Source organism: Mirounga leonina, unplaced genomic scaffold (assembly GCF_011800145.1).
Source record: "Mirounga leonina isolate KUSES-001 unplaced genomic scaffold, KU_Mleo_1.0 Mir_195, whole genome shotgun sequence".
Taxonomy (NCBI): Eukaryota; Metazoa; Chordata; class Mammalia; order Carnivora; family Phocidae; genus Mirounga; species Mirounga leonina.
This window is the reverse complement of record NW_023270490.1, coordinates 9,512,645-9,581,051: the sequence shown is the minus strand read 5'-3', so window position 1 is coordinate 9,581,051 and position 68,407 is coordinate 9,512,645. Positions and strand designations below refer to the sequence as shown.

At 47.8% G+C, this 68,407-nt stretch overlaps 2 protein-coding genes and 1 non-coding gene across 6 annotated transcripts; all 3 read right to left on the bottom strand.

Moving 5' to 3' along the window:
* Nucleotides 1–24,568: 24,568 nt before the first annotated feature.
* On the bottom strand, nucleotides 24,569–54,741 carry CDH26 (cadherin 26). The gene is given in 13 exon segments (XM_035025649.1): nucleotides 24,569–24,814; nucleotides 24,816–25,117; nucleotides 26,879–27,009; nucleotides 28,152–28,420; nucleotides 30,517–30,545; nucleotides 30,753–30,909; nucleotides 32,760–32,888; nucleotides 33,086–33,252; nucleotides 35,023–35,170; nucleotides 42,872–42,895; nucleotides 44,110–44,238; nucleotides 45,751–45,807; nucleotides 54,408–54,741. Coding segments are annotated over 13 exon segments (1,848 nt in total). The 5' UTR covers nucleotides 54,468–54,741.
* LOC118024121 lies at nucleotides 37,702–37,809 on the bottom strand. The gene has a single exon (XR_004683002.1). It is a non-coding gene; the product is annotated as a U6 spliceosomal RNA (small nuclear RNA).
* Nucleotides 54,742–57,941: 3,200 nt separating the features above from the next.
* Nucleotides 57,942–68,401, bottom strand: FAM217B (family with sequence similarity 217 member B). Of its 4 annotated transcripts, none has more exons than XM_035025499.1 (5): nucleotides 67,374–68,401; nucleotides 66,585–66,696; nucleotides 66,381–66,466; nucleotides 63,691–64,815; nucleotides 57,942–59,138 (listed from the first exon to the last, which is right to left on the bottom strand). In XM_035025499.1, exons 1-5 carry the CDS (start codon nucleotides 67,442–67,444, stop codon nucleotides 59,132–59,134), a joined length of 1,401 nt encoding a protein of 466 aa, XP_034881390.1. In that variant the 5' UTR covers nucleotides 67,445–68,401; the 3' UTR covers nucleotides 57,942–59,131. The 4 variants fall into 4 exon arrangements, with proteins under 4 accessions (XP_034881390.1, XP_034881392.1, XP_034881393.1 ...); XM_035025501.1 differs by lacking the exon at nucleotides 57,942–59,138 and adding an exon at nucleotides 59,150–59,519 and having other exon boundaries at nucleotides 68,226–68,401; XM_035025502.1 differs by lacking the exon at nucleotides 57,942–59,138 and adding an exon at nucleotides 59,150–59,519 and having other exon boundaries at nucleotides 68,260–68,401.
* Nucleotides 68,402–68,407: the final 6 nt, after the last annotated feature.

The window sequence follows — 68,407 nt, the reverse complement described above, 5'->3', positions numbered from 1 at the left end:
CATCATCACATGACCTCCATCATCACCATGACCTCCATCAGCACCACAACCACCATCATCACATGACCTCCATCAGCACCACAACCACCATCATCACCACAACCTCCATCATCACCATGACTGCCATCAGCACCACTATTTCTACTTCCATCATCATAGTTGGGTTTTTTGGTTTTTTAGTTTTTGTTTTTGTTTTTACTTTTAAGGACACTTTCAACCTTCAAATCCTGTGATTTCTTATTTCCTATCTCTGTACCATCTCGGGCATTCTGACCTGCCGGTTGATCTGGGTCAGACCTATATCATCGTGCCATCTCTGATTCCTAAGATCCTCTTCACAAGCTGAAGATTCCCACCTGTAAAATGGACACCCAAATACCTATCCTTTTCATGATGTCCTTTCATTTTGGGGGCAGGGCTGTGTGTACCACCCACACCCACACAGGGCCCTTTTCTCCTGCTTCCCTGGTGCGCCATGGCCTGCTTCAAACCTCTTATCTCTGGGGCCTATCCAAATGAATTGAATTCAGGAGCCACTGCTTAGAGGAGCAGGAAGTGTAAATTGCAGTTGGGACTATGTCCAACCCAGAGTGAGAACCATTTCACATTGGAACATGGAGGACTCACATTTATCTCATTATGCAAACTAATGTGACTTTCTTTGCAAAGATGTCCCCATTCCTGGCAACGCCCTGTACTTTGCCTGCCATGACAAATAGGCCCAACAAAGTGTTCTCTTAGGCAGAAGAGCCATTATATCAGGCGATGAATTTTCCTTCCACTTCCTAATGCAACCTAATGCATGGATTATGTGCACTTTGGAACAGGACTTCGCCTGGTCCTGCTACACTCTCTTTCAGAGCAAACGGCTGTGGCTCTCCACTTCCATGTTGGGAGCGGTTCAGATGACCTTGGGCCAGCCTTTCTTCTGGGAGCTGCCCAAGAAGCTGCTAATCTCCTTGATCTTGGTCACAAATCTGTCATCTGCCAGATTGTCCTTCTTGGCAGATGTTCAAAATGTGCTAAATTTTAAAACCACTTTCCCTTTGGTGTCAACACCTTGTGGGTTTGATAGGGCCTCTTCAGAAATCAGTAGGGGGAGTTTGTTTCCTTTCTCATCTGCTCTCCAAATCCTACTTTGAAGTCTGTCCCTCAAGTAGAGATAAAACTCATGTGTGAGTCACACTTCTGACCTGGAATGATATGGCCAGGTGCCATAGCCTCAAAATTTACCGGATCACCTCTGCAGGAAGAGAAAGCTCAAAAGACAGCAATTCTCTTGCACTACTGGGTGTTTGCCTCAAAGATACAAATGGAGGGATCCGAAGGGGCACCTGCATGCCAATGTTCATAGTAACACTGTCCACAATAGCCAAACTATTGAAAGAGCCCAGATGTCCATCGACAGATGAATTAATAAAGAAGATGTATATATATATATATATACACACACACAATGGAATATTATGCAGCCATCAAAAATGAGATCTTGCCATTTACAATGATGTGGATGGAACTAGAGGGTATTACGCTAAGTGAAATAAGTCAATCAGAGAAAGACATGTATCAGATGACCTCACTGATATGAGGAATTCTTAATCTCAGGAAACAAACTGAGAGTTGCTGGAGTGGGGGGGTAGGAGGGATGGGGTGGCTGGGTGATAGACATTGGGGAGGGTATGTGCTATGGTGAGTGCTGTGAATTGTGCAAGACTGTTGAATCACAGATCTGTATCTCTGAAACAAATAATGCAATACATGTTAAGAAAAAAAAAAGAAGATAGCAGGAGGGGAAGAATGAAGGGGGGAAATTGGAGGGGGAGACAAACCATGAGAGACGATGGACTCTGAAAAACAAACTGAGGGTTCTAGAGGGGAGGGGGTGGGAGGATGGGTTAGCCTGGTGATGGGTATTGGGGAGGGCACGTTCTGCATGGAGCACTGGGTGTTATGCACAAACAATGAATCATGGAACACTACATCAAAAACTAATGATGTAATGTATGGTGATTAACATAACAATGAAAAATTTTTTTAAAAAGAAAGAAATACTGTTGAAAAATCTATTTCATACTAAAGTGTTGATGACTCCCACAAAGATGCCACACTGTAACAGGAATAACAGCAGGATTTCAGGCACTAGGATCTTGCCAGAGAGAACTGTCGAGGGGTAGAAGGAAGCTGTCTACAGTTCTCAAATCTCACTACCTGCCTTGTTCCTCTACGAGCAGGACAGCCAGGCAGGTGTTGAGAGCTTCAAGAGACCCATCTTTCAGCACTGTTGGGGTCGGAAAAAGACAGCCTGCTCCAGGGAAGGGAGGGACCCCCTGGTTGTCTAGAACGGAGCTATTTGAGTAGCTTTCTCAAGGGTTGCCTCCTGGCACGTGGCTTAGCTGCACACATTGGGCACCTGACCCAAGCTCCAGCCCCTCCCTGTGAGGAATGCCTCACCACCAGGAGACCCTCGCTGGCCTACCTCAACCCTGACTGTCGGTGCAGCTGTTCTCAGGGGTGGTGGAACAGGACATGAGGGGGACCTGTCATCTCCCTGGGCCATAGTTCTCAGCTTTCCCGAGCATTCAAACCTTCAGGAGGGCTTCCTGAGACAGCGTGCTGGTCTCCACCCACAGTTTCTGATTCTGCAGCTCTGGGGCTGAGCCCGAGAATGTGCATTCCAGTGAGCTCCCAGGCAAGGCTGATGTTGCTGGTCCAGGGCACCCCACTTTGAGAACTGCTGCTCTGATGGGTGAATGCGGTTTCTGTTCTAGGACAAAGGTCACCAGGAGCCCTGGATAGCACCCCAGGGGGATCAAAAGTACGGCTTCTATTTCAGCCACAGGATCCTGGCCAAATCCTACCTCAAAAATAACTGCTCCCAGGATCATGGCCCGGAGAGTTGGTGCCAGGAATACTCAGTCCACTGGGCAAGGGCTACCTACATGCTCAGCCCTGGGAGGACGAGCCCAGGCAGGTGAGTGGAGTGTCTGAGGAGTCCAGGGCCAAATGCCCACTGTCCCCTGACCAGCCAGCCGGGTTAGCCTAGGCAGCCTGCTGTGGCCCCAAGCTTCAGCGTGGCCCTGCGGGGGGCACTTGCTTTAGTAAGTCCTTTCGTAAGGACGAAACAAGACCACAGCCGGCGCCCAGCACGGGCCAAGTACTCAGAGTAGCTGCGGTGAAGAATCCTATTCAAGGGGCGCTTGACCCAGTTCTGCCCCTTGCAACTTACTGTCACTCGAAGAGACAGGACTTGTGGGTGGATTAGTTATGGGACAGTTGTGCGTGTCTGTGTGGTTTCCCAGAGTCCGGTGCCTTCCTTGCTCATGGCCATGGCATTCATCAGCCCCCACCGCAAGGCTGATGAGAAGGAGGTGGAGCAGAATCTGCCCACAGCCCCCTCCCCAGAAGAAGTGATTCAGTTCCTGCCCACGTCTGTCTCTCCTCGGAAGCCCAGACAGGAGAGCCTGAGGCCACACCCCGGGCTTGAGTTCTACTTGTTGCTTGCAGTGACTGGAAGGGGAGCCGGCCCAGAGCTGCTGCAGGGGCATTTCGGAGGCGTCTCGGGTTAAAACCCCGCCTCTTCATTCCCAGCCGCCCCAACACAGACTTGCTGTTAAGATAGTAAAAACAGGGAGGTCTTTGGCTGCATGGCTCTGAAAATCTCTTAAGCAAAGGAGCTGCAAGTGGTGTTTCATTTGAGCCCAAGCACTAAGAAAGACCTGGCAGAATCTCAGATCTGCAAGTGTCCCAGGGGCTAGCTGACCTTTGCAGCCGGATGGCCCACCTGGTGCCCAAGTTACGGTCAGCTCTTGCCCAAGGCTGCCTCTGGAAAGCAATTTTCTAAATGTAATCTTGTAGGCCCACCACCAGGGTATTTTTTTTTTTTTTTTAAGATTTTATTTATTTGACACAGAGAGAGCAACAGCGAGAGAGGGAACACAAGCAGGGGGAGTGGGAGAGGGAGAAGCAGGCTCTCCGCAGAGCAGGGAGCCCGATGCAGGGCTCGATCCCAGGACCCTGGGATCATGACCTGAGCCGAAGGCAGATGCTTAACGACTGAGCCACCCAGGCGCCCCCCACCACCAGGGTATTTTTAACCACTCTCTGTGGTGGCTGCAGCTCTGAGGCTGTGAGCAGGGACTTCAAGCCAGGGCCAGAGAACATTCTTGAATCATGGGTCCCTGCTCTGGGCTGGGCCAGTTCCCATGGCTAATTTAGAACTTGCATGGCTTCCCTCGTGACCCTTCCCCCAGAGGGCACAGCTCTTCCCGAGCAGTCCCAGGACAGCATGTGGCCCTGCAGTGGCTAATATTTGCAGCATGTGACCTTGTCCGGCTCACAGCAGCAGAGGGACACTGTTGACCCCGCTTGGAATGGGCAGCTTTACGGACAAACGGAGCCGTTCACACGCAGAGGGACGTGAGGAGCAGAGCTTCTAGGCTGGAACAGGCAGACACACGCTCTGGCCCCGGGGTTCCGGATCCTCAGCTCCCCTGGGCTTGTGGCCTTCACCATGTTCACACATCCTCTTGTACTCTGCAGGGTCATGTACACGGATTCACTTTCTCGGCCTATGCGTTCACTGCAGCTGCATCCTAACAATACCATATGTTACGTCATGATCTCGACAGACCACTCGCTCTTTTTCTGGTATGCCTCAGAGGAAATTCTATTAAAGTTTGCAGAAGAAAGGAGGAGGTAAAGAAACTCTTCTGTGTGCCTTTGGTAAGCTGAGATGAAACCAACGGAGAGGACGTCACACTTGAGGTGTGTCGGGCCACGGCCAGTCGCAGCCAGCAAGGAACTGTGTACTGCCAGGCCAATGCACGTGTCATGCCTTCTGCCACATTCTCTCCCTCCCTCTCGCCCCCCCCCCAACATATACATACCCATTGTCCTCCTAGATGATTGACTTGACCTCCAGGGAGACCTTTCCCAGGACCTAGCTGCTGAGCCTCCAAGAACAAGCACGTGCCCCCCACCCCATAGCCCTGACATGGCCCCACCACTGTGGCCACCTGCGTGCTGTCCTCTGTCAGCTCCTGGAAAAGACCCTTTTTTGTAAAGGGGTATTAGAAGTGTGAGCTCTGGGCCCTCTTCCCAGCTGTGACCTTGGACAGGTCACTCGTGCGCTTTCCCCAAGCTCCATCGTCCTCCTCTACAGAATGGGGTGATGACAGAGCATGAGAATCAGATACAGTGGCAAGAGACCTAACATGGCCTGGAGCTCCGCAAATGCTCAATAAATACTCGGTGTGCGCATGAATGAATGCAGTCGGTATACAAGACTGCGCTTACACAATAATGCACGGCTTGTTTAAGAGCCACTGAAAATCTTACTAAAAATACAAGTCGTCAAACGCCAGCCCAACTTCCCACGTCAGGCCTGCATCTGTACTCACGCAAGTTCTCCATGTGATTGTTCGGGAACTTCCACAGGGACAGTGCTCGGCCGCTAACGACCCCCGAGAACCCGCAGACGGCTGCACAAAGACGAAGTCACGTCATCCAGTCCCCTCACAGCTTATGCACCACGGTGCAAACTCAGAGCCAGCTTCTCTCTGAAACCAGGGCAATAGAAGGGGGCAGTTAGCATTCAGAGACCATTCCACGGGAATGTGGTTAGGCTGTTCAGGACCCTAAAAAGCCAGGTGTGTTGACATCGTTGCTGTTGCCAGTGGCCTTGCTGATGATAGCGGTGGGAGGAGGATGGAAATGCTGATGATTTCTCAGAGAACCTGTGAGAGAGGCATTACCGTTCTCCTCACTTCACATACGAAGCAACGGAGGCTCGAGGTGGAGGCCCACGCGCAGGAGGAATATGGTGGAGATGTAAGTCCTGGCTCCCTCCCAAAGCAAAGCTGGTGTTCCGAACATCTACGTGCATCTTCACACGCTGTGTTCTCATGGTCTGTGGGACCCTGGGGCTGGAGACGGGACTCTGGGTTAGGGCCACATTCAAGTCTCCGGAATCCCACCGTCTAAATCAGAATCCCGACTTTAATTTCTGACTAAGGAGCACAACAGCAGAAATCCATCTGGGATGGTGAAGGGGCTTTAATATTGACATGCCCTCCTCCACCCATCAACCTCCCACAAAGACAGATCATGGCCATGGGGCCAGTTCTGGCCGACAGAATCTAAGAGCCACTGTGCCTCCTTCTCTTTTCTACCACCATGAACTTGGGGGTCCACTTTGTGCAGTGACCAGCCTTTACCTTCATGAGAAATAGGCCTTTACTAGTTAAGAGAATTTGCGGATGTATCTGTTAAAGCTACCCACATTAACTTCCCTGACTAATACAGAGATTAATTTCAGGGTTAATTTCTCCAACTTCTGCCATCCTTTGCAAAGCTCAGAGCTTTATGATGGCATTTTAATAATTATGGGTATTGAATTATAATACTGTTTATTATTATTATTATTATTATTATTATTATTATTATTATTATTATTATTTCCAGCCTGTTTGGCTCTGGAGGAAGAACTCAGTCTTGTTCCATATTAAAAACTGACTTTTGGAAAGAGGCAGGTCTTACACGCAACGTCACCAAGGCTACTGAAGCTAAGAAAAGCAGACAGCTCCTGTTGGGGTCTTGATTTACAAATCACGTGATAGATTAAGTCAATATGCTTCTAAAATAGGGGATAAAAGCTTCAAAAATCAAATCCAGAAAGTGGAAAAACAAAGACCATGGTCACCAGCCGGCTCCGGATAAACACCCAGCAAAAGCTCAGAGCAAGTAGCCGTCTCCCTGGGGCCCCTTCCCGCTCTCTCCACCTTTCTTACAAAGAACCTTCCATGCCCCATAAAGCTGCTCAAAGAATGCAGCAGAATCATATCAACTGCTGGAAATTACAAACAGAATTTCATGAATATGACACTCCTTTCATCTAAAGAACCTGAAGAAGTTTTTACAAATAATTTAATTCAATTAATCCTCAAGTATTAAATCTCAGATGCTGGAATCTATAATTGGATCTCTTTAAGAAGGAGAAATCTATTACATGCACACATATAGAGAGTCAAACCTTCATGGTCATCAAGAACCTTCTCAAAAGGGGGAGCTTGGGTGGACGCTGGGGTTTCCACCTCCCCAGCCTGTGTGGCTCCGGACTTCACCACTGACTCAGAGATACTCCCCTGCGGCCCCTGCCCAGCCGGCCCCCTCACCAGGGTGGTCTCTGAAGATGCACAAAGCAGGGACAGCTGCTCCCGAGAAGGGTTCTCTGGAAAGCTTGGCTCCCAGTTAAAACTTCTAAAGAAAATCATCTCATGAAAGGGAATGTTTGCACTCAGGCTGGCTTCTTGAAACCAGAATCAAGGAAATCAAGGGAAATGCACTTTGGTGCGGGTAACTCTGCCCAAGGGGGTGGTTTCACAAGTATTGTCATGAGGACCCAGCCTCCGTCCCCCCTCATCTCAGCAGCCCTCCATGCTGCCCTCATCCCGTGCCCCTTCCCACGCAGCTCCACGCCTTCCCCTCACGGTCCCCGCAAAGTGGCTTTATCTGCCCCTGCACCTAACACCTTCCCAGCTTCCCATCCCGAAGTGTTGAGTAGAACTCCTGGGCCTGACCCTCACTGGCTCTGCTTGGGTGATAGACTCCTCTCTGAGCCAATCACGGTGGCCGAGGGGAGGGGCTAAGAGTTTCGGCCCTTCAGGATCCTTCACCTTGGTGCCCACAGAGGCTTCCACAGGGGCTTCCACAGGGGCTTTTTCAGAAGAAGGGTGAAGAGCTGCTGGTGGGAAGGCAGACAGACAGATCCCTGCCAGACCAACACACCAAAGCTCCTCTGCCGTAGTTGATTCCGGAGCAGGATGATGTCCCAGGAACACCGAGGCTGCCGAATCCATGAAAGGAACCCTCAATCTTACACCTTGATGATGAGGCCCTGGCCTGGGAAGTGACAGCAAGGGGGTGGCAGAACCCCACCTAGCTGCGAGCTGGACCCTCTTGTGGGCCTTGTGTCTCCTTGCAGTCCTGTGCCTGGCCCTGGGCTCTGCTAACACCAGTTTCCATGTCCACCTCCTGCTAACCATGGTGTTGAGTGGTGGGAGTTCATTTTGCCGGGCTGAGAGCATTCGACCTATTCTGGCTACTCCAGTTTGGTTTGGATCAGGGGCAAGCAGCTCCTGTCTAATTATCTTTATTCTATTTTCAGCCCCCAGTGAGCTCAAGAGTGCTTCCATAAAGAGACAGTGTCAGCCCAGAGGAAGTGGCTGACTGGCCAGGCACTCGGGGAGAGTGGCAGTCTCGCCCCGAGTTAGCACTCTGGATACACATTTCACTCCGTGGCTTAATAGTCCCTCTCCCAGCCCATCTGAGAGAGCACGTGAGTTTTGTTTTAAACTGTGATCATCAGCTTCTTGGCCTCTAAACCGTATTTCACAGGGGGTCTGTGTGGGTCTGTGGCAGGGTCTCTCCACCCCAGCCCTACCGACATTGTCTGTGGTGGGGCTGCCCTGTGCACGGTGGGATGTTCAGCCCCACGCCTGGCCTGGCCAACGCACCCTCCTCCCCACCGCCCCCACCACTGTAACAACCGAAAGTGTCTGCAGACCTCACCCCATGTCCCTGGAGGCATGGTCGCCCTGGCTGGAAACACGGACCTACGGAACAGCCCCTGGAGCTCTCAGCAGAGGCCAACTCAAACATTCTCCAAACCGGGCTTCTCCCCCGGAAACTGGCAGGTGTAGAGTGGATCTGAACTGTCGGAGGGGGGTGCACTAAGGCAACGTGAATAAACATAGCAACAAAACCATTCTTTCTTTTCCCTCAACTGGGTCATGATTTAGTTAAAACGGAGCCTGCAGGGTCTGGGAACAGGAACAGTGACCCCAGCGGTGTGGTTCCTAAAACCTGGGATCTGCTCACCGACCTTCCCCAGGGAGGGCCTCCTTCCTGGGCTCAGATTCACGTGTGGTGTTTTATGTCTCCACCTGCGTGACCTCACATCCTCGAGAAATTTCCTCTTGGTTAAAGCAAAGACCCAGTAACATCGGCTCGCTGGGTCCGTGCAATCCTTCAGCCACGGGAGCCAGGGGGCCTGACTGTGAGCATCACAAGGTGATAAGTGTAGAATGAAGCCGGTGGCCTTAACATAGACATAGCGAGAACCCAGAGGGCAGGTGAGCACGGTCAGCCCGCCCCGCGCCGCTGCCCAGGGAGGCCCATGGCTCCAACATCGGACAGGACCTAGGTTCTGCCTGGTCCGGCCACCTTCACACCTACTCCCAGCCCAAAACAGAATCACTGAGGCCCATCACTCACCTGCTTACCGAAAAGTGTCCTGAATGACTTTTGGGAGTCAAAAATCAAATCCAATGTCAAAAGGATACGGTGTAGCCAGAGAAAAGGATATTTTAAAGGATCTGCCACAGGACAGTGACATTTGTAAAAAAAAATCTTCAAAAACATATTAAGCAAAAATGTAGCACCTTATAAATCCAAAACAGTCATTGTACAAAAATTTGTTTGAACATAATGGAGAAAAAATCTGTTTAGTGAATCGAATGAATGGACCAAGGTAACTACCTAAAGCGTCATGCACGTTAGCGTGCCATGGTTTTTTTCTATGTATAGGTTGGTTTGTTAGGTCATTTAATTTGGGTTGCTTAATACTCAGTTTTGCTGTAAATGGCAGACACAGTCCCCCAAGAAACAGTGACCTGTGTTTATTTTTCTCTCTTGTTAAAGTGCACCGATCCAGGCTCTCACTGTCTACCAGCGTGAGGAACCAGGCTCTTCCTAACACATGCTGCACAGGGGGAAGCATCCATCCCTGCATCCACCCGAAAGCCCACCTTTACATTTGCACTCCAGGACTGGGTCACCTGGTCACATCTAGTTCAAGGAGGGGCTGGGAAATGTTTTCAGCTGGGGAAGCCATACTCTAGCTAAAACTCGGGGACTGGATTTCCTAGGAGGAAGGAAAGAAGGGGCAGGGTGGGGGGAGTAGTCTCGGCTACCATCCACCCTTTAGCCACCCACATACCCGTGCACAGTTGTGCGGTTTGCTTCTTGGCCTTCATGTCGGTGGTTCCAGGCATTGCTTTGGGGTTGGACAATCACAGACTCTTCCAGACCAGGCTGCGGTTTCTTTGGCAGAGCATTTATTCAAAAACGTATAGACTTGTTTCCATTCAGCTCTATCTGTCGAGGCAGTTTCTAACCCTAAAGCGTCCGGCCTTGGCTTGTTGGCCTCCACGCTGGGCCGAGCCCTCCTGTCTCCCAGCACAATGTCCTGCCCATCCTGAGCCGCCGAAGCGATGGGCTTTGGCTGCAAGCTTCACAAATTGGTAGGATGGGGCATGAGTTTTATTTTCCGCTAAGCGTGCTGCTTGGCAGAAAGCCATCCCAGTTACTGATGTCATCTGAGAGACACAGCAGTTGCTTTTTCAACCCTGCAAGGCTCCAAATTACCAAGCCCTCGGTCAACTGCGATTGCAGACTGCAGGCAGAGCGCATCTCCATTAGCACAGCTGCATCCGGCTCCTCCCACTCCTCCAGCCGCCCGCAGCCACGTCCCCGTCTCTCTTGTAAAGCTCTGCTAAAAGCAGCAAGAAGCAGGTACCACACTTCTACATTAGGGGTTTCTCCTGTCATTTCCTACCTCAACCCTTCACAGAACATGGGCTGCTTTTCAAAACCCAATAGGGACCTGCTGCTATGAAATGCTTCATTTCTCCGCAGTCACCGCCGCCAGGCCTGCAGCCCACAATATCTGAGTCCCTGCCACCTGACCCCAGCCATTAAGCCAGTGCCAAATGCTTCAGCTCTGCTTCTTGTAGCTCACTGCTGTGGGTCCTTCATTTTGTTATCAGTTAAGATTAGATTTGCCCATGAGCGATAGATGCAGAAAATCCAAAGGAGCAGTGGCTTAAAGAAGACATTTAATCCTCCCTCCTTTTGAGCCCAGAGGAAGGTGGTCCATGGATGGGTCCAGGGGGGCTCCGTGGCAGCAGGGACCCACATGTGTCCTATCCTGTTGATGTACCGTGTACCAGCTCTAATGGCAATGTCCAGGATGGCTGCCTCAGCGCCAGCCATCCTATCCTCATCCCAGCCAGTAGAAGAAGAGGGAGAAGAGACAGGCCCATCTCCACTCATCAAGGACACTTCCTGGAAGTTGCCTTCCATTGGCCAGAACTTAGTCACATAGCCAGACCTGGCTCAAGGGAAGATGGAAAAGTCACTCCCATTCTGGATGGCAGAAGATTCAAGATTCTTTCATTGCGGAAGGAGAGGTAATGGATATTTCAGGGCCAGTGTTTCTCCTGTTCCCCTAGCTCCAGGGTTCTCTATCCTCCTCCTCCTTTTTTATAGCAGTTATTTGGCCTCTGACACACACATTTCCGAGGAGACAATGACCAGACAAGGTGTGCAGTCTTCCACCCATGTGTCTTCTTGAGGAGGGAGCTATTGCTACACCTACTTCACAGGGACATAATGAGAGTTCTTGGGCTAGTGTTTCACTTGGGGAAGTTCTAACAACTGAGAGAGCTTCTGTGTTCAGCATATCATAAAAGTAAGCAAAACAAACACCTCCGGTGAAAAGCACCGTAAAACCCATGAGATTGTTAATGCAAATGGGAAACCAAAATTGATGAAATGCAAAATAAATATTTAACTTCTCAGAGGGCAGCTATCTTTAGACTGCTAAGTAATTCAGAGGCTAATGTTCTTAATAAAATCACATTTTCCCTGAAAATATTTACTATTTCTGTTTTATTGCCCTCTTCATTGCTATTAATACGACTTGATTTAGTTCACGAATATATGTAAATTCCACTAGAGGCAACATTTTCACCAAAATCTCCTGAGGCTGACGTTTCTAATGGAAACGTTTTAAAGCATGTACATAGACTTGAGAATGAACTTGTGGGGAGAACATCCATGAACATTCCCTGTAGATGTCAGTTGGGGAAAGTGACGATATATAATATAGACCAGCATCCTAAAGGGAAAGGCTATATGCCCGGTGTTTTCATCAGTATACCAACGGGGCCATTTTCTCCATTGGACGCTATACCCCCAAAGCCTGAGACCTATGAAAATGGTCAAGATCTGAAAAAATACATATATATTGGCTTCAAAATTCACTAAGGGAGCAGCAAAATTAATAAATGTCTAATTAAGTATCTACAAAATATAATACTTTGTTCTCGTTAATTGTTAAATTCAGCGTTCATGAATTTTTCATCAGTATTTTATTACTTTTGAAAACAATTAGTTGCAGAACATCTCATAATGCAAGAACTCACAAATATTCACAACTGCCAAGATTTCATAACCAGTAGTAAATGAAACAAGCTGCCCGTAGCCGAAAGCAAACTTACTTAAAACCCCTTTCAAAATTTGTATGGCAATGTGTCTGTTTTTTACCCAGGGTATAGATACATCTCTGTATGTTTGATGTGATATGGAGTTTCAAAAAAAAAAAAAAAAAGCCTTAAACAAGGGGTTGGCACACTTGTGTCTGTAGAGGGCCAGAAAGTCTTTATGTTTGGGGGCCATACGGCTCTGCTGCAACAGCACAAAAGCAGTCATTGATGACCCGTAGACAATGTAAGAGCATAGCTGTGTGCCAATAAAACTTTATTTACAAAATCAGATGCTGGGCCATATCTGCAGCACTGCTGTGGTCTTCTGGCCATTGCTTCAGATCCAGAAAGGTCTAATGACCACCTACTGATCCCTGCCAACAATTGAGTCTCAAAAAGTATAGTTCTCTAAAAAGTGACTTTTATCCCAAATTACCCAGAAAATGCCCTAGACTCTCCTGCGAATCATTCCAGCATTAGCACAGCTGTTCTACACACTCCCGCGTCAGGCTGATGTCCCAGTGCTTCAGAGATGATTTTTCTTCTTTTTCAGTTGCCCAGAGCACTCGGTGGTGAGCGAAGTAACCATGTACAAACACTTGAGATTTCTTTAAAGTAAATATCTGTGCAGCTTCTTCAGGAAGAAAGGGAAGTTGTAACCCTGAGTCAGCTAAAACTGCTTTAATGTAATACTTCACTGATTGGACAGAAAAGGTGTGTTTCCCCTGATTGATCCTGGGGCGTGAGAGGGCACTCACCAAAGATGATGCCCAGCAATTGTATAATTTTTTTAGAATTTGGCCATGGAGTTTTAGATATCCAGTGTATTTATTCAAGTGTCCTGATAGCATTTACAATTTTGCTTAGCTATTTACTAAGTAAAATTACTCAGACAAGAAAACCCTCTTAATTTTATTACTATCTATTACCATCATTATCATTATATCACTATTACTATCCTGCTGGGCTTGTGGCCTGCTCCTTGTGGTCCTTTCTTTCGGATCAGTTAAGATTAGATTTGCCCATGGGTGGCAGAAAACCCACAAGAGCAGTGGCGTAAACAAGACATATTTAAACCTCCCTGATCTTGAGTCCAGAATAACGTGGTCGGGGGATCGGACCTGCGGGGCTTCATGGTATCAGGAACCCGCACCCCTTTGTCCTGCATCATGCATCTTTTACTCAGACAAGAAAACTATTTCTAGGACACATATCCTATTTAATTTTTTTAAAAAAAGAATTTGAAAAGAAGCTCCTCTCCCCAACACACACAAACAAGCAGTAAGTGGACAAGTAAAAACCCGGTTAACGTTTGGGTTTTGTTTAAAGATAAAATCTAATTGGAATTTATTCATTCAATGGCTACTAAATTCTTTCATGTCCTTAATAAATGCAGATTACATTGTGTCCATTCATGTGTTACAGCGTGTACTGCTTTTTAAAATGTTTTAAAAGTGTTACGCATTATCCTTTGTCTTATAAGATATTTACTCAAAAAGTGAAAAAGAATATTTATTTCTTGACAACCACTAAAAATACTGATCACAAATATTACAAAAGACATTTCCCTATGCATCTATTTTCTTACTTAAACTGAAGCAGAATCATAATTATAAAAATGTACATAATTACTAAAAGCAATCCATTTTCATTTTTCCCCAGTCTTACCTATTGTTACCAAATTGCTGTATAATCTATAAGTTATCATTTCATTTCCCCTCAGAGCAGGGCTGCTAACAGAAACAAGGTATTACACAATTAAAAAGATTTCTCTAAAGATTCACATAAAAAAAAAGCATGACCTGTTGTTTTGCTTTGGTTCAAGACTTCTGCTCTGAAAATATCAGAGCATTTAATCCAGGCTCGCGGTTATCCTCGTGTTAGGGCGAGGGGGGATTTAAGAAGGAGGAAGAGGAGGGTGGGGAGAAGAAGAAGAATGTCCTTGAACAGTGATTACCCTCCATAAATGATTCCACTTCTCCAAATGTGCTTTGTTAGGAAGGAGCACCTGACTTAGAATATATTTCTTCAAGTGGAGCAGCCTTTAAAGCGCACAGATCTGGCTCTGAGAAGGTAAGAGAACTGAGGCTCTCTGCTCTTTCTCACTCTCCCTCCTCCACGTAGACGCGCGGCGGGTCCCCGGTGTCACCTGTGAGCATGTCCATGCCACAGAGCTTCTGGAGAAAAGCCAGGGAAGGAGAAGGTAAGAGCTGGGTCCTTCCACACCTGGCCCACCCTCTCCAGGCTCCACTGGAGGGACCCCTCAATGCCGTGCAAATGGCAGGCTGTTCTCTGTCCCCTGCTGTCACAGACTCAGAAACGGCAGCCCAGCCGAGGGGAAAGAGAGCCCCTGCCCACTTCCCAGCTGCTTTCTGGGAGGGAGCTGTGACAATTTCATCCTGGCTTCCCACCCCTCCTGCCTTCTCCGTCTTGACCCCTCCGTCACCCGTGCCCTGATGTCTCCCCTCCTGGCATTTGCACCTGCTGTCCCTTCCCCTTGAATGACCACCCCCACCTGCCAACCTCCATTGAGCAAACTCCAGCTCATCCTTCAGGACCCAAGTCATCTCTCCGTGAAGACTTTTGTGGCTTTTTCTGGTCTGAGGGGCTCAGTAAACGTTTGTTGGATGGACGAACCAGGTTAAAGGGCTTTCACCTGCTTACTTTTGAACACCTGGAGAAGGGTGCCGTCAACCTGAGCCACGCATCCGCCCAGGTGGGAGTGGGCGTGGCCAGAGTGTTCTAGGCTGTCACTCACTTCTGAGGGGATGAACTCACGGAGGGCGTGAGGACAGGCAGAACCAAAGGGCTCAGAGAGCGAGGGGGCGGGAGGTGGGGGAAAGTCGGGAAAAGGAAGTGAAGGAGCCCTGGGGACCACCCACGTCCCCGAGCTCCCAGCCAGCTGTCCCCAACTTCCTCAGGCTCCAGGAGCCCCTCCTAAGCTCTGTTTCCCAGCCCTGCGTCTACGGGTGGCACAGATAGGCCCCCGCATGCGTCTGCGATCGCTTTGGTAATGGGTGTATATTATAGATGTCACTGTGCTCAAAATGGGTACTAATAAGAAGCTGCTCTTGTCTGTTTTACTTAAAACGGCGCTCTTCCCAGGATCTCATTTGAACAGAAGAATTTCGCTGCTGAGAAGGTTTAGGAACAAAATCGACCAGAGGGCCTCTGTGGCCCCCTTAGCTCAAAACTTCTGTGAGCCGGGCGCCTGGGTGGCTCAGCTGGTTGGGCGACTGCCTTCGGCTCAGGTCATGATCCTGGAGTCCCGGGGTCGAGTCCCGCATCGGGCTCCCTGCTCTGCGGGGAGCCTGCTTCTCCCTCTCCCACTCCCCCTGCTTGTGTTCCCTCTCTCGCTGTGTCTCTCTCTGTCAAATAAATAAAATCTTAAAAAAAAAATTGAGAGGGGCGCCTGGGTGGCTCAGCCGGTTGAGCGACTGCCTTCAGCTCAGGTCATGATCCTGGAGTCCCGGGATCGAGTCCCGCATCGGGCTCCCTGCTCGTCGGGGAGCCTGCTTCTCCCTCTGACCCTCCCCCCTCTCATGTGCTCTCTCTTTCTCTCTCTCGCAAAAAAATAAAATCTTAAAAATAAAATAAAATGAGGGGCTCCTGGCTTGGTCAGTGGATCTTGTTCTAGGGGGTTGGAGCCCCAAGGTGGGTGTAGAGATTAAAGAAAATAAAAATCTTGGGGCGCCTGGTGGCTCAGTTGGTTAAGCGACTGCCTTCGGCTCAGGTCATGATCCTGGAGTCCCGGGATCGAGTCCCGCATCGGGCTCCCTGCTCAGCGGGGCGTCTGCTTCTCCCTCTGACCCTCCCCCCTCTCCTGCTCTCTGCCTCTCATTCTCTCTCTCGCAAATAAATCTTTAAAAAAAAAAAAAACTTCTGTGAGCCTACAAAGAACACAGAGGAGGAACATTCAGGCCTCGGCCAAGCTCTCAGCGGCTCAGGAGCCGCGGTCACCTTGAGGCCGTGACCACGGGGTGGGGGCGGGGAGGAAGGGAGGCTCCGCCCGCTCCGCAACGCGCGCATGCGCTCTGCCCGGGCCAGCGGCGCGGAGTCGATGCTGAGGGACGTGGTGCGGGCGGAGCGGGCCCGAGTCTGCGGTGAGTGCGCTGTGTAGGTTCAACTTCGAACCCCCGAGGGCGACGCCAGAGCAGCGGGCTTCTGCAGCCTGGGTCAGCGATTCTAGAGGCCCCGTAAGGTCAGTAATTCATCCTGACCCCCCCCCGAAGTTAGAAGGCTCAGAGGAAGGAGCCAGGCCTCTAATCCGTGCTGGTCTCCTCCGGCAGCACCGCGCCTGCGCCCAGGACGGGCTGCGTGGCAGCCGCGCCGACCGAGGAGGGCCTGCCCCGCTGGACACACAGCCGCGTCCGCACAGCCGTGCGCGCGCGCGCCGGTCGGCCCGAGGCTTCGCGCCAGCGCTGCGGGCCCGTGTAGGCGGCCCCTTCATCCCTGCGTGCACAGCAGCGCCCCGGTATGCAGTGGGCTGTTCGAAGCCCCTTCCCCGCGGGGAGGTGCCGGGGGAGGCGGGGGTCTCCGGAGGACAAGGGGTCGGCCGTGGGCGCGCCGTGCCCGGCTTGGACGTGCGTCCTGGCGGCTGGACCAGCCGCACGCACGCTTCCTGCCCTGGCGCCCGGTCTTCGGTCACCACGTGTCGGGCCGCCGTGTGACACGGCCCCGTCCTCCCAGGGGCTGCGTCAGCTCCGAGACACGGGCGGACGCTGCTCTGGGTGCCGCTCCTTGCGCGTCTCCGTCGCCCGCGGGGTGCGGGGCCCCTTCCCAGACGAGGCTGCGCCGTCTGGCTTTGCTTCTAGGCTTGGAGGCAGTGGCTGTGGTTTTGTCCGTCCTGCGGGGCTGGGGAGGGACCCGACTGCCCGCGGCCTCGGGGCCTCACGGAGGCCTGGAGCTCCCACTCTGGGGACTGCCGGGGGGAGGCCCCGGGCTGTGGCTGCAGAGGCCACGCTCGGCTTCCTCGGCCACAGCGCCAGTGGCCGCGTGGGGCATCCACTCTAACAGCCAGGGGAGGGGTCAGCAGGAGCACCCCCGGACCGCACAAAACAGGGTCCCATGACCTCAAGTCAGAGACAGAAGCAGAAGCCACAGCTGACACACGGGCAAAGGGAAGCCCTTCCCGCCTGACTCAGGGTCTCACCACCCTCCCTGCCCTCTCGTCCAGGCATTGTCTGGGCACCACGGTGTCCTGGTAAACCTGCGAAGCAAACAAGCAGAGTCCCAACACCACTGAGGAGCCCCCTTCCCGCGCCCGGCCCCAGTGACCTCTGCTGCTGGGCCCCTGACAGGGCCACCTCCCAGGTCCCAGGGGAAGAATCAGGCCAAGGACAGTGTGCACATGTCTCCTAGTTGTGTGTTCAGAGATGGGGGAGGCCCAGCAGTGTCATCGCCAGACCATTCATTGCTGTGGCTTTTGGGGATGAAGGGAGCCAGAGGGGAACCAGCCAGCAGGCTTATAATGGAAAATGATTTACATCTTTTTAATTGAGTCCCTCCAACAAGTTAATAAAAGCAAAAACTTCATAATTTGCTTTTATGAAACTTGAATTCAAGAAGTTTTTCATCTCCTGTTTGCTTAATCAAAGGAAATCTTGGTATTACAAATTGAACTACCTAAAAACTTTGTATTTGAAACTGTTCGTTGGCAGAAATCCAAATTTTCTTGATATTTTAACAACCAGTTTACAACAATGTGTGGCAATGAATTAGGTGCTAAGATAACATGATTTTGCAAACTTCATCCACAACATCCGACTTCTATTTTGTTTCCAGCAGAACCACTGTTTCTACTGATCGCTTTGGTAATGGGTGTATTATAAAAGTCACTGTGCTAATAAGCTGTTCTTACCTGTTTTACTTATAATGGCATTCTTCCCACGATCTCATTTGAACAGAAGAATTTTGCTGCTGAAAAGGTTTAGGAACAAAATCGACCAGAGGGCTTAGCTCTAAACTTCTGTGAGCCTACAAAGAACACAGAGGAACATTCAGGCCTTGGCCAAGTTCTTAGCGACTCAGCAGCAAAAAGAATTTGCCAGGGACTGAAAAACTCTATGCTTCCGAGTCTAGATGTGTGTTTTTTAATTACTTCTAATTCATTTTTCCACACAGACCTCTCCTTTTATTTTATTTTTATGTTGGGTATATTTTTTCACATTTCTAATTTTCAGGGCTTCTCACAGCAGTTAGCAAGGTAAGGTAGCCCTTTCCATAGTAACACCTTCACCTGTACTTACAAGAATAGAATATTCGTTTCTTACTCCTCTTGGCTCAAAAAGCATGTCGTAACCCTTAAATTTAAAAAGGATGAAAAATACATAAATAAGTAAAACAAAAGTAACAAGGATGGGAATGTTACTGGTTTCATATAAATTACCCAAGGATGCAGACATATGACTAGAAATTCTTGCAATCATATTGCTTTTAATTTCTGCACTAAAGGTACCATAATTTTCATGAGCATAGCTATCCATAGCAAAAATCCATGGGCAAGCTTTTCGGTTGCTTGTTGGGGATGGGGTATGAAAATGTGAGATTTTCAAGTCCCATCTTTGGTCCACAAAAGCCCAGTAAGCCCCACTTTGTGCCATGGGCATGGCCTCAACATTTGTGAATGAGGTAAATTCATCCCTAGGACCCAAAAATGGCTACATAATTTGCAGTAACCAGTACAAAATTAAAAATGTGGGACCACTTGTCCAAATATTAAAACTTTCAAGATGGTGACCGTAGAGCTTTAAACCAAGCACAGGGACCCATGTGACTGCCCAGGTCCATCCATGCCCATGAAGCCAGCCCTGCCAGGGCCAAAGCGACACAGTTATGAATGCAGAAGCCCTTTCAAGGGTGGGTTCACAGCATCATCTTTGTGCAAAAAAGAACAGCATGTTTTTATTTTAGCTCAAACACAGCCCAAGGAAAGGTAATGAAATTATAGAGATCTTGAATTCTTTTTTAGAAGTTTTCCATCACAAAAATTGTAGCTTTTTGAACCTTGAATATCTTTTAGTAGTTGTCAAAAAATTTTACATTTTTTTGTTAAATTACACCTACTTATACTGGGGGAGTCCAAATAAGGTCTCTATTTGAGACCTCTATTAATAGTGCTACACCAAAGTCAGTTTTCTGGTTTTGATAAAGTATTATGGTTATGTTATCCTCGGGGGAAGCTGTGCGAAGGGTACACAGGAACTCTCTGACCTATTTTTACTTCTTATGAGCCAAATTATTTCAGAAAAATCATTTTATTTTTTTTAAAGATTTTACTATTTAAAGTGAGATCCATGCCCAGTGTGGGAATTGAACTCATGACCCTGAGGATCAAGAGTCACATGCGCTACCAACTGAGCCAGACGGTCACTCCCCAGAAAAATAATTTTAAAATGCAAAGCAATAGTTCTAGAATTTGTCATAGAGTATATGAAGACATGATGCAGGAGGATGTCAGGGCTCAGTTGGCATGAGGGCTGAAATTTGATTGGGGCCAAAGCCATGCACTTGTAACCTTACAGATGATCTCAGGTACCCTCAGATGGACATGAGAAAAATGTATTTATTTGTGGGTGTTCTAAAAAGCGTCATATTTGATCAGAACTATCAAATAACAACTCTTTAACAACCAACAATAACCTTAGCTAGTTACATAAATGATGTGTGTCCTTACCACATCTTTCCCTTGCTCTACGCTCATATGCACGTAAAAGCGTTTTGATGAGGAGAGGGAGAATGGGAGTAGAAGAGGGAAGGTGGATAGATGCAAGAGAAGACTCTCGAAACAGAGCGCATGGCCGGCCATGACTGTAAGCGGGGCCTCTAACATTCCATCTGTAATACCGTAGATGCCCGAACATCGAGTATGTGCGTGCATAAGACCTAGCCAGTGACGCAGACAAATGAAACTGTCTAGATTTAGGGATGAGGCTGTCAGCAATTTCTGCTTTGGGTGTCTATTATTTTATGAGTCCCTTCAATAATGAAACAAAATTTCAAAGAGAAAAAAACAGGCAATGGATCTTAACAATGGTTAAAGATAATCCATGCTTTGCAGCATGGATTTTAAAATAGCATGGATTTCACAATAAATCATGTGACAACTTAACTTAGGGAAGGTATGTGAATGGCAGCAGTTAACCAGGTACATAGGTACAATTTCTATCCACAAGGTACAGTGAAGGGAACACAGAGACACGTGGAGAAATAGGAACCAGAGGCCTTGGCTTCCTCCCCAGTAGATGGAGAAAGGCGATTACCCTCCCCCAGGGGTTCTGGCGAAGTGTCAGTGAGATGGTGCTTGCAGGGTGCACACCCCAGGGCACAGTCAGGAAATCAGAGCTGTTGTTGTGTTATCGGGAGCGATTCTTCTGGCTTCTGGGAGCTAACAGACCAGTCAGGGAGGAAGCACCACCAGCCCAGCTCACACAGTGTCCGTGTGCAGGAGAAAGGGCAGTCCTCCCCCAGGAGCATGGATTGGTGGGTGGAATGCCCGCTGGGCCTGCCCCTGCTCACCCCCAGCCAGGCACCTGCTCAATGATTTATGGCAGCCCTGGATTAACTCACTGTTTTTGAAGTGGGATCATCTAACCCGTAGAGAAGGGAGGGTTTAACCAGTTTGGGAGCACGGGCTTAAATGACGTTGAATTGCATGGTGAGAAGATTATTCCCCTTCTGACTCGTCATCCACACTCCTAATGGTGGGGGTCTCCGTCTGGTGCCAGCATGGCTTTCCCACCTCTGCCTTCCTCACAGACGGGGTCGTTGGATGCTGTCGACCTGTTGGCTTGCGTGGCGTCACGGGGCTTTGCAGGTGAGGCTGGGTGCAGGCAGGCGTGGAGCGGCCTTGCCCAGGGACCTCATGGATATGGGGGCAGGGTGGTGGTCACTGCCATGGGAACCCTCCGCAAAGCCACCTCTCCATCTAAACCTGAGCAGCAGATAGGCCGCGCTTACCTTAGCGCCCAGCTCAGGCCCGGCCTCAGCTATGTTGAGCAAAAGGACTGGCACCTGAGCCCTGACATCTGGCTTTCCCTGTGGGACACACACGGAGAGAAATATGATGGGGTTGAAATTACAGACAGCAGAAATAAAAGCGCAGAGCAAGGAATGACATCCCAAACACGTATCAGCACCATCACAGAAAACATCCAGACCCTGGAAAATACACCTATCCCATAAATCCAGAGGACTCCTTTGGAATTGCTGGTCGGGAGGTGGAGTTTCTTGTTGATCTGTGTCTCATGGGGAGTGATGGTAAATTTTGATAGGGTCTCAGAATCTAAAGCTCATTATCTTCCAAGGCTGGTGGAGTTGCTCTCGAGGTCCCCAGGGTTAGGCGGTGCTGTGTGTTTATTCTGCAGTGAACACACGTCCACCAAGGGCCCAAATGTTGCTGGGGCTGGATTTCTCTTCTCAGAGGGGAGCATCTGTGCAATCTTGCAGACATGACAAGGTGGTAGATTCATCAATAGCATCTTGGATGAAGTGAGTCCTCCCAAGAGCACAGAACGTCCCTGGGCATTTGCGTATGAGTGGAATAGTCACGGGAGATGGACGACCGAGGAGAAGTGTGTTCGCTTTGAAATGGCCTGACTTACCAATGGTTACAAAGACATAATTAGTAATTACTGTTAATAATACTAACATTGGCAGCCACTTTTATCGCGCCAGCCAATGCCCTAGCCTGTGCTAAAGATTTCAGATGTTAGTTGATTAAATTGTCCAATAAACCTGAGAGACAGCATTATTAAGCTCTCTTTATATATGAAAGCCAAGGATTGGTTAGCTTCTGTGTTGGATAAGCCACAGTTAGGAATCCAAACCCAGACTTGCTGGATCCCAGGCGCAGAACCTCGAGGATATGATGGTAGAAGCAAAGGCATGTCCTGAGCTGTGAGTAGGAGACAAGGGGAAAACATCTTGGGACAAGAAGGGGACAGAGGAAGGCTCTATCATCTCCGCGACAGCTGGTCCTTGACCGGCGCCATCTTGCCACCAGAAGCGCCCGCAACCTGCCTGGCCCCAGCTCTGCAACAACCAAGCTGCCCTTCCACACCCTCTGCTTCTCTAGCTGCTTCCTTCTCCCCAAGACACAACCACTGAGCCACTGGCCAATAAGAAGAGCACCTGGGCCCATCACCACCTCTTCCACCTTGGCTATGCCCACAGACGCTGCTTGGGGAGGCGACTTCCCCACTGGTCTCCTCCAAGCTCCGCTGCCTCAGCCCCATCCCGTCCCCACACTGGAGGCTGAGCTCAGCCCCTGGGCCCAGGAGCCTTGTCCCTTTTCCTGGATAACAGCATCAGAGCAGAGTGAAACTGCCCAAGGCAAGGGATCCTGTCTGCCTCACGGAGCACTGCTATTTGTTAAGATGGTTTCCTTCTCAAAATTACACAAACAAATCAAAACAGTGAAGTGCAGCTGTCATTGCTGGGGTGGGGAAATTTTTCTGGGGGTCCAGTGTCTGGAGAGTTTGGACTGTACCTCCTGTCTTCTGGACCCCACACCAGGAAGGGCTCAAAGCAGGCCCGCCTGCATGCACACCCCTACCATCACCCAAGGCTGTCACTTCCCCCTTCCATCATGCCAGGAAGGAAGAGAAAATGTGAGGAGGACCCAAGGGGTCTTAGCTGGCCCCCAGCTTCTCCAATCACCAATCACTTTTTAGAATATCTCCCTATCTACTCCAGCATAATGCCAAAGTTAATTGGACTGTCTTTTCTCAAAGGCATCTTACTTACTGCAACATGTCTCATCCTTCCGGGAGAAGATCGTGGGTGGAGATCTAAGACAGCAAGATGGGGCCACCTGTATCCTCTGTGCAGGAAAGACTGTGTTCCCTTTGGACATTTCTTTGACTTTCAGTTTCTAGACCGAGCACCCTTAGTTCCAGGTGAAGACAGACTAGAGAGCTCACAGTGCCTTCATCTGGTTGCCCGGCTAACCCAGCCCAGGGCTGTTGTGAGGATACACGTCAAGGTCAGCATCAGCAGGAGCAGCTTTGAAAATCCATCAGTTACTTGCTGATTACCTTGTGTCTGGGGAAGGGTGAGAGGTTTTCACGGGCACGTCGTCTTCGATCAATAGCTGATCTGTTAGGTTGATTTTTATCCTCCCTGGTTCACAGGGGAGGATGTGGGGCTGAATGACATGCTCAGTGAGATGAAGCTAATGAGAAGCAAAGCCCAGGTCTTGTCCCTGCCAGACCAGTGAGTTCTGTGCCCAGCCGCAGCTGGGCAAGGTTAGAGGGGCGGGCACTGCCTCGTCACCACCCCAGGCATTTCATTAGTGAGCCTGACACACTTCCATCTAGAGGAAGTCCCCCTGGTGAACACCATCTCCCCCTAAGCAAGGCTTCTCCACCTCACGTTGGAACAGACCCTTCTCTGTGCTGGGGCTGTCCTGGGCACGGCCGGGCGTTCAGCAGCCCCCCTGGCCTCTCTGCATCCACTGGAAGCCAAAACCATGTCTTCCCACCCCAACCAAGTTGCCACCATCAAAACTGTCTCTAGACATTACCAAACGTCCCCTGGGGGGCAAAATCGCCCCCAGTTGAGAATTACTAGCCTAAAATAATAATTCAATTTAGTTGAGTTGGACAGTTTTCACAGGAATCTTTTTCCCATTTGCTACTCAAATATAAGTGAGCGTGATGAAGCGACAGGGGGCTTGATGGGTGGAAAAACACGTGCGTGGACTACAGACATCACTGTCAGGAAACAGGAAGCGTTAATCTCCACTACCTGGGTTGAAATAGCTTTGCTCTTGTCGCTACACGTGATCAGAGTCTGCTGGCCTTCCTCAGAGCTTCTGGGCCCAACTTCGGACACAAAACAGCGTCGCAGCAGGAACAGCAGAGTGGCTGTAATGAGACAGAGCAGGGAAATGAGTTGGGCAGCTCATCGTCAGCAGAGGTTTCAGCAGGATCTTGTGTTCTGGTGATTGGTAACTCAGCCATGAACAGACACGGTCAGCTGTGTCTTGATCATCTCCATAGCTATATAATTAGTGCAGCTTGGGGCACAAGTCGGTGTTAGATAATTATTGGTTGAATTGATCAATACCATGTGACCAATAACATTGTATTGTTTATTTGAAAATTGAGCTTGCTTATTTGTGTGCTGCAGGCCCAGGAGCCTAGGTATCTGCACATTGCTGCCCCCAGTGTTACTGTGAACCCCAGTGTTCCTCTGTGGGGTCCATTGCTATAAATTGCTGTCTACTGAATTTCTAGAAGCTACTTTTGCCAGACGGGTAGCATGTCTGACCAGGTTGGGAATGTTTGACCTGAGTCTGAGACTCTGATGAGCCTAAGGGTCATTCTCAAGGCATCCCACTGATCTCTGCCATCTTCTGCTCCCTGGCCCAGAGGACTCCCACACTGCTGGCTTACAGCCTGAGAAGAGGAGCCACATCCCCAGGACAGCCCCTGCAGACCCTGACCTGCCAGAATCATGAACGCTGCACAGGGAGGGGCTAGGGTAGCCCACGAGGAGCCCAGTTCCTATGACTGCAACTGATGTCTCCACACACGAGACTCCACTGGGACAGAAACAGAGCCTTACATGGACAGTCTGCTTCTGGGAAAGTCCCTGTTTGTCTCAGATGACCAGTGGCACCGAGTAATTACCCAGTGGGAGGCTTCTCAACATTAAAAGTTCAACTGACCGACCTGCAGAAGGGAAACAGACATTGCATGTGTTGACTTGCTCATTTGCCCATCTACCCAACAGAGATTTACTAAGTCCCTCCCATGCACCATGGCTCTGTTCAAAAGTTAGCCGATTTCAGACTTAAAGGGAACAGTCACCAAGACCACGCTCACTTCTATCTGACACCAGCTGTGAGTCCAGGGGTTCTCAAGACTGTGCTCAGGTTTGAAAGTTCTCTAGAAGGACCCATAGAACTCACTGAAGGCTGTGCACTCATCGTTATGGTTCATTGCAGCAATAGGATATGGATTAAAATCAGCCAAAGGAAGAAGCACATGGGGCAGAATTCAGAGAAGCACCAACCACAGAGCTCCCAGTTCTTCAGCAGAGTCACGATAGTGTCACTTCCCACATCAGTAAGTGACATAATGCTTCGAGTGCTGTCAGCCAGGGAAGCTCCCCTGAGCCTTGTGTCCAGGATCTTTATCAAGACTCAGTCATGTGAATCTGGTTGGCCATCCAATGGCTGACTTCGGTCCCCAGTGTTGCTGGAGATCAACGGATGCCCACATGACCCAAAGCCCCCAACCTAAATCACATCTGTATCTGATTGGCACAAGACCAAGGTAAACAAAGACATTCCTTTCAGGCAAGACATCCCAAAGGCCTAAAGCTCACTTCCCAGAAGCCAAGGGCAAAGACCAGAGCTCTTTTGGGGCAATGTTCAATGGTTTACTACATACTTTGGGGCTGGGAACTGTAAACATGAGCTCATAGTTTCATCTAAAAAATATGCTACATTCTACAGACACACTGATAGAAGCTCAAAGGAGAATGTTGACAGCAGATGCCAGTGGCTTTCTGGTAAGAGCACCCCAGTTTTCCTTTGGGAGAGCCCCCACCTCCTGAACTAGCCCATGCAGATCAGGAGATGCGAAGCCCAGACCCCATGGGCTTTGGTCAGCTGCCCCAAGAATTATTGTGGATGGGAATTGGGAGGGCAGATAGGCTGACTGGTTTCTGTTGATCTATTGTTTTGAATGGGCCTCACTTTCCTGTTTCTTTGTGTGCCTTGTGATTTTCTTCTTGAACGCTGGGCATTTGGATCTAACCATGCGGGAACTCTGGAGATCAGATTCTCCCCCTTCCCAGGGTTTTCTGTTTTTCCTTATTGTTTTATTTTTTTTTTACTTTTGTTTGTTTATTGGACTGCCATGGGCTGTCTCTGTGCTGAGGATCAGCCTCTCAACTTAATGCCCTCTCAGGCTTTCCTGGCCCTTTCCCTGGGCATACTGGCCACTTTCTGATTTTCCTCATACAGGTGGTGGTTGTGGAATTGTCCTAGCCTTTAACGTCTGGCTCCCGAAATACGGAAAAGCAAACAATGAAGAGGGGAAAATGCAGGCACCTGTCCATCCAATCCCCGGAAGCCACTTCAGCTGGCAGGGGAGGGGGTCTGCCACATCGATGGAAGGGCGAAGCCAATGGCTGCCTTCCTCTTTGGCTGCACCTCCAGGAGTGAAAGCAGCAATCAGCCAGCAGAGCACTGATCCCTGATATTTGGGGGACAGAGATTTTTTTTGCCCACTCTGGCTCCTGCAAACTCTATGTTTAGCCGTTCCAGGAACAGGTGCACAGCTCCTGGGCACTGGCTGGGGATGGGGAGGAGTTGCTGTTACTGTGCTAAGAGCCATAATTGACCAAAATTAACCGCAGTTTACCATCCAAGCCTTTCTCTGGCAGTTGCAAGCCTTCAATAGAACCCAGAGTTCCAAAACAGGTACGTGAGATTCTTCCCGTGCAGTTGTCTGGGTGGGGAGACAGATTCCTGGTGCTTCCTACTCTGCCATCTTCCTAGGGATTATGGCAACTCGATGGCTAAACACTGAGCAAACCCAAGTGGATGCCCACAGGTGGATGGAAGAACACAGTGCGGTCTACACAGACAGTGGAGGAGTATTCAGCCTTGAAAAGGAAGGACGGTCTGCAACCTGTTACCACATGGATGAACCCGGAGGACGTCGTGCTGAATAAGCGACATAAGGCAGTCACAAAAAGACGAATACTGTATGATCCCAGTTCTCTGAAGCACCTTGAGTAATCAAATTCACAGAGACAGAAAGTAGCGTGGTGGTTGCCAGTCAGAAGGAAGAGAGATGGGGGTCTCGTTTCATGGGGACAGAGTTTCAGTTTTATAAGATCGAAAAGTTCTGGAGATGGACGGTGGGGATGAATGTGCAACTGTGGGAAACAGAACGCCACAATGTGGCGCATGTTCGCTCAGACTCCAAGATCTCTGAGAAAACTCGAGATTGCAGGGTTAAGAATAACCCGAAAGGATCAGAGTGAAATGCCCTTGGAACGTGTGTGGTCAGTTCTAAAGTACACAGCAGAAGATATTTTGTAGATAGGAAGCCAGCTGTAAACGGCACACTGGGCACTCTCCTCTGTTCCTTTATTCTGTTTTAAATATTCTTACGTGCTTAACTAATCCTGGGTACATGGAGGAGTGTGCCTTCCTACGCCCCTGCTGTAAACCATTACGGATCTATATCGCTGTGGAAGGTATGTAAGAGGATGGAAAATAAACCTCAGCACCTCAGGCTGTTTGCTTGAGGTCCCCTGCGGCTCGCCATACTGTCATCTCTTTTTCTCAGTTCTTTCGCCACCCCAGGTCCCCAACTCTCTGAGGTCGACGTGCAACAACATGAATGTACTTAATACCCCTGAACTGTACACTTAAAAATGGTTAATATGGTAAACTTTGTGTTAGATATATTTTACCACAATTAAATTTAAAAAAACCCACTTCTGTTGCCCAGAAGCCAGAGGGCTGCCAATTTACAACTTTTAGTAAAAAGGGACATAGAAACACATAACAAATTATTTTAATATAAGAAAAATGGTATAAAAGCGACGTGTGCTAAGTGCAAGGGGGAAAAGAGCAGGTGCACTTCCCCGGGGGGGAGGGGGTCAGCGACAGCTATAGAAGGAAGAAGGCACTGAACGTGGGCCATCGGGCCTTCTCCTGTTCCTCTCAGTTATTTTCATAACTGAGCTGGAGTCAACCTCACCCGCCCGCCAAAGGGCAGGTTTCCACCAGGAATGCCTACGGGTAGGTGGCTGGTTCTGTTTAAATGACCACACTCCCCGTTCCTCTCTTCTCACCTTATCTGGCCAGCAGCTCTGTCTGGATCTGTAGCATTGAAAATTCCCAGCTGAATTCCGGGTCTGGCACCGTCAACCTCGCTGACGACAAAGCTCCTGGGGTAAAAGGCTGGTGGGTCATTGGTGTCCATCACCTGCACGCTCACAGTGGTGCTCACCACCACCCCCCAGGGCCCCTGGACCTGGCCCGCCTCACAGGGGAAGAGCGGCTCCTCATTCTCCACAGTGATGACAAGGCTTCGTATAGGGTGAGTTTCATAATCCAAGGGCTGCGAGTCCCAGAGAGAGGGTTTCATGAGCACCTGCTGCTTCTCTGGCCGGAGAAAGCTCAGCACATGATCACGCGCACCCAGAGTGCATGGCTTTTGCAATTCATTTATTATTTATACTGTTTTTGGTAATGATCAAAAGACAGTGGCCAGCCCATTTTCAAATCACTTATGGAGTTCTGCTTTTTTTTTTCCCCCTCCCCCTCTCCTGGTTGAAAAGAGCCACCATTGAATGCAAGCTGGTGCAGCCACTCTGGAAAACAGTATGGAGGTTCCTCAAAAAGTTGAAAATACAGCTACCATATGATCCAGCAATTGCACTACTGGATATTTACCCCAAAGATACAAAAGTAGGGATCCGAAAGGGTACGTACACCCCAATGTTTATAGCAGCAACATCCACAATAGCCAAATTGTGGAAAGAGCCAAGATGTCCATCAACAGATGAATGGATAAAGAAGATGTGGAATATATACACAATGGAATATTATGCAGCCATCAAAAGGAATGAGATCTTGCCATTTGCAACGACGTGGATGGAACTGGAGGGTGTTATGCTGAGCGAAATAAGTCAATCAGAGAAAGACATGTATCATTTGACCTCACTGATAGGAGGAATTCTTAATCTCAGGAAACAAACTGAGGGTTGCTGGAGTGGTGGGGGTAGGAGGGATGGGGTGACTGGGTGATAGACATTGGGGAGGGTATGTGCTCTGGTAAGCGCTGTGAATTGTGCAAGACTGTTGAATCTCAGATCTGTATCTCTGAAACAAATAATGCAATATATGTTAAGAAAAAAGAAGAAGGTAGCGGGAGGGGAAGAATGAAGGGGGGGAAATCGGAGGGGCAGACGAACCATGAGAGACGATGGACTCTGAAAAACAAACTGAGGGTTCTAGAGGGGAGGGGGGTGGGAGGATGGGTTAGCCTGGTGATGGGTATTGAGGAGGGCACGTTCTGCATGGAGCACTGGGTGTTATGCACAAACAATGAATCATGGAACACTACATCTAAAACTAATGATGTAATGTATGGGGATTAACATAACAATAAAAAAAATTTTTAAAAAGCCACCATCCATCAGACAGTAATGAAAAATGTAACAAAAACCATAATCTAATGAAACATTAATGTGGCAACTCTGCTGCAAAAAAAAACAGGGGAGCTTAAGGAAATACAGAAATTAATGATCAAAGTTACTCAGGGTGCAAAGTGGGCAGTGACTTAAAAGGACTGAAAAGCTAGGAATATTTGAGATATTCAATCCCAGGCATCTGGCATGGAGTACCCAGAGCCTTGCTGTTCACAGCATGGTTGGGGCCCACGGGCATCACCCGGCACTTTGTTCCTCTGATAGGCAGGAGCCCAGGTCCCACCCCAGACCTTCCGACCCAGGCCTGTCTTTCAACCTGATCCCCAGGTTGACTCGCCAGCATGGCACCAGGACACTGGCCTCTCCAGGGTCTAGCTGAGAGCAATGGAGTCAGACCACCTCAGTCAGAACCGCTCCTCCGGCTGTGTGACTTCATGAAAACGACCCAACCTATCTGGGCCTTGGTTCCTTATCAGTGAAAGGAGAAAATAATACTTTTCTGCAGGGCCAGCTCCTCATTAGGCACAGCAGGCAAAGTCCAGGGGCCCACAGGACTTTCAGGGGCCCATGCACACCTTCTAGTGTCTTTTAAACTCAGAAGGAAAAAAATGAACTTTCAGGATCAGAGAAAATGTCTGAAATATTTTATCACATCAGAAAAAAAAGTAAAACATTTTAGGACCTATAGAAATCTATTTTGTCTCAAACAGAAAAAATTAAATGTTGAAGAACTTGGCACCTTGTCAAGTAATTTTCAGTATTGATATTGTTGTGGTGGGGAGGCTCCACAAAGGCAAAAGGGCCAAGGGCCTGCAGCAGCCGGCACTCGTGACACAGCCTGCCCCCCTCACTGGGCGCCCCTGGGACACACAGCACGCCATGCCTCACATGCGTGGCCCGGCGGGCACTCCCGACGCTAGCTGCCATCTCCCATCAGGACTCCTGCAGAGAGGGGCCCGACACTGCAGCCACCTGGCAGGTGCACCTTCCCCGATGGCTTTACCTTGATCACATTTAAAATCCCTTCATTGGGGGGCGCCTGGGTGGCTCAGTTGGTTGGGCGACTGCCTTCGGCTCAGGTCGTGATCCTGGAGTCCCGGGATCAAGTTCCGCATCGGGCTCCCTGCTCGGCAGGGAGTCTGCTTCTCCCTCTGACCCTCCCCCCTTTCATGCTCTCTCTATCTCATTCTCTCTCTCAAATAAATAAATAAAATCTTAAAAAAAAAATCCCTTCATTGGTCTCGGGGTCAGTCAGAATGTCCAGATGTCCCTCTTCATTGCCATTCAGTATGTGAAATTTTACTCTCCAAGCTGATGTAAATGGCAAGTCACCATCTTGGACCAGGAGATGTGACACGCTCTGGCTTGTGCAGCCTTCAGAAATCTGAATCCTGTACTGGGAGAGGCAATCATCATGTCCACGCCATGGGGATAAAGACACACAACTGAAAAAGAAAGCAAGACAGAAAATGTAAGTCCCTAGCACAAGAACATAGATAAATGCTATTGAACTTGACCCCAAGCAATCTGAAGCTCTGTCCGACCCATCACAACAAGCATCTGTTCCTTCTCTCTGTGACTTGTGTCTACAGCCGAATAACTTTAAAAGTCCTCTTAAATCCAACTCGATGCACTATTTTTCTAAGAATCTTTAAAATAATAATGCACATCCTAGTTTATGCTGCTAAAAAAACCTAACTCTTCTAAAATAGAACTCTTATGGTAACTTAGATTAAAACAATCATTTTTCTAACACATATAGATCTTTAGCTTGTTACTCAGTGCTTTTGGCGACAAGATAATTTCTCTTTGACGAGTACGTGGAAATAGGGTTTATTTTCCTTAGTTTTGAGAGCAGAGCTTTTTACTAAGCCAGAGAAGGATTTCAAAACAAGGTTCGATATGTTTCAGTTATTCTGTACTGTTCGGTGAGGTGTTTTCATTTGAAAACAATTCAGCTTTTCTCTATATAATTTTTTTTAAGATTTTTTTTGAGTAGGCTCCATGCCCAGCATGGAGCCCAACGTGGGGCCTGAACTCACAACCCTGAGATCAAGACATGAGCAGAGATTACGAGTCGGACACAACCGACTGAGCCACCCATGCACCCCTTGTCTATACAATTTTTAAATTTTTTTTCAAACGATACTTATTGAAAATAATTGTAGCATTTATTAATATTCAACAAAGGCTCCAATGTGCCAGATTCTGTCTAAGGTGCTGTGAACAGGATGGGCAAAACTCCATCCCCAGGGAGCAGATGATTAAGTGTGTGTGTGTGTGTGTGTGTGTGTGTGTGTGTGTGTTGGGTAGGGACAGGGAGGAGGGGGTGGATGCTGTGTTGGGGATTGAACTAGGTCGTCGGGAAAGGCCTCATTGAGAGAGGTCAGGAGAAAGACAGAAGTAAAATGCATATTTTTCTTTCAAAAAATGCATATGAGAGAGCAAAAAATATAAAATAGGAAACAAATCCTGAGTGTTTTTAGCAATCTTGCGTATCTCAAGTGGTGTGGCATTTCCAAATGATCTGGAATGTGGGTTTCAGTGCTTTCTTCAAGCATGCAGATTGGTAGCATCTGAATTCCCATGTGGAACCCTGTATATAAATCAGGTGATCTGAGAAAGGCTCAGCCAGAGCCCACCTGCTCATCTTCCCTCTTCTAGAACTCCAGATCTTGTGGAAAAGCTCAGGTCTAGATTCTCACCCGGGGGCAAACCTGCCCCCCAGGGGACATTGGGCAATGTCTGCAGACATTTTTGGCTGTCACACCTGGGAGGTGCCCGTGGTATCTAGTGGGTGCAGGTCAGGGATGCTGCTAAACATCCTACAGTGCACTGACCTGCCTCCCCTGATCCTACAACAATGAATTTCCCATCCCCCGTCAATTGTGTGGAACTGAGAAACCTCCATGTAGAGTGAGCACGGATTCTCTATCTTCCCTGTGCCTCGGCTTCCTCGTCTGTAAGACAGAAATCATGTGTGAGTCCCAGCAATTCAAAATGAAAGCATGCACGTGAAAGCTCTGAGCACAGTTTCTGGCACAAAACAGTAAAAAAACATAAGCTCGCAAGTCTATTATTAAATGATTCTATATCAGGTTGGTTGATGTCTTCATCTAGTTTAAGTGATCTTGGAGAATGACATGTATCTTGGCCATTATGGAGAATTCCCTCAGCAAAACTGAGCCTAGAATTTGGGGCCGTTTATGCAAGGCCGTGGCATCTGAGGAGGCCCAGGTGTCTTACGTTCTCCTGGGTAAACGTGGGCCTGTGGTTGTTGCCTTCTTGCACGTTCACATGAACCGAGGCCGTGGATGTCAAGGGAGGTTCTCTGAAATCCTTCGCTCCAACTAGTAGTGTAAACCACGGAGCAGTCTATGTGGGAAGGAAAAGAACAGTCAAGCCCTTCAAATACAGCAAAGGGAAGTATTAATAAAGTAATAATCCATTATAGCAATTTCAATAGCAAGTCCAGCCACAGAGGGTTTTCCACTACAGACATAAATCCTAAGTCTGGGGCTCCGAGATAGAGAACACATTTCACTTTTTAAAAATAATAAAATCAACATAACCTCATAATCTAAGCATCCTGAGAGTTGTATTTCTCCACTAATATGGTCAATCTGGAAGCCACTATCTTTCAGTGACAGTGTTTGAGAAATAAGGAAATAAAGGACTTGAGAATTTGGAGTATTTTCTTCATCCAAATCAACTGTTAACATCTGGAAAATGGGTTGACCTGGAAAGAATTGTTTTAACAGTTACTATTGACCAAAAGCAGCATATCAAACCAGTAGAATGATGATTCTTTGCTAAATGACATTAAGGCATCCACCAGAATGGACTGAATATTTAAATATAAAATCAAACTATAGACATACTTAAAAACTAAAAAAGGAATATTTAAATAGTCACAAGAACTTTTTTTTTTTAAGATTTTATTTATTTACTTGAGAGAGAGAGAAAGAGTATATATAGGGGGAGAGGGAGAAGCAGGCTTCCCGCCGAGCAGGGAGGCGGACACAGGGCTCAATCCCAAAACCCTGAGATCATGACCTGAGCCAAAGGCAGACACTTAACTGAATGAGCCACCCAGGCACCCCTAAATAGTCACAAGAACTTTCTAATCACGATTGCAAATGCAGAAGACATAAAGGAGAGAATTGATAGATCAGACAGATTTTTAAAGGTGTGCCAAGAAGAACTATATAGACAAAATTTAAAAAGAAATGATAAACCAGGAAAACATTTAAAATATATATGGCAGACATAAACATTCTTAATACAGAATGAGAAGGTTAAAATCAAGAAGAAAAATGACAAGCACAGGGACAGAAATGGACCAAGAAAGGAACAAGTATCTGGTACACAGAAATGGACAAGAAACCTATCAACATATGCAAGCACTTAATAATCAAAGATGAACCCCGTGCCAGGCCCCCCAGATGTTGCCAGTAGGTGAGTAAAGTGGAACACTTAAATTGTATGTGCAGTCAGAACCAGCCATTCTACTCTTGTAAATTATGCCAAGTAGATAATGCTTCGGTGGACACAGATTTAGCTCAAATGTGTTCACTGAAGCATATTTTTGTGAAGATAACAAAAAATGGGCATGGCACACAAATGTCTAACAATAGGAGATTCGTTAAGAAACCTTAAAGCACATCCATGAAATAAAATATTACACAGTAGGATGCTGTAGGAAAACACTTTTAGGTTACAAACAGTAAATTTGCTGTTTTAGAAAAGAAAATTCATAAATATACACATATGAAAAAGCACACCCATACATTTGTAAATATTTATTATATACCCCTATATATTTTGCACTATGATAAAGATGAAAAATGCATTGGTAATTATATATAAAATCAGGGAATATATATACACATAGATAAATATACAGTGTGTGCACATGCACACACAAAATTCAAAGAAAAAGACAAAGAATATAAACTAAAACATTAATGGTACTTAATCTCTAATTGGAAGTATAAAATAAGCTTTCTAGTTCAGTCTTAATTTCTTGGAATTTTCCAAATTTTCTAAAGACTACTTTGTGAAATAAATAATGTTTTTCTGTTATTAAAACAGATGCACATTCTAGTGAGAGTGGTTTGGATTTAAAGACTCACAGAATCTATAGCTCAGGAACTTTAGGTGTCATCTCGTTGCCATTTTACAGGTGAGAAATTTACAGAGATATTCAGGAAGGCACTGTTCAGCTCTGCCTTTCTCCCTCAGTGCATCTGACCTACTTTAGATTGGTCTTTACATATCAGCTCTTGCAACAGACACAATTTCCACCTCATTTTATTGCCAATACAAAACGATACTTACAGACCTCCAAGCATTCTGCTCAAAACCAGAGCCTGCCACCTTCGGGATGAGAAGAATAAAATTTCTCCCTAAAGACAACGAGGATCCGGCACCACAACATGGAAGCAGATGGACCAGAGGGGACCAGAGGGGAGAGGAAGCCCCCCACACACACTCCCGCTGCACGCACCTGCAGGGTAGTGCTCCTTCGCACTGGTGTTGAATTCCTTCTCGGGGAACTGGGGTGTGTGATCGTTCACATCGCTGATCCTAATGTTGAAAATCAAGGAATTATCCATGACCTTTCTTGTTAAGCGGTCCACAACATCAAAATAAACCTAGGAAGCAGAGAATTGTGTTAATGTTGCAGGATCGTTTACTTGATGGCACGATATATGTTCACGTCATTGCACGGTTTGCATCCTCTCCTGCATCAGCCGGGAAGTTTCTGAGGGCAGGGATCTCATCGCTGTTTTTCACCTCGTGACCCCAGGGACTGACCACAGTGCTGGCTCAGACAAGGCACTTAGTGAACATTCGTTATGATCAGGTTCTAATCTCAGTTTCTCTACCCGGGTGAAACATAGCCAGGTTGCTCAGGAGCCTCAGTTTCTGCTGTCGGTGCTGTCATGAGAAATACAGACTGCTAACCAACACTCCTGAGACGCTGCAGAGGGCAGACCCTTGAACGTTTCAGGGAAAGGGAACACTGAAAGTAACTAGCCCAGCTGCTGCCATGTTGTGGGTTCTTCAGTGGTTGGGGACGTCACTTCTGTGCTTGAAGAAGGAGGGTTCCCTCATCTCAAACATGCAGCGGGAAGTCTTTCCTCTCAAAAGCTCTCAAAGCAATACTTTAGGCTTCTTGCTTTAGTCCCTTAAGAACTTTAAAAAAAGGAGCAAATCAGGCCGCCTGGGTGGCTCAGTTGGTTAGGCATCAGACTCTTGATTTCAGCTTTGGACACAATCTCAGGGTCATGGGATCCAGCCCTTTGTGGGGCTCTGTGCTCAGCTTGGAGTCTGCTTGCGATTCTCTCTCTTTGCCCCTCCTCTCTGTCTCTGTCTCTCTCTCTAAAATAAATAAATAAATCTTTAAAAAGGAGCAAATTAGGGGCGCCTGGGTGGCTCAGTCATTAAGCGTCTGCCTTCGGCTCAGGTCATGATCCCAGGGTCCTGGGATTGAGCCCTGCATCGGGCTCCCTGCTCAGCAGGAAGTCTGCTTCTCCCTCTCCCACTCCCCCTGCTTGTGTTCCTGCTCTCTCTCTCTGTCAAATAAATAAATAAAATCTTTAAAAATAAATAAATAAATAAAATAAAAAGGGAGCAAATTAAACTCAGAAAGAAGGAAATAATAAACATATATATCAATAAAGTTCAAAATAGCGAAACACAGTCAACAAAACCAAAAGCTAGTTTGCCTTCTCGTATAAAGTTTGGGATCAGCTTGTTGAGATCTATGAAAAGTTCTGCAAGTGTTTTGATTAGTTTTGAGCAGAATTTATAGATAAATTTGGGAAGAATTATTCCTTTAATATTCAATCTTTCAGTCCATAAATACAGTCTGTCTTTTCATCCAGTTAGGTTTTCCTTGGTTTCTTTCATTAGTATTTTATAGTTTCGAGTAAAGAGATCCTGCACAGATTTTAGACTTATGCCTAAGCACTTCATTTGTTTTGGTAATATTATAAATGATACTGTTTTTAAAATATTGATTTCCAATTATTCATTGCTAGTGTATAGAAATACAATTGATTTTTATATATTAACTTTATTTCCTGGGACCTTGCTAAAATTGATTTTCAAATGTTAAAAATAGGCAAAAGGGGCCCCTGGGTGGCTCAGTTGGTTAAGCGACTGCCTTCGGCTCAGGTCATGATCCTGGAGTCCCGGGATCGAGTCCCGCGTCGGGCTCCCTACTCATCGGGGAGTCTGCCTCTCTCTCTGACCCTCCCCCCTCTCGTGCTCTCTCTCTCTATCTCATTCTCTCTCTCAAATAAATAAATAAAATCTTAAAAAAAATAGGCAAAGGATTTGAACAAATATCTCTTTCTCCAAAGATATACAGATGGCAAATAATTCCTCATTCCTTTGGCGGTTTCTTACAAAACTAAACATCCTCTTACCATGCAAACCAGCAATGATGTTCCTTGGTATTTATGCAAAAGAGTTGAAAACTTATGACCACACAAAAACCTGCACACAGTTGTCTAAAATGGATTTATTCATAATCATCAAACATTGAAGCAACCAAGATGTCCTTCACAAGGTGAACGGATAAGCTGTGGTCCATCCAGACAGTGGAATATTATTCAGCACTAAAAAGACATGGGGGGAATCTTTAGTGCACATTGCTAAGTGAGAGACACCAATCTGAACTGGCTGTATACACACCATATGATTCCAACCATATGACATCCTGGAAAAGGCAAACGTATGGAGATAGCAGAAGGATCACAGTTGCCGAGGGCTCAGGAAAGAGGGATGGTTGGATAATGGGGAGCACAGGGGAGTTTTAGGGCAGTGAAAATACTCTATGTGGTACTATAAGGGTGGATACATGTCATATACAATTTGTCCAAACCCATAGAATGTGTAGCACCGAAAGCGAGCCCTAATGTGAACTATGGGCTTTGTTAATAATAATGTATCGTATTGGCTCATCCACTGTCATAAACGTACTGCACCAATGTGCGACGTTAACGAGAGAGGAAACTGGGGGGGGAGGGAAAGAGGGGGAACAGACACCCTGTACTTTCCACTCTCCTCTTCTGTCAACCTAAAACAATTCTAGAATAAAGTCTATTAATTTTAAAAAGTCCCTACTTATAAAATAAAAAGTGGGCAACCATATATATTATTTATTTTTGTTTTTCTAAATATGGAATGCTTCACAAATTTGCCTGCCATCCTTGTGCAAGGGGACATCCTAATCTTCTCTGTATCGTTCCAATTTTAGTCTACATGCTGCCAAAGTGAGCACCATATATATATATATGTATATATATATATATATATATATTTAAAAAAAGAATTATCTATTTCTTTGACAGAGAGCCAGAGGTGGGAGAGGCAAAGGGAGAGCGAGAGCTGAGTGCAGAACCTGACATGGGGCTCGATCCCAGGACCTTGAGATCATGACCTGAGCCGAAATCAAGAGTCAGATGCTTAACCAACTTAGCCACCCAATATATATAATATATGTTATATATATTATATATTGTTGGCACCCCAACATATACACTATAATATATATAATATATATATTAAAATAAGTCTAATATGACATTGCCACTGAATCTCTGTTGCTCTGGGATAAACAGTGATTTTATTTGTTGAAAGCTGAAGAGATTGTGGGGAGTCAGCGCTGAGACAGAAGGAGTTCAGAGTCCCAGAAAAAGGAGTGGGAAGGGTGACATTGCGCAGAGGAGCTCTCCGCTCTGGGAACAATGCTTTCTCAAGGGTTGTCTGCTTGCAGGTACAGAGCCCTGCTGGGGGGACACTGAGCAAGCACGGGGTTTATTCCAGGAGAAGCAGCTTGAGTGAGGCCCAGGACTGAGCTCCTACATAGATCACCTCCTTCCTGCCTCACAGAAGCCTTAGAGGGAGGCATTCTTGGCGCCCTACTGTGGACCACGGAGAGGTTCCGTGGCTGTCCACTCAGTGCAGCCCAGATTCAAGTCCAATTAGATGTAGACTTGACTACACCATCACTCCCCTCCACAGCCACCCAGAGCCCACAGCAGGCAGCTTCACCAGCCGGGGGTCTTAGCACCTTGCCAGCTTCAGGCAGAAATCTCTCCTTTCCCCAGAGCCCACAAGATCTCCACTGCACCCACCTCCCTGGACCTCTTTCCTGCAGACTTGTTGGCATCCACTCATCAGCTTCCACCATGGTGGTCCCACCAGCTGTCCTCCAGTGGTGGCCTGGGCCCCAGGCTCTCCGGGTTCAGCTGTCTCCTCTCCCCTCAAGACCACTGCACTGGTCTGCTCCTGGGAGTCCAACATACATTTTTAAATTTCTGTTCAAGCAAATTGGCTTTCTCCCACACCATTTCCACATGCTCTTCTATAATTTATGACTGCGCGGGCATCTCTGCTCCCTAATCCCGCAGACTTCTGGCCCCAACACAGCGCCAACTGTAATCCTTCCACTTAAAAATAAGAACCCATGTTTGTTTTGTTTATTATTTTATATTCCATTTATTATCCTAAAAGCTACATCAGAGATCGTCAGTTCTGTTAGATGCCTGAGAGGCGTAAGTGCTGTTTATTCTTTGGCAAGATGCTAAGAATTTCGGGGACTCAGAATTGCAATGGAGAAAAGAAATGTCATGGATATTTGCTGCACTTGGAAACGGTTTTCAGCCTTTTGTTACAGCCTTAAGATTTAGATCCTTGGGTGACACACCACAGTGCGGTGACATGATGGAGGGGCATATGACCACTGAAACGGCACATGCAGGATATGTACTCTTAGTCACAGACAAGCACACGGGAGTACCTTAAATGCCAAACACACAAGACAAAGTCACTTGTATGCATAGGTTTCAAGTAGGCAAAGATGAGTGCATTGGCATAAAGATCCACAAATGATGATTTTGAGGAATATAAAAGAATGACTTGGGTGCCTGGGTGGCTCAGTCGTTAAGCGTCTGCCTTCAGCTCAGGTCATGGTCCCAGGGTCCTGGGATTGAGCCCCGCATCGGGCTCCCTGCTCAGCAGGAAGCCTGCTTCTCCCTCTCTCACTCCCCCTGCTTGTGTTCCCCCTCTGGCTGTGTCTCTCTCTGTCAAATAAATAAATAAAATCTTAAAAAAAAAGAATGACTTTCCTGAGTGTATTTGTATCCGATGAAATTGAGCATATTTTGATATAAACAGACGAGACTCCTACACAGAAAAAGTCAGACTTTTCCCCTTTCCAGCTGTGTCTTAAATCTTCTGGCAATTCTCAGCTGGTGACACTGCATTCTTTGTAGGCTTACGGAATTAACGAGAAGTCAGCCCTCCCCACCCCACCCCCACCTCCCAAACACAAGTTTTTATATGTTTTGGCTAATTCTCGTGATTCCTTCACTCTTCCCCAAGAACACAGCAGTGCTACTGGGAATGCCTTTTGGCCAACCCTCGGGCTGACTTCGTTTCTAATACATCCTGGCTTTATGCACAGCCAAAACCCGGTAGCAAGCATCCTTCTGCAGAAGCAGGTGGCTGAGCCTGAAGGCCCAGCCTGTGTAGTGTTTCTGTGACTCCTGCTTAGCCCACTTTTCACAGCTGGTAATCCTTCTCATCAGCCTGTTTCTTGTCTTCCTAGCAAGTATGGTAACCCCTGCTTGCTAGTTTCCTATATCTGCTGCAACAACCAGGTGCCTTACAACAAAATGTGTTCTCTCACACTTCTGGAAACTAGAACAGGCTTGGTTTCCTCTGGAGACTCTGAGCCTCTCACCCAGCTGCTGGGGGCTGCCAGCAATCCTGGTGTCCCCCGCCTACAGATGTATCACACCCGTTTCTGTCTCCAGCCTTCTCCCCTCTGTCCTCTGTGTCCAAATCCCCCTCCCTTTATAAGGATGCCAGTCACCCTAATCCAGTATGACCTCACCTTAATTTGATGACATCTACAAAGACCCTATATCCCAATAAGGTCATATTCACAGGTACCAGGGGTAGGACTTGAACCCATCTTTTTGGAAGGCACAATTCAACCCACAACACCCTGGAAGCAGAGACTACATTCTGCCTTGCTCATTCATTCATGGAACATAATTGACTGAAAACCCACAACATGCAGAGCCCTATTCCTGACTCGGGGGAAATGCGTTCTAGTGGGGAGATTGACCACCCACAGAGAACCAAACACATTTCAGGCATACAGTTCAGGTGGTGAGAAGTAATAAGGAGACAGTAAACCAGGGACATGAGACAGAGCCACGGGTGGGGGCACACCTCCAAATCCCCACCCTGTCTTCCCTCGTGGAAGTTCACAGTCAAATGACGGGCCAGCTAGCAAGTGATTGTAGAGTTTGGTGTAAAACGACGGCTGTGATAACGGTTGGGGGGATCAGATCTCGGGCTTGAGCTCACCCAGCAGGTCCAAACACAAGGTTTGGAAATCCTGACGGAGCAGGACCCATGGGGATGCCACTCATGTTCCCACATTTTTCCCGCTTGCTCTAACTGTCCCCTGGGACCTCTGTGTGACATGCCAAGCTTTTCCACTTGGGCCTCATGTGTCAGAAAACACTCTCATGGATTTTGCTTAGGCATTATCAGCTTCCAGCAAAAAGTCCCATATTAAACCTCGTGAAAGCCAACCCTTGAAATGTCAGTGAAGTTGTTAAAAGCAAACAACAGCAACCAAACAACAACAAAACAAAGACCACAAGCACGAAATGTTTTGCTCCGTCCTTGCACGAGCCACACCCACTACTATCTGTCCCGGACCCTCTGGACCCTCCGCACTCAGCACGTGGCAGCCAAGGGCCAGCGCAGCACCCTCTCCTGGGAGCTGGCTGGAGATGCAGAGTCTCAGGCTCCACCCTGACTTACGGAAATAAATCTGCATTTTTACAAGATCCCTTGGTGATCTGTTTGCTCACTCAAGATTTAGCAGGGCTGCCCAGGGTCCCCTCACATCACTCTATGTTCCTTCTGTCTAACAGACATTGCACATTCACTAGATGAGGCAGGGGTTTATGTGAATATAGTGAAGACCTGCAGAGACATCTCTGCATGACTTCTGGAGTTTGGGGAGAATTTCTCCCTGCTTAAAAACTAGAGATTCAGAGCCTATCAATGAGTTAAGGGCATCCATTTTATTATGTATATAAATATTTTGAGGTCATTAGAGAAAAGGTATATAAATTACTTCTTTGAGGTGTTCTTTCCCACCCTGAAGAAGTTAATGTACCACGAAGCAGGCCCTAGAAACAAGCTCAGTTCCCAGCAGAAGTCAAAACAACAAAGGTTATATAGCATCCTGAGCATCCCCTATAAGGTGAGGCTGGTAGCCTAATACACCACCATGGCTTAGGCATTTTACTTTATCGCTTCCTTTCCTGGTTTTGAACCTGGATTTCAAATTCAGAGTAGACCATGGTGTTGGGGTTAGGAGATCCTAAAGAACACGGGGAGTCACAAGAACAAACCAACACCGGTACGTAATTGCTTGTTCATCAGGTGTTAGGCAACTGTGGGTCTGCTTGTACCTTCTGTCCACACATTTCAACTGTGACTCAAAACCAAATTAGGCCATTTTATAAACATTCTATAGCCCTATCCCCAAATGCTTTCGGATATCCCGATGGTGCTGGGAATCCAGTCATTAGAAGGAAGATCTAGTGGCTCACATACATCATCACAGAGTCCAGAACTTTAAAAGAACGTTACAGGGGCGCCTGGGTGGCTCAGTTGGTTAAGCGACTGCCTTCGGCTCAGGTCATGATCCTGGAGTCCCTGGATCGAGTCCCGCATCGGGCTCCCTGCTCGGCGGGGAGTCTGCTTCTCCCTCTGACCCTCCTCCCTCTCATGCTCTCTGTCTCTCATTCTCTCTCTCTCAAATAAATGGATAAAATCTTTAAAAAAAAAAAAAAGAATAAGAAAAATAGGGGCGCCTGGGTGGCTCAGTCGCTAAGCGTCTGCCTTCAGCTCAGGTCATGATCCCAGGGTCCTGGGAAAAACAAGGGGGGGCGCGGAGAAGAGAATGAGAATAAACCACAAGGCATACCAAATATCCAGGCTAGGATTCAAAGGCATTTTTAAAGCACCACACCTCGCAATCGCTCATCTGAGGGTTTATCCAAAAGAAACAGACATGCAAAGAGGCGGGAATGAGGTTTGTCACGGGGAACAAGTGGGAAGAACGCACATGTCCTTCCCAAGGGAAAGAATCCTAGTGCAGTACCCCCTTCATGGGGCAGGGGCCCCCAGTCTTTAGGACTTACAGGCTTTGCCCCAGAAAGGGGGCCATGCCTCGCTGGGAAACCAGAAAGGCAACTTGCAGACGATAGATGTAGTGTGAACCCATGTTGTCAATATGGACTCACCTTGGTCAGGCTATAGAGAAATATCTGAAAGAGTACACACCGATGTGTTAATACGGGTGATCCCTTCAGGGAGAGAGGAGGAACCCTCACACGGCTAACATTTAGAAAGGGTTTAGAATGAGCCATGCCTTACTTGCCCTAGCCTATTTAATCTTTAACACGACCCTATAATATAGGTACTGTGGTTGACAGCACCGCGTGGTGGGGAAACAGCAAGGATATGGGTCTCCCCGAGGCAGCAAGGGTGTGTTGGGTCTGCGGTATGAGCCCACCGCGTCCCCCAGACTCTTAGGAGTAGATCGTTTCAACCACTGAGCCTTGAAAACTTTCTGTATTTTTTTTATAGCAGGCATCTACTATTTTTATAAACACTGCAAAAATATAAATTATTTTAATTTCTTTGTCCAGAAATCATTGGATGTCAATGCTGTAGGGATCTAGTCACTTAGCATGTAATTCACAGGTCCATCGGGTCAGGAGTGTCATGGAAAGAATGACATGGCCACGTGCAAAAATTCCAGCATCCCAACATGATCACGTGACGGCTTCAACCTCAGAGGGAGGGAGACGACAGGGAGTGGGGGGACTGTGGGAAACTCAAGCCCCATCCAGTTGTTGCCATGTGGGAACGTAGGCTCCCTGTGGGCAGATCTTCCAACTTTCAGAAAGCCGCTAGAAGTACAGAATTTCTACTACAATCGTCCTGTCGTTTCCATCTCCTTGTGGTAAAATACACACAACATAAAGTTTACTACCTTCCTCATTTTGAAGTGTGCATTCAGGCGGGACTAAGCACACTCACACTGTTGGGTGGCCACCACCACCATCCGTGACCAGACCTCTTACCATCTTATCAAACTGACGCTCTGTCCCCCTCATACAATAAGCCCTCATGACCTCCTCCCTGCCAGCCCTGGCAGCCCAGCTTTGCTTTTCCTATTTATTTATTTTTTTAATCTCCCTTCTGCCCCCACCTCCCAGTCTCTGGTAACCACCATCTCCTTATTTTTAAATAATACGCTTGCACGGGCCAAATAAAGCAGGGCTTGTCCCATGGGACTGATGTTCTTGGCACACGCTCACATGAAGCGACTTGCCCGAAGCCCCCCAGTCAGGTAGAGGTAGAGTGGGTTCTAGGACCCAGGGCAGCATTCCTCCACCCACGGCACTCCCTGGCCTCCCAGCACGTAGCCCTTCAAGACTCGGTCCTCCTGCCAAAGGGGGCGTGCCTAGTCAGAGAGGGTGGCGGGGGCCTTCCTCACCTCCCCAGCAAGTTTGGGAAAGAGTCCTTGATCGTCCCCCTCCAGTTCCAGGGTGGTAATAACCCGTCTTCTCTTGGATCGCCGTAGGGGCCGGTGGCTGTCTCCCTGAAATTATAGCGACAACCACGAGGATGATGGTGACATCGATGTAGCACGCACGGACGGGCACTTGATTGGCATTATATCCCCTGTCCTCACAACAGCCTCCAATGCTTAGTTATTAAAAGTGCCTGTTCTCCTGACAACTATGGAGGTGTTTCTAGACTTTGGGGCACGGGCCGCCCCCTGATTTTACATGGATCCTGAGGTCCTTAGGGGCTATGCAGACATAACATTAGAGCTCATTGCCTACTGTGTGCTCACATCTGTGCTATCACAAACACGCACACGGTTGCTGAGTGAATGAGAAAGCTACTCCCTCCTATTTCCCTCTGTCGTTCTGAAATAGTCCACGAGAACATCTCCATTCAGTGCTGATAGGTCTTTAATGCCTCTTCATCTACTACTCTCACTTTTAACAGGAAGAGACTCAGACCCAGACATTAGGCTCAGAGATTTGTCAGGCGAGAGACCAGAGATGGAGTTTAACCATCTATTTATTCCAAGCAAAGCTGCTTTCTAGCCATGTTAATTTTTATCCACAAACATGTAAGCCTTTTCAAAAATTATAGTTGACTCTTGAACTATGCGAGGTTGGGGCACTGCCCCCTGGGGTAGCCAAAAATCCCTGTATAACCTTTGACTTCTCCAAAACTTAACTACTAACAGCCTATTTTTCACTGGAAGCCTTACTGAGAGCATGAACGGTCGGTTAACACATACTTTGTATGTTATGTGTATTATATGCCATATTCTTAGTGTAAAGTCAGCTAGAGAAAAGACAATGTCATTAAGAAAATCATAAGAGAAAATACATTCACAGCACTGTCCTGTAAGAAATCTGCATATAAGTGGACCATGCACTTCAAGCCCATGTTGTTCAAAGGTCAACTGTGTTTAAATGAGTTGATGACAAGAACCATGGGAAGGAAGTATTCATAAGGTGGCATGAGCTCATAACAAAGTGTGACTGCCTCCCTGGGCTGTCCAAAGTTCACACGCTGGAGGATGTCAAGTTCAATATATTTTAACTCCATAAAGAAGAAAACAGTGTGGAGAAAGCTCTGGGCTAGTGCCGTGTGGCTGATTTCTGACGTTCACAGACTGTTCATATTCTAGTAGACATAAAAGCATCCTCAGGGCGCCTGGGTGGCTCAGTTGGTTGGGCGACTGCCTTCGGCTCAGGTCATGATCCTGGAGTCCCTGGATCGAGTCCCGCGTCGGGCTCCCTGCTAGGCGGGGGGAGTCTGCTTCTCCCTCTGATCCTCCCCCCTCTCATGTGCTCTCTCTCTCCCTCATTCTCTCTCTCAAATGAATAAATAAAATCTTTAAAAAAAAAAAAAAAGCATCCTCTATAATTCTCTAGCAGTCCCTTTAGATTCCAAAAGGCCACATCTAGTTACTAATTTATTTTCTGCAAACTGAACATCGAGCAGATGTTCGATGAAATTGCAATCAAATCTCTGAGTCAAGTGTGATCTCACTTTGTTTATGAAGACAGTGACTTCCAAACCCCACCTTTGTTTGATCAGTAAGAGCATCCTTTTCTTGTTGGAAACTGTTGATGCTGTTGACCTTAAAAATAAAAATGACGTGAATTAGTAGGGAATATACTTATCAGACTCAGGTAGAAACTGCCTAAAGACACACAAATCTTCTAGAAGGAGAAAAGAGAAAATAAAGAACTTTAATTTCTGGTTCTTGACATCTCAGGTCATGCTTATTGCTTTTCCTCTGCAACTGTAGGAGAAGTAACCAAAAGGATTCTCACAGAGTCCCACCAAGACTAGTGACATTCAAACCATAGCGCACCTGCTGTGACCGCAGGTAGCACAGTGGGAGATCAAACTGTCGGTTCGGGATGAGCACGGGTGCATTTATATCACGGGTCACGTGCAGAATAGCACCAAACGTAACTGGTGGAGAGGTTCAAGTGGGCTTTTCTGCCTGTTTCTTCTTTTACTTTTTCCTTATTTTTAGACTTTATCTTATAATAATAAAACAATAGAACTTGGTACTTTTCATTTATATAATGATTTACATCGAGAATTATTTATTTATAATTTACATCTCAACGAACTGCCACCGCCCCCAAAAACAGTCACACATGTACAGTGAAGCTGTTGCAACAGACAGATTGTGCAGAGTATGTCACAGCCAACACTGAACGAGCGTGTGTGTGTGCGCGTGTGTAGACACCTACGGCTCTAGTCCACTCAGTTTCACTACCATATAGCATTTCACTACACAAACAGAGGACAATTCATTTGTTCATTCTCCTGGGGATGGTTATTTAGATTACTTCCAGTTGTTTGCCATCACTTACAGAGAAATGCCATGGTAATAAACATCCATATGCATAGAGAACATTTCTGTGGAGCAGGAACTTCCCAAGTGTGGTCCGCTGGGGTCCCTGATGCTACCAGAGTGATGCAGCAGTAAAGGTCCCTGATGTTCCTGCCCTGCGTCACTGGGATGCGCATTTGTAGGACTCTGCGCGACTAGGTGAGAAGTATGTGCGAAACCCCAGGTGGCACAGTGGAGTAGAGAGTCTCAATGAAAGCACATGGGTGATCCTCGGAGTCGCTAGCTGAACAGGCCACTTTTTTTTTAACCTTTTAAAAAATTTTTTTAATTAACATATAATGTATTATTTGTCTCGGGGGTACAGGTCTGTGATTCGTCAGTCTTACACAATTCACAGTGCTCACCATAGTACATACCCTCCCCAATGTCCGTCACCCAGCCCCCCCATCCCTCCCACTCCCCTCCACTCCAGCAACCCTCAGTTTGTTTCCTGAGATTAAAAGTCTCTTATGGTTTGTCTCCCTCTCTGGTTTCATCTTGTTTCATTTTTTCCTCCCTTCCCCTATGATCCTCTGCCTTGTTTCTCAAATTCCTCATATCAATGAGATCATATGATAATTGTCTTTCTCTGATTGACTTATTTCGCTTAGCATAATACCCTCTAGTTCCATCCACATTGTTGCAAATGGCAAGATTTCTTTTTTGACGGCTGCATAATATTCCATTGTATATATATACACCACATCTTCTTTATCCATTCATCTGTTGGTGGACATCTAGGCTCTTTCCATGGTGTGGCTATTGTGGACATTGCTGCTATAAACATTGGGGTGCATGTGCCCCCTTGGATCACTACATTTGTATCTTTGGGGTAAATACTCAGTAGTGCAATTGCTGGGTCATAGGGTAGCTCTATTTTCAACTTTTTGAGGAACCTCCATACTGTTTTCCAGATTGGCTACACCAGCTTGCTTTCCCACCAACAGTGTAGGAGGGTTCCCCTTTCTCTGCATCCTCGCCAACATCTGTCATTTTCTGACTTGTTAATTCTAGCCATTCTGACTGGTGTGAGGTGGTATCTCATTGAGGTATTGATTTGTATTTCCCTGATGATGAGTGAGGTTGAGCACTTTTTCATGTGTCTGTTGGCCATTTGGATGTCTTCTTTGGAAAAATGTCTGTTCATGTCTTCTGCCCATTTCTTGATTGATTAGTTCTTTGGTTGTAGAGTTTGATAAGTTCTTTATGGAACTAACCATTCTGTTGGTTGTCTTTTGGTTTTGTTGACTGTTTCCTTTGCTGGGCAAAAGCTTTTTATCTTGATGAAGTCCCAATAGTTCATTTTTGCCCTTGCTTCCCTTGCCTTTGGCAATGTTTCTAGGAAGAAGTTGCTGCGGCTGAGGTAAAAGAGGTTGCTGCCTGTGTTCTCCTCAAGGATTTTGATGGATTCCTGTCTCACATTTAGGTCTTTCATCCATTTTGAGTCTATTTTTGTGTGTGGTGTGAGGAAATGGTCCAGTTTCATTCTTCTGCATGTGGCTGTCCAATTTTCCCAATACCATTTGTTGAAGAGACTGTCTCTTTTCCACTAGACATTCTTTCCTGCTTTGTCAAAGATTAGTTGACCATAGAGTTGAGGGTCCATTTCTGGGCTCTCTATTCTGTTCCACTGATCTATGTGTCTGTTTTTGGGCCAGTACCATACTGTCTTGATGATGACAGCTTTGTAATAGAGCTTGAAGTCCGGAATTGTGATGCTGCCAGCTTTGCTTTTCTTTTTCAACATTCCTCTGGCTATTTGGGGTCTTTTCTGGTTCCATACAAATTTTAGGATTATTTGTTCCATTTCTTTGAAAAAAGTGGATGGTATTTTGATAGGGATTGCATTAAATGTATAGATTGCTCTAGGTAGCATAGACATTTTCACAATATTTGTTCTTCCAATCCATGAGTATGGAATGTTTTTCCATTTCTTTGTGTCTTCCTGAATTTCCTTCATGAGTATTTTATAGTTTTCTGAGTACATATTCTTTGCCTCTTTGGTTAGATTTATTCCTAGGTATCTTATGGTTTTGGGTGCAATTGTAAATGGGATCGACTCCTTAATTTCTCTTTCTTCTGTCTTGTTATTGGTGTATAGAAATGCCACTGATTTCTGTGGATTGATTTTATATCCTGCCACTTTACTGAATTCCTGTATGAGTTCTAGCAGTTTTGGGGTGGAGTCTTTTGGGTTTTCCTCATTAAGTATCATATCATCTGCAAAGAGTGAGAGTTTGACTTCTTCTTTGCCAATTCAGATGCCTTTTATTTCTTTTTGTGGTCTGATTGCTGTGGCTAGGACTACTAGTACTATGTTGAATAACAGTGGTGATAGTGGACATCCCTGCTGTGTTCCTGACCTTAGGGGAAAAGCTCTCAGTTTTTCCCTATTGAGAATGATATTCACTGTAGGTTTTTCATAGATGGCTTTTATGATATTGAGGTATGTACCCTCTATCCCTACACTCTGAAGAGCTTTAATCAAGAAAGGATGAAGAGGCCTCTTTTTTATGGAACAGCATTTTCTTTGAAAGATTGACTGACAGACTGTGTTGTTCAGGATTGGGCGCTTGGTAGATGGTACTTTGATGGTAAACAAGTGAGCCTATCACTTCAAGAGAAACCATGGATGGTGTCATGTTGCCGACGATAAAATGTAAACTTTCAAGCCAAAATTTAGAATTTTGGAAAACGTGTGTCTGCTACAATGTGCTTGACAGCTTCCCAGTACTTCAAGATGTTTCTGATGATATCAGTGGAGATATTAATGAGCGTGATTTTCTCCTTTTATAGAATGGAATTTGTCAACATTTGGAAGATCTGCATAACTCAATGAGCCAAGAGTTTCCCAATGATTAATGCATGACATTCCAAAGTCATGCACAGGGAAGAGTCATCCAAAATGCAAGACAGACCAGTGGTTTTGATGTAACTGAGCAAGGAAGGTTTATTAAGATGTGTACAGATTCCACATGTCAAGTGACTGTTCAAAAATACCACTTGTTCAGTTCTGGTGTAATATCAAAGAAGGATATCCACAATTATCTGTTCAAGGCCATTCAAATATTCCTCCCTTTCCATATGCATATGTGTTTGAGGCCAGAATGTCTTCATGTCCTTTAACAACATTTACAACAGACTGAGAGCAGACTCAGAGAGGAGAATCCAGCCATCTTCTTTTAGAACAAGAGATTTGCAAGAATATAAAACAGTGCCACTCTTCATACTAAGTGGAATTTCTTTAAAAATATGGTTATTTTTCATAAAAGCATGTGACATATACTCACATGTACTGGGTCTAGTATTATCTTTAATGAACTGAGAAAAGCTTCCAATGTCGCACTCTTAATTTCTAATATGGTAAATCATAGTAAATATAACGCACGTCAGCACGAGCTCGTTGGGCTCTCAGTAATGTGACATGTGTAAAGGCATCCTGAGAGCAAATGGTCGGACACCGGCTACTCTAGGACTTATGCCTCAGTCTCCAGGACACGGTGAGTGATCGTGAGCCCCCTTGGTCCTGGGTGCCTTACACCCGTAAGGGTCCGTTCTTGCTGCAGGGCACACGGCTGCCCAATGGACTACGTGTTAGCGGTTTCACAGAAAATGAACACACATTCTTCGTGTGTCCTTCCCTTGTGGCCAGCCACCCTCCTGGTGGAGAGCAGACATCACCAGCTGTCTTGTTTCATGAACGTCAAGGACAATGATGATATTTCTTTCCTGCTACAGACTACATTTCTGTTTACTTAAAGGAAAAGAATTTTTAAAGTCTTGGAGTTCCAAAATCTCAAACACTGATTTATTCAAACATTGATCCTTCTTGATTCGTGCCGGTGGTTTGAAATGAAGGGCCTAACCAGGTATATAGTTTTTATTTTTTATTTTTTTTATTTTTTATTTTTTTATTTATTTGACAGAGAGCGATACAGCGAGAGAGGGAACACAAGCAGGGGGAGTGGCAGAGGGAGAAGCAGGCTTCCCGCCTGACCAGGGAGCCCGATGTGGGGCTCGATCCCAGGACCCTGGGATCATGACCTGAGCCGAAGGCAGACGCTTAACGACTGAGCCACCCAGGCGCCCCACCAGGTATATAGTTTTAAAATGGAGAAGATCGCAGTTCTTGCAAAAGAATGAAGAAATTCATTCCATTTCCAACACAGATCTATTCCCAGGTGGCCCAGACCACTAACAAGGACTACATCAAGTTTTCACCTCATCGCTGGCCTCAGTTTCCCCTTCTGTAAGTGAGGCCCTTCAAGGGCCCTTTCCACACACAAGCTCTGTGCCTTCAACTCACAGTCTGCCAGCACTTGAATGGCTCAGTCAACTCCACATGAGAACTGTGGGTGCTGAGGTTTGCACACCTGACACTGCGTGTTTCCCATCCCCCCTCCACGCACGCCTCGCAAATTGTGTGATCTTGTCTGGCTGTCACAGGAAGACCAGAAAAAGGTTATATTTGCTGAAATGATTTTTCAAGTGTGCTTATTATATTTCCCATCCCTGCCAAATTTAGGCAGTTGTTCCAAAGAGGATAGCATTTAAAAGGTGCACATAACGTTTCTGTAATGTGAAGGGAGAAAATTTTCTAGAGGCTGGCGTCTCTGGCCGCAGCATCCACCTAACACTGTGTGGCAGGCGGGCACATCATCTGACAGGATTGTCCAGGCTGGCCTGGTCGAGCGGCCATGGCGTCGTTGAAGGGAAATAACCTAGATACAGGAGGGCTTTGTGTCTGCAGAGGATGCTAAGGAAGTAAGAAGCCTGCATGGAAATAATTCTTCCCTGAAAATATTTCTTTTTTGATTGCAAATTTGCATTCAAGGAGAATTTTTTGGAATAGAGGTGTAATTGGCATACACCACTGTATTGGCTTCAGGTGTACATCATCATGATTTGATATTTGCACATAATGCAAAATGATCAACCACAATAAGTCTACTTAACATCTGCCAACACACATAATGACAGAATTATTTTTCTTGTGATGAGAACTTTTAAGATTTACTCTCTTAGCAACTTTCAAATATGTAATACAGTATGATGAACAATGGCTCCACGCTGTCCTTTTCTGTTGTTCGAAGCCGTCCGGTCTGTGGCATTTTGCCGTGGCACCCCTAGGAGATTAATATACTGCCCAAGTATGTTCTCCATACAGAAGCTCAGGTGATCTTTAAAAGTGCAGACCTCATCATGTCCCTAGGTCCCCAGGGCTCTCGGGACAGAGTCCAGCCTGCTCTGTCCCTGCCGAGTACCCAGCTTCCCGCACCCTCCACCCCCCACCACACCATCCCTCACCTTCTGCAATCCACTAACTGTTGTCCTTAAATGGGGGCTTAGCAAATTAATCAGGCAGAGCATCAATGCTGACAGTTTTTTAAAGATAAGTCGATTTAGAATTTCCCAGGTTAAAAAATAGCAACAACAACATAACAGACTTTGCTCACTGTCTGATTTTGTTGTCTCAAACCCTCCCTCCTCTCTGATCTTGGAAGCCTGCCACAGCCCAGAGCAGAGGATTCATGAATCCTCAGGACCAGAAATTACCCTACGAGAAGGGCAGGACTCCCCTTCCATGACTTATCATTGAATCTGGATCCAAGACGAAAACCTGCAGGGAGTCACAACTTTATCACTTGCTTTATGTCCCCCAGACAGCAAGGGTGTGGGGGCAGAGGAAAACTGTTGTAGACAGAACAGCGCTCCAATAGGACGGGGACTGGCGTTAAATGTAGAGCTCAGAGGAGGGCCAGTGGGCACCTGTTTTGGAGGTCCCCTGAGATGGTTGTAAGCCAACTTTGGGGCCAATGAAAGGAGTGGGAAGGAATGGGTTATTTAGAGCCAATTCAGCAAGGGACCAAACACCCACTGGGCAGAAAGCTCTTGCCCTGTTAAGGGTCCAGGATGGGGACTGCAAAAAACACCTGATTCTTTTTGTAGCACACTCTTTTCCTTGTCTGGATCCCCTGGAACCGGTCCAAAGCTGCTTTCACCAAACACTGAATGACCACCCCCAGTCCACTCCTTGCTGCGTGACCCCACTCAACACCTCCTCAGACATGCATCAACTTGGCTGGGCTCTGTGCTTAGACAACAGAGAAGAGGAAAATGCACTTGTGTTTTCTGATGAGCCCAGAAAGGGGCAAGGGCAGGAGCAGGAGAAATAGGGGGACAGGGTTTGACGATTAAAACAGGCTATTGTGGGGCGCCTGGGTGGCTCAGTCGTTAAGCGTCTGCCTTCAGCTCAGGTCATGATCCCAGGGTCCTGGGATCGAGCCCCGCATCGGGCTCCCTGCTCCGCGGGAAGCCTGCTTCTCCCTCTCCTGCTCCCCCTGCTTGTGTTCCCTCTCTCGCTGTGTCTCTCTCTGTCAAATAAATAAATAAAACCTTTAAAAAAAAAAAAAAAACAGGCTATTGACAGGACTCGACGAGGTATGGGAGATAAAATGAGAGTGCTGTTTTGTTGTTGTTGTTGTTTTTATTTATTTATTTGAGAGAGAGAGAATGAGAGAGAGAGAGAGAGAGCATGGGGGGGGGAGGGTCAGAGGGAGAAGCAGACTCCTCACTGAGCAAGGTGCCGGATGCGGGACTCGATCCCGGGACTCCAGGATCGTGACCCGAGCCGAAGGCAGTCGCTTAACCGACTGAGCCACCCAGGCGCCCCGAGAGTGCTGTTTGATTAAGGGCATTCACAACTGGAAATGGCAAAAAGGGACCGAGAAAATCCTCCAAACGCCGAGCAACTGGCGCCAAACAAAGCACTCGTGGCAGCAGCAGACCTGCACGAGAGCGCTGGGTCACACACGGCCCCCAGCGTGTTTACTCTTCCATCCCCGCGGGCAGCCCAGAGCAAGCGGGAGCATGGGTGGCAGATGCGTGTTGCCAACCCTTCGCCGTGGCTACAAATCCAGAAGGACAGGGACGTATGGGCACACGGGCCCAGCCCACCTCTTCCTTCACAGGACAGGGAAGAGCAAATATTAGCTCCATTTCCAGGTAAAGAAAATGAAGCTTAACAAGGTCAGCTTAAAGCCATAAAGCCCAGGCCACCCCGCAGATCAGCTCCGTCTGAACCTCTGGGGAAGGTGTCCAGGCCTCCGGAGTTGGACGGCTCCCGAGAAGAGTCCGAGTCGAGCTGAGGTGAGGACGAGGGTCAGTGGTCAGCCCAGACCACCAGCCGGTGGCAGACCAGCCGGGTTTGGATGCTGAGCATCCCGGTCCTGACCGACCGCTGGCCCTGGGCCAGCCACTTCGGGAGAACTGGACATAATAGCCTTGAGATCGCCCCACCCGTCCTTGGAAAGCCGTGGAGTTGGCAGCAAGTCGAGTGCAGTCCTTCCATCTGAGCTGTGGCCAGGGGTGGGGGCAGGAGGCTAAGTCCTCCCCCACTCTCAGTTTGCTCATATTGTCTGTCAAATCACAGCTGAGATTGTCTCAGTCTTACGTGAGGTGTGCACAGAAGTACCCTTAGAAAGTCTGGGTTAACACAAATCTAAATAAAAATGGTGTGAACTCTATAAACCAGTTTAAGATGAGTCCCCTTCCCCCGTCTCCTGCACGGCCCCACACAGGTTGTCACCCAAACCCCTCCTTCGTATACGTTTGGGAGCTCCGCTGCCGATGCCCCACTCCAGGTGTGCAGACCCCAGGCTCCCCCCGACACCTGCGCTCCTCGCGGGGCCCGGCCAGAGCGCTCTCCTCGGTCCCTCCGCCGGCCTGTCACCCCAGCAGGGGCACAGCCAGCAGGGGCTGTGCCGTCAGTCATGGGCCTTCATGCTCACGGAGCCCAGCCCGGCTTCCAGGCACCTGCCTCAGCTCACCTGCAGCAGCAGAAGCAACACTGGAAGCAGGAGCAGCGAGGTGTGGCTCCTGGAGCCCATGTCCACGTGGGGACGCGTGCAGGTGGCCACAGGTCCTCCCAGGCAGCCGGCGTCCCCCACAGCCAGGCCTCTAATCACCGATCACTTCCTTCCCAGCCCAGGTGTTCTGTTGCTCCAGGGACACTCCTGTCCTTGGCACTCTGCTCTCCTCTCTCCCGTCCTCCGTCCCAGCCGCACTTGCATTTATCAGAGTGGGCTGGGCTGAGCCTTCAGCTTTAACCTCACAGTGACAACCGAGTTCCCAGGAAGGGAGTGGAGGGGAATGAAACATGCCCTGCCTCACGTGCACAGATTCGGGCTGGAACCCGGCCCCGGGGGATGACCCCAGCCTTAAAAGGCCCCACAATCTCTGTCTGAAGCAGGATATTTTAATGACTCTTTCCTATAACCCCTATGCTTTCAAAGGAGAGCAGTGGAAAAGGACTCCAAGAAAGAAGGACTTGATTAAGGAGAGAAACCCAAATGCTTTCACTTTCCAAAGCACCAGCGGATCTTTATCCCAGCTATGTCTCAGGGCTCTGAGATTTCTACCCAAATCTCTGCTAAGCTTAGCTGACTCTGCCCTTGTGACTTTGGGATTGAAGGAGGATGGAGAGATGGAGAGAGACGCCCTACAGGTGGGGGCCTCTCTGTGCCAAACTGGGGGTCTTGGCACTCGAAGACCAGGGGAAAAAAAGGCAAGCAAGGATTCTACGCAATCGATACTCAAGGTCACAATGACTGAGTTTAAAACAAAATCAGAGATCCATTAACCGGATCACCTGAACATTGTAGTTTGTTACCACATCTTGTTTAAAATAACAAACAGTTCTTTAGCAGATGGAGAAGGTAGGAGAAGGGAACCTTCCTCCCTGTGCATTCACAGCTCCGTGAGATGCCGCTGAACACTGTCATTTGAGAAATTTATTGTCTGAATCTGAATCAGTAGCTTATTATTGGAAAGAGGAACAAATGCAATTTTAAGGTCTCTATTTCACGTGCATTAATAGAAATGGAATAATAATTATCGAATTTACAACTTCATGCTTATTTTCAAAGTGGGTATTTTTATTCCATGGTAGTCTACAGAAAATTTGATTAAGTTAGAATCGTTAATTCAGGATTCATAGATCAGATAAGCTAAACCATGTCAAATGTTTGTGGGAGAAAAAGAAGATGCAGGGTAGGCAGCCCTTCCATGGAATAGTGCTGAGAGAGAGAACATCGAGCAAGAAGGACGGTAAGCCGGCCTCCAGAGATCTGGAGAGGGGCTGGGGATGCGAGGAAACGGCTCTATTTTTACATTTCTTGCAGCTGAAAGAACTTGGTCTTTTCATATATTAGAAACAGCCAAATTTTCAACACCCTCAAACACTGAAAAGTAACGGAGCAAGATGTCGGCTTCCCCTAGGCCATCTTTCTCTCATTGGGGCTGAGCGGTGGTGGGCTTCACCTGCCGCAGGGCACGTCTCAGATGAGTGTCACCTAGAAGGTGTCAAGGTTCCCTCTCCGTCCTGAGCATCTGCGATTGCAGACTCCAGTGGTCCTGTGTCCTAGGACGTGCACTAATACTTTGCAGCCACAAGGGGGCAGCTCCCCGATGCAGGTAACGAGACGCAATGTAGGTGCAGGTGGTGGAAAAGGAAGGAATGAGCGCTAATTACCCGGACTCGACAGCCTCACCTCCAGCTCTCAGGATTCTCTATCGCGACAAGCACATCATGAGTGCTGCTGAGGATGAATTTCGTCTCGAATCATCCATGATAGGCAGGTTCCCACCAACACCAGGCACTCGCTGAGTGTCATTTTTTCGGGATCCTTAGTGAAGGCAGCTTGAACACATTGTTCTCCATCTCTGCAGGGTTCACGGAAGACTTCTACTGGCCCAGGAAGTGGTGAGTAGGACCTTAACTGAAAACGAGGTAGCATTACATTCACAACATTCTAAGAAGATACCCCAACAATTAAGACCAGACACTTCAGGACCCCCAAACCATGGCAGAACTGGTCCCGTCACACCCACCCCCCCCAGCCCTCTCTCTGCCACTGTGGCCGTGGACGTGAGGGGTCCCAGGGCCGGGGGTCGGCTGCTTTCTGCTCACCTCATTTGTAGCTGGAGCTGCCTTGCCCGCCACCCCCCCCCCCCCACAACTGGGGAGGGATGGGAAGATTTCTTTCCATTTCGGGAAGTCGGTGGGTTAGATTTTTCTAGGGAATGGAGTCCCTGGTAATGGGTGGGGGTGACTGCAAAGCTGGGGGCCTGGAGCCCCATCCCAGCAACACTTGGACAGCGGTCGGGCTGACCGGGCCCACGCGCAGCTAAGGAGACGGGCTCTGTGGCGGACAGCAGGGCCTCGAGAGGGTGCAGGAAAAGTGCCCAACGCTGCCTCCATCCTGCGGGCCAGGAGACAGAGCTTCCCCTGCCGGTCAAGTCAATGTCAAAGAAGGGGCATGGTGGGCTGAGCCTTCTTGCTGCTCCCGAGAGGGCTGCTGTGCGGGGAGGTGCAGACAGGCCCAGAGTGTGACGTCTGGACGCCTTCTGAATGGGGCGAACCAACCTCGGTGGAAGTGTGGAAGGCGGTCACGGAAACACGGGATATGGCCGCACGTGCGCTGGAGAGTGGGCAAAAGCAGCTGGAAACGGGGGAGGGGGCAGAGCAGGAAGCAGGCAGGTGGGGGGACAGGGCGGAGAACAAGCCGTGAGCAGTGGCATCTACACAGTGAGCATGTGGGCGTTCACTGTACAAGCCTTTCAACTTCTCTGGATGTTTGAAAGTTTTCATAACGTGATGCTGGCGGGGAAAAAAATCGGAAAAGTGAATTTGACTCCAGCACTGAAAAACCCAAGTTATTATTACGTGCACTCTGAGCCTAGTGTCTCCTAGTGTGCATCTAACACATGTACCCCAATTCCTGACAAGTGTAAGAGCCGAAGGGTAGACCTCCCGTGAGGTTAGAACAACTCCTCACTTGTCTTTCCTGATCTGCCCTAAGGGGCCGAGACGTTTTCGTCTGCCCCACATTGCTGCTGTGGTAGCCACAGGGGCCGAGGAGAAAATGTGGTGCTTATGTTTTAGCATTTTGTCAGCCACCAAGGGCTGCCCGGAACATTTCCTTGGAGAAACTTTAGTCTCTTGCCCCCATTTGTTCAACTAGTAGTTGTAGGTGAGCAAATGGGGGCGGGGGGAGGGAGAACTTGCAAGTGTAACAGATGGGAGTGTTTCTCGCTTTTTGCAAGTATATTTTATACTAATTATATTGATAGTGGAAGCACCGAGCTCTTTTTTCAGTTATTTGTGTATGTGAATGTTTTTATGCTTTTTCAGGGAAGAAAGGAGATAAGGAGCGGAAGAGAGAAATTTGAGGCTGCTTAGTGTATCTTCTCACGTCAAAACTGTCCTGAGCAGGGGCAAAATACATACTTCTTTTAATTAGAACATCTTCAGCTGAACCTGGTAGATCATTCTTCTCATTATTGTATAAGACCTACAAGGATAAAGCATTTCATTCCAGTAGTTAGAAAAGTGAGCAACACAGGACCAAAGCACAGTCCCTTCCCTTACTGTACGAAGGCGGGTGTCTGGTGAATTGCCAAGGGTCTCGTTCAGAGACTTTCATACTATAGGGGAGGTAAAATTTGACCTTTACTGTCATAGGAGAGGGAACATAATTTTACTTCTACCCTTCTAGGTTCTCGACTGAGACCTCCTGTAAGAAAAGACAGATTCACAGGAGAAAAACAAACAGAAGTTTAATAACACGTGTGCTCCCTGTACATGTGGGAGACACCCCAGAAGACCAAGAGCTCCCTGAAATGATTCATGCTGCCTCCTTAAATACTACCTCCAGCTAAAGATAGAAGATGTTCATTTGTTTTGTTTCTTAAATTCCACATAAGGGAATGGAAGTAAAAATAAGATGAAACTTGAGAGGGAGGTGAACCATAAGGGATGCTGAGCTCTAGGGAACAAACTGAGGGTTGCTGGAGGGGAGGTGGGTAGGGGGACGGGGCCACTGGAGGATGAGCACAAAGGAGGGCATGTGATGGAGTGAGCACTGGGTATTACATGCAACTGATGAATCACTGGATTCTACCCCGTGAGGTTACCAGGAAAAGCACAATAAGTGGGTATGGCTGTTTTGCAGATTTAATTCCATGCCTTAATGAGATAAGAGTCGATAAGCATTTCTAGGATCCTCTTCCTCTTCCTGGTCCAGAGAGGGAGACACGCCCCAACACACGGGGATCTCCCCTGTGCATCTCTTACACTCCGCTTTCAGAGCTTTTCCTGTGGCTGTGCTGTCCCTTAAAAATATTTTGGGGTGGCAAACTGCTCCCCTGCACCCTCTTTGGGTCCTTTTCGGCTGGTGCTGATAATTAAGTCGACATAAGATCAACAGGAGAAAAAAGCAGACCGACTGTGGAATCCCAGTTCTGCAAGATGCGGGGGCCTTGAGAAGGAATGAGGGCCCGGAGAAATGGTGGGAGTCACTGGCTTTGCTAATAGGTTGAACAAGGAGAGGCAGTTGTAGAAAACGTCCTCGGCTATGTGGGGAGACTAAGGAAGACAAGAGCCTTTTAACAAAATCTGTGCAGAATTCTTCTCAGTCACCGCTTCTCATCCCCAACGGTAAGAATGTCTCTTTCTTTCTGGCACCGGGAGGACGTCTCTCCTACAGGAATTTCATCTCCTGCTTTGAAGAGAAGGAAGAAAGGTAAGAGTGTTTTTCTTCGACTTGCTGTTTTTCAAGTGCCTTTAACTCAAGGTAGGCAATGTGCCAGGTGGCGGATTTCGGGGCGACGCGTTGGGAACTCCTTCACCTGCAGCAGGTGCCAAGGCAGGGCTCGCCACGGGAGGAGCAGGGCCACGGAACCTTGCCGGCTGACTGGCATCACAAGTGAGATGTGCATTGGCTTTCTCTAAAATATCATTTGAGCTGGGACAGTTGTATTCGTGACTACCCCATTTTTAAAATTCCACATACGTTTCCCAGTGTTATCACAGTTAATTCCTTCAATAGCAAATTGCTGAGGACGGGGATATTTGGATCCTGTTGTTTGAAGCACGGACTCTAGGAAGATTTTTACAAATTAATGATCTATGTTCCTCCACTGACCATTATTCTGTGCTTGATATAGTTGTTGTATGATGTTAATCAAACAAGGAGACCTTTAGACTGAGGTGGTTTTAGGTTAGGTCGAGAGGTTTCGTTGCCACCTCATGGATAATAAAACAGCAACATCCAAGAATAACCTGCCATTTTATGTACAAATTTATGATTTAAAACCCCAACATGGTTCATTTTCCAACTACCAGGAAGTTTATTTTTAAACCTGCTGATAAAAAGACCACAGGCCCATATGGGGTGACTTTGCCCAGCCAGCCACAGAACGCAGCCTTATTTGGAGCTTGGGCTGTCCCAGAGTGGGATCTTCAACCAGGCGGTCAGGAGTCATCTGATCAGCACTAGGGAGGCCATTCACCTGATAAGACCCCGGCCGCTGGCCCCCGAAAGGAAAGTGAGCTTGCAATCACCCAGCCACCTTCTTGTCTAGTACAACTTCCTGGTGCCCGCTCCCTTCTGCCTATAGAAGTCCTTCCTTTTGCACACTCCTCGGAGCTCCTTTCCACCTGCTGGCTGGGATGCGGCCCGACTCACGCATCGTTAAATAAAGCCAATGAGATCTATAAAATTTTCTCAGTGAAATTTTGCTTTTTAATGCCCCCGGAATTATGTTTTAAACCGCCACTATTTGGTAGACTCAAAAGAATGCCCCTTCTTGTCAGAAGGGAGTTTAGAAAAAGGAGCAAGGGGACTTTACGAATGTTCACGGCTCCAGGTGCACTCCTGGGAGAGCGCCGGCGCTCAGTCCGGGAGGGGCCCGTTGGCGCGTGAGCTCCTATCATGTCACTTTACTGTTAGTGAATTTCCGTCCTGCCTCCCTAACTGTTGGACACCTCTGGGGGGAACAGGAGGAACAGGGACTCGGGAAAACACCCGTGGTGCTTCTCAGATGCACCTAGTCATGTTGGCAGGTGCGTTGCTGAGTGTTAAGAAAGGACACAGAGCAGAGTCTCCTGCCCAGCGGATCTGTGAGATGACCAGGCAGAGATGAGACCAACTCAGGAAGAGAACTGCACGAAAAGCAAAACAAAACCATGCCCCAAAAACCCAGGCAACATCTCCTACTGTTTAATTGACCTCAAGAGAGGAAAAATCCAGCTTCACAAAAACTTAGACGTGTTTTGTTTTATTATGTACAAAACCAAGCATACAATAATTTAACAGCAAATAGCAAACATGCTCGATCGGGTCAGGCCGTGTGAAATGGACCTCAGTACACGGACATAAATAAACCATAAATACTGGTTCTCTGTTACCTTGAAACACAATACCGTCTAGAGTTTTCTATTTTTAACTACTTAAGTAAGTGAGCATAAAGAGGAAATAGACAGTATTTAGATCACGGAAGGTGGAGATTGTTCCGTCTTTCGGTAAACTAGCCTACTGGCTTAAGAACCAGGACAAGCCTTCCTCCTTTCAGCCTGTAGCTGCTGTGAGACCAGCGATCTTTGTCAACACAGGCACCCACCCTGCCCTGCTGGTCAGTTACGAACCTTCAGCCAGTGTGGTCCTTAAGGAGTTGAGAAGTAGTCTCAAACTAAAGAACTGTAGCTAATACTGATAGGTTTTTGCAGTTTGTTCTTGTATGTTTTTACAACTTTTTCCATTAACTGATTCTAAACCTTCAGTAGCTCTTAACTTTCTCTACACTTTTTTTTTTAAACCCTGGATTATTTTAGTTGGTTTAAACACAACATGTATGTCAACAACTCCCACAAATGAGAGGCACTTCTCTGAAGACAATGACGTGTCCCCAGACTAGCAAGACATGGGCGCTGTCTGCGGGAAAGCGGTGGGATTCTTGTCTGCAGCATTTAGAACAGGAGGCTGTGTCAGGGGTGGGGATCGGAAACCGTGGGAATGAAATTGTGCTTATGTTCTCTAGTGAGCCCCTGCTGTTCATCAGGAGCTCTGATCCAATCGCAAGAATCCTGGTTAAAATAAACCGTCAACCTGAGGCAAAGTCACTTTTTCAGGCTTTTCAAACTGTCGTAACATGTGGCATTATAACTGTTCCCCAAATTAGGCAACCGACTTCAATTCAGAGAGCAAGGAACAAATGTGGCATCCGAGGCACCGCCTCTCAATTTCCTAATCAGGATGGTCTTTGGCTCAGACGTCCACAAGGCAAAGTGAACACGGGGCCTTCACCCAGCAGGGCCTCCAAGGGGACCCACACACAGCATTCCTGGAGAAGGCAGCAGCTCACCGAAACCCCTTAGTGTTAATAATGGGAGTATGTGTATGTGTATGATGCGCTTACGGAGATTTATCAGCCCTGAAATGTTCTAAAGAGCTGCGTAAACATGGTAGCTGAGAAAGCATCATGAATGAGGGGTAGCGCCGGCTGGGTACCAAGGACTAGTCCCCCTGAGCTCACAAGGAGGAGTGCAGGCAAAGGGCACAGGCGACGCCACGCAGCAACCACAGAAGGGTGAAGTCAGAGCAGTGCTAGGGTTTCAAACTGCAGTGCATATACTGAGTAGAAAAGTTACAATATAACTGAGACCTGGGGAAGTAAGGCCCACTAGATGGGCGTCTTCGCCCACATAATAAAGGTACAAGATCTTCGTGTAACAGCATGCTGTCTCCCATGGGGGGGTGTGAAAGGTAAAGAACGTAAGACAGAATCTGTGAAGATCTAGAAGTCAAGTCGTGGGAGAAAAGAAAGCGGCCCTAAAAATCTGTGTATGTTGTTTTATATTAGTAAAGTCTGATTTTAAAACGGGATCTTAACATTTAACTTGTGCGCATTATTTCATTTACAAATGTCTCTGGTCGTTATCCTACTAACTGAAGGGCTTTGGATGACATGGGCTGTTCGGGGGAGTCTGCGAGCTGGTACACACTTCCAAAGGAAAAGTGCCAAGTTCTTAATTTGCCCTAAAGGTGAAAAAATAGAAACATGTATGGATGAAAACAAATACTCATTTAAAGAGAGAAAATCGGCCACAGTCATTAAAACATACTGTACATCCAGAAGTCAACCAAAGGTTTTAAAGAGAGGCACACACAGACCTGGCTTAGTGGCAGTTAAATAAGAAGCATCTAGAAGAGCGGGGGAGCCAGGGGACCCGGGAAGGATGTTAAGAAGACACTCCCCGCTCCATCTGGAAATGTGTCCTCACCCCTCTGCCCTGAAGCAAGGTGATAAAGTCCTGCTCTTGCAAAGTAAAACAGATTACGTCGGCTACAGACAGCAGGACCCAGGTCCCAAGTCAGGACGGGATGCCTGTGGTGGTCACAGTGCTTTCACGTCTATCCATGGTGGCAGGCATTCCCTGTACACGCTCCACATGGTGGCTTTACCGCACACCTTTTCCAGAAGGCATACCTACGCCAGAAACACTCGGGGGCCAAATGTTCCACTTTGGGCTCCTACCAGGCAGGAACGGTCCCGCTGAGACCCACGGACTCACACCTGGACTAAGTCTGGGCACCGCTCTAACCTCGGGGTAGAGAACACAAAGGTGCACTCCACCACCACCTCTGAGTTTAAAATGCCTTAAAAAAAAAAAAAAAAAGACCCCAAACTATGAAAGTATTAGATTCCATTGTCTGGAAAGAACAAGCAGCTCAGTGTTCATGACTTTGCTCCTAGGAGAGGCTCCTGAGCCTGTGGAAGGGCTGGAGCCTTTCCTGGGCCTGAAGTAGGCGGAACTTCTGTTCAGACAGTTTAGGAGGAGGACACCAAGAACCCTATTTCAAACGTTTCAGAGTCTACACAGTTGAAAGCGGATGCACTACTTTCCACCTGTAGGTGCGCGGCGAGTGGGGAGCTGGACGGCGCCGCGGGCCGGGGTGCGGGGCTGGCTGCTACGTCCAGTTTACACCTGTCTCCCCCGTCGTTGTATGTCGTTATATGGCGCAGACCTGGTTAAGTGTTATCTAAAGGGCTCTCATTTGCTTAAGATGGTCAACACAAAGAAAGGCTCATTGAAAGCCACCTTTCTTTGGAAAGAAGCCCAGTGTGGCTGGGGTGAGGTGGGGTTGCCCCCACGGGACCCCTCGACGACTCACGTGTGGGTCATCAGAAATCCACAGTATGCTAACTTTCGGAAGAACTCTGACGTTTAGCCATCGGCAGGGCTTTGCAGTGCATCATTTCGGTTCTTACTTGAATTTGCATGTGCTTTGCTTTACTCCATTGGCTTTGGGTTTCTTCTCGCTGGATACGGTGGCGTGGGTGCACCTGCTGGCACCGCCCTTCTTCTGCAGGCCCACGTGTGCCTGCGGCCTGGGGGGCCCACCGGGGTCGGCGGAGTCCCGAGCGGGCACCCCCTGCGTGGGAGCTCCAGGGCCACCGCCATCACCGCAGGGCAGGTCCCCGCGCTGGAGTCTGGGGCTCTTACTCGCTTTCTTCCTCTGCTCCTCGGCCGTCACGTCGAGGGCTGGCTTCCGAGAACTCGGCCTGCTGCCCCGTCGCACGTGGAGGGTTTGGGGGGCCGTGTCAAGCGCGTAGTAGGAGGGCCTGGCTTCCTCGCGGGGCAGCTCCTTCCTCCGGGAAGCGCCGGAAGCGCCCCATTTGCAAGCCCCCTCCTGGGGAGGCCTGGCGGGAGCACTGGCCCCTAGCCTGCTTCTGCCGGGGCTTTTCAGGGTCCCAGACGTGGGCAAGCCGGGGGCGGTGGGAGGCCTGGCTCTGGCGCCCTTCCCCTTCTCGCCCTGGACGGTCTGTATCTGCAGCCACTCGAGCTGGGCCAGCCTGTCGACGTACCTGGCCAGCAGCCCCGCGGCGCCGCTCCGAGCTGCGGGCCTGGGCTCGGCGCCGGGCGGCAGAGCCAGGTCACGGAGGTCCCAGGAGCTGAACGGGGCGGGCAGGAGGTCCGCATATGGGTAGGCGGGCTGCGCGCTGCCCTGCGGCTCCGCGTCGGGGTCCCGACCCGGGTCCGCGCCGTCGATCTCCTCCGCGCGCAGGTGCAGCTCGGGGGGCGCGCGCGAGGACGGCGGCCCGGGCACCCGCTCCGAGTCCGACAGGTCGCTGGCGCTGTCCTCGTCCTCGGCCGCACCCTCCTTCAGGATTTTCATGCAGGGCAGGTCCAGAAACAGCTCGTTCCCCGAGGCGCCCCGCCGCCGGGGGCCCAGTGGGCTCCTTTCGGGTTTTCCTTCTGGGGAACCGCTTTCCTGGAGTCCATCCGCAGGAGGCTGGGAGGACACGTGGGGCCCTTGGGACTGACTCTGCCTTTTTCCTGAAGGGTTTTTTGGACGTTGTACTTTATTCCAAGATGGGCCAGCATTCATATTGCTGTGAGAAATAAAACTGTAATTCTTAGTTCATAGGACACAAAGAGGTCTGGCTGTGATTAAACAGACTCCTCGGGCTGCAGTCGGCGCTGTCCCCGGGAGGGGCAACGGGCCACAGCGGGCTCTAGTCGAGAAACACTTATCAGTATCCTTTTTTTAAAAAAAGGACACCATCGTAGGACGCAGGTGCCAAAAGGAGATGCATAGATTCTGTTTCATATCAAATAGTATTATTTAAGAAAAATACTGACATTTCTTAAAGTGCTTATAATTTTAGACCAGTCATGTACACTTTAAAAAAAACAAACACCAGTTTGGAGAAAATCTGTTGTAAACTCTCAATCTGTTCTGCTATTGATGAACAGTGTTTAATGACACTAGTGAGTAAAAGCTACAGCTTTCTTTTTCTTTTTTAAGATTTTATTTACTTATTTGACAGAGACAGCGAGAGAGGGAACACAAGCAGGGGGAGTGGGAGAGGGAGAGGGAGAAGCAGACTCCCCGCAGAGCAGGGAGCCCTATGCGGGGCTCGATCCCAGGACCCTGGGATCATGACCTGAGCTGAAGACAGACGCTTAACCGACTGAGCCACCCAAGTGCCCCTACAGCTCTCTTTTTCAAGGCTGTTTTCCATGAAAAGAAAACAAGCTGTAAAATGCAAGTTTTATACAACTTAATCACCGATTGGTGGTGATTCTGAGCTGTCTAAAATCTTAATATCAAAAGAGTGTAGTACAGACAACCTATACCTCAAATCAAAAGCTTATTATTTTCAAATAGGAAACACACTCAGGAAAACGGTTTAAAAGGAGAGAGAAAAAAATCATACAGTGCCTTAAAACAGAGAATGAATGAAAACATAAGATTACTGCTGTCTTGTGAATGGCAGAGAAATGGGTATAATGACTAGCGGAGCAACTGGGTTCCCCCAGGGGGACTTACTCTGAGGCAGGATCTCCTATCAGAGTTGAAAATACTGTCTTTTCTGCGTATTTACCCAAAGCATAGCATCTCACTAGGATTCATAATACTTCTCAGGAACACGGGTAGGGTAGAAGAAAATGAGTGGTCAACATGCTTTCTGGAAACCTCAGAGGTTCACCTGCCCAGTGGTTTCTACCGCAGTAAGCAATCGTTTGAAAATATGTGATTTCTTAATAAATACGGAAGATGTTGAATCATGGTCAATAGCTATAACACATGCTCAGTATATGTTGAAGAAATAGATAAAGGAATTGTCCTTATTTGGAACTCATAACCAATCAATCCTGTCATACTGTCAGTGCACATCAATAAAAGTGATGATCAGTAGCCTCTTTATAAAAAAAGGAAACAATCATAGAACGGTGATTAAGGGACTTACCCAAAATGATAGACTCTGCTAACAGTTAACAGTGGCAGAAGTATGACCTCTGGAATTCTTACCAACTCTTAATGTTTAAAACCACTTTGCCCACTCATTTCTTTTTTTCTCATTTTTCTCATTTTATTTCCAGCCACACATATTCAGCCTGGAGAACTAATATAATGTGCCTTTTGCAAGATAAAGCAATTAAAATCATTTACCTGCTTTTCTGATGAGATTTCGTCACCCTATTCCCTTTCTTGAAAAAATCAGATGGCCGATCATCTTCTAGGGTTTGATGGACTGTCTAAAAAAACAGACATGGAGTCGTAAATACTGTGACAACAACAACAACAACACACACACACACACACACAAAACAGCAGAACAAATCTAGTAAGATTTTCCCTCAAAATTTACATCACCTTTTCTGTAGTGCTTGAAATATTCTTGCTCAATGTGTTGGCAGATGATGACAGCTGGGGAAGTGACTTCTTTATTCCTCTTATATTTGGAAAGGACTCCTCACCCCCGGAACTGGAAGCAACAGAACACTGTGGGTAAGTATGGATCGCAAAATGTTCTGGCCACCAGTACTGAGCTTTCTTTCACTGGTTTGTTTTGAAATATTTGCATAGTATTGAAATGTTGGGGGGGGGGCTGGTACTGACTTCTGTTTACAGTTTCATCTTTTCTGCTTGTTTTTCACAGTGGATATTAGATACAAAATCACACTGCTATAAATGTTGCCAATGGAATGAATCCTTCTCTCTCTCCTTACACACACACACACACCACACACCACACACAGAGCCTCCTCGGAAATAACACCTTCAGGAAATGTGTGGGGCTAATTAATAATTAAGGTCGGGTATTACTCCAATCTCCCATGTCCACTCATTCATTCATTCATTCATTCATTCATTCAACAAGTAATTGCAAGAGAACCTTCAAGATGGCCAGGATTATGCACATATCCCCGCTCTCGTGGAAAGAGCACTCTATTGGGGAAGCTCCCCTTTAATTCTCCTGCCTTCAGGATCACATCAATTCCTTTAAAGATCGTCAGTATAGTAATACAGATCATATAATGTTATGTGTGTGAAATTCTGTTGACTCATATCAAGAATGCTGCTTTCCCTGATTTTGAGTGGGTGGCCTACTGAAAGGGCCCTGATTGGAAAGTGAATACTTTCTTCCATAATATCCCCTACCTTTGTAAAATAGACAAGAGGTAGGATAGAAGACTTTTTTCTTCCTGAAACTCTGCTGTATTACTTTTCATAAGCGTGTATGCCTTTTTAGCCAGAGTACACAGGCTCTCACAATAAATGACTTATACCCCAGGCTGGCTTTATTTTAGATGTAGAGAAGGTTCTTTGCCAACCCCCCTCAATAGTTTGGTCTTCCTTCTGCTTTGTCCCTCTGGACGGTAAAAAGGAACCCTCCAAGATGCCTGGCCCCAAGCTGCTGCCTGGAAAGCGCGTTTCCACCCTTCCCACTTCATTTCACTTGGCATGCTTTACACTGTAAGCGGCAGCATTTCGTGGGCAAGTTTCAGAGTGAAACAGGCAAAGAATGCTTGCAGGGTCCTAAGATGCAGAAAGCAAGCTCGCGGTTTCCCTGGTGGTTCAGGCCTGCAGCGGAACAAAGCTAAAGGTCTGGGATTCTGGCCACAAAAATGCTTCCCCAGCGCCAGCGGCCGATTAAGGGCAGTGGCATAATTCATCACAGGGCATTAACTCTGGTTCCCACATCTTCCTCTCGGGCCAGGGGCCAGGAGACGGAGCGCGGCAGCACCGCCCCCTCCCCACCCTCCAGGGAGCGGGCCGGCGGCCCGCGGCAAAGCACTGTGGGTAACGTGTGGTCAGGACGCCAGCCGTCTACGCAGCGAGGCTCCCGCGGTCCGGCCGGGGCTTCAGGTTGCAGTGCGGACGTCCAAAGAGCTGGCTAGCTACAGGCTTCAAATTAGCCAGGGCACCAGCTTCTGGAAAGGCCAGCTTTTGTGCACCCGCTGCCCCCACCCCCGCCCCAGGGACCCAGAGGTCCAAGGGCCCGCAGCATGCATTTTCCTCGTCCTCCGGTGGTGCAGACGCAGACCCACGATCGACAGGCGCAGGGACCCGGCAGACGCAGACAGGAATCGACCGGACCTGTCCGGCGATCGCCGGGGACACGTGACGAGGCCGCCCGCCAGCCTTCCCGGCGCCGGGCGGGGAGGCCGGACTGCGGCGCGCGGCGGCGGGGC

Coding starts and splice junctions, on each gene's coding strand:
- FAM217B (XM_035025499.1), bottom strand. CDS start 67,444: ATGAAAAGTAATACAGCAGAGTTTCAGGAAGAAAAAAGTCTTCTATCC. Junction 66,467..66,584: donor TTTCAAGCACTACAGAAAAG/GTGATGTAAATT, acceptor CTGTTTTTTTAG/ACAGTCCATCAAACCCTAGA. Junction 64,816..66,380: donor AAATCTCATCAGAAAAGCAG/GTAAATGATTTT, acceptor TATTTCTCACAG/CAATATGAATGCTGGCCCAT.